Below are 72089 nucleotides of genomic sequence, written 5' to 3'. Positions count from 1 at the left end.
GTCCATCCCACATCCTTTTGGCTCTCAGGTACACCCCTGGATGCTGCAACCTGACTCACCCTGATCCAGTCCACATGTGTGCTGACAGATTCTGCTGCTTTGTCTAACCTGACCCACCCAGCCCTGGCTCTCATGCTCACCAGCAGGAACTGCAGTGTAGCAGGGAAGAGCCCACAGTTCCCGTGCCAGACCCATTCCCAGGCTTAGATCTTGTGTTTGCCAGGGAGTACTAGCCTGACATGCCTGTACCCAGTCCTGGCACTTGCCAGGGAGTGTTGAGGCATAGTCTGGCCAGCCCGCACTCATTCTGGCTCTAGCACATACCAGCTTGTGCAGTTGCCTGGCCCAGACTGGTCCTCCTCAACTCTTAACTCTCACACTCATCAGTGGAAGCAGCAGCCATACAGGGGAAGCGCTGAAGTTCCCTTACCAGTCCCAGTCTAACACAATCCCCCTAGTCCCCTCTCCTGTCTTGGAATTTGCTGACAGGTGCAGTATCCTAGCTCAGCCTAACTCACTCCCAGCCCCAGCCCTCATGTGAACTGGTGGATATTGCAGCCCAGCCTGGTCCGCACCTTGTCCTGGTTCTTGTTCATGCTGCAGACTGGCCAGGCCTGGCCTTCCCTAAGACTTGGCCCACATGTATACCCATCAGTGTATACTGAAGGGTGCTGCAGGCCAGCTGGGTCTGGCCTGCCTTCAGTACCAGCTCTTGCACTCAACAGCCCCAAGTGTCCTTACCAAGCCTGCTCATAGCCCTGGATCGCACATGTGCTGGTAGATGCTGCAGTCCAGCCTGACATGACCAGCACACAGTCCTGGCACTCACTGGTGGGTACTGTGGCATAGCCCAACCGGTCCACACCTGTTCTATCTCTTTTTGGTGAGTGCTGGGGCCCAGCCCCACTGGGCCTACCCTCAGACCCAGCTCTTCTGTAACCTGACAGGTGCCACGGCCTCGCCTGGTCCACCCCATACCCGTTCTAGCTCTCACAAGTGCCATCAGATGCTGGGGCTAACCCGGTCTGGAAGTCTGGCATACTCCCAAATGCAGCCCACATGCATACCAGTAGGTGCTGCAGCCTTGCCCAGCTCAATCTACCCCCAATCTTGGCCCTTTTGCTCCCCAGTGGGAACTGCAACCCAGTAAGGAAGTCCTTCAAGTTCCCAAATCAGGCCCAGAATTTCTTATGTGCCAGTGATTGCCATAACCCCGCTTAACACGGTCTGCCCTCAGTCTCAGACTTTTCATGTGCCAGTGTGTGCTGCAGTCTGGTTCGAGCCCAGCTTCCTACTAACCTGGCGCCCCTGAGTATCAGGTGAGTTCTGTGGTCCAGGCTGGCTCTGCCTGTCACCAGCCCCAGCTCTCTGCTCAAACCCTGTGGGTGCTGCAGTCCCACAGACGCAAGCTCACAAGTTCCCTACAGAATCTGCCCAAGACCTGGTTCTCTCATGTTTTGGTAGATCCTGTGGTGCAGCCTGATGTGGCCCACCCCTGTCCCAACACTCTCAGGCAGGTGCTGCTGCCTAGTTTAGCCAGGTTTGCCTCCCAGCTCCAGCTTTCGCCTGCACTGGCAGGCAGTGGGCCATGCCACCTCGCCCAGCCCAAGTCTTTCATGTGGGCAGGTGCCTTGCCCTGATCAGAGATGCCCTCTAGTTTGCCCCTCTAAACCATGCTGTCTCAACTCCCTGGCCTGCCTGCAAATACAGTGGCCTGGTCCATGGAAGATTGCAGAAGTTGCTTCTCATCTGTCAAAAAATGCCTTCAGCACCCCCCACTCCAGCACATCTCCAGACCCTCCCTGGGGAATCTGCACCCCCCTGCCTGAGGGTTAGGGTGGCACAACCTGGCCCAGAGTTCCCACCTTCAATATTTATCTTAAAAAAATAATAATAAAGGAAAGAAATAAAGAAAAAGGAATAAGCAACTATGTTTACTGGTATAGTTAACACAGATTTGGCATTAACCAAGCGCACAGTGTTCACCAGCTATTAGCTGTTTTTCTCCCAATAGTGGAACACTTGCCTCAGTACAAAGCAACCTAGGCAGCTGCCTACAGCTGGGAGATGTTAACATCTTTTAAAGAGACCATCCTGTTTCTTCTTTCGTCCTGCTCCCCACAAAATCAGAGGAATTCCACAGTCAAAAGACTTAATTGAGTGAAGTTAGTTTGGTGTGACAATCAGGCTGCCCAGCCAGCTTCCTGGGAGCGGGGCCCTTCAGTCTCCAAGCACGTGCATTCAAAGTGATGGCGGCAAGGCTCGGGCGCAACCAGGAGGAAGTGGATTTCTTCAGGAAGACACCTGGACTCCTAATTAAGGCTACTTTCATTCCTTCCCCCAGTTAGCAATCAAAACCAGAGTAGCTTCTGAGTTTTCCTTTGTGCATGCCGGAAAGGAGATGGGCTCATGGTGCCAGCGGGCAATTATTTACCACTGCTGGAAAGGCAGCCCAGGCTGCAGCTGTCTTGATGTAGGAGCCCTGTGAGGTAGAATCAAAGTGTCTCATCTCAGGCCTTCAGGAAGAGGTGTCCAACACCTGCTGAAATATTGCACAGTTTATTTTTACAAAATTTAAAAAAGGCTTTCTTTATTCTCAGGGTTTAGGCCTGCTAGCAGGCCCCAAGGTCACCAAGGGTGAGACAACGGCGTCCCTCAACCGAGGAACCACTGGAGACACACTGGTGAGGAATGGCTGCTTTATTAGCCACAGGTTACAGTTTTTAAGGGTAAGGAAGGGGCGGGTAGGAGGGTGTCTTCCGGCAGAGCCTCCGCCCACCAAAGACACTGCAATTGGCTATATGACACGTCTATCTCCCCTAACCTTCTGGCCATGTTCCACGTGTATCCCCTTAACCTCCTAGCCTTGTCAGAGGTAACACTTCATGTGTAGGTGATTACCCACACTTTATGTGAAAGACAGAATGACAGACATATGAATCAATCTCCCATATGCCAGTCCAATCCCAAAATGGCCTCGTTTGCCCAGGCTAGACCAGGCAAAGCCCAGGAGCCGGAAGCTCCCGGCAGGCCTCCTCTGTACGGCTGGCAGAGGTCCAAGCACTTGAGCGTTCACCCTTTTTAAAAGGTGAACATCACATCAGCAGGGAGCTGGATTGGAAGTGGAGAATTCAGAACTCAAACTTGGGTACTCCTAAATGAGATGGGGGCTTTGCAAATGGTAGCTTAACCTGCAGTGCCTGATGGCCAATTCCTAGCTGTATAGTTTTCCAGAAAATATGGTGTTGGTCCATGTCCCAATCTAAATACCTTGTGGTTGGTGTCTGCATGCTAGAGGTTGTCAAGGTTAGAAGATGGAGGAACCCCGGTCACCAGTTCAGGAAAGTAGCCTGAATGGCCTCTCGGCTGTTTCCATTTCTCCTTATTGTATTGCAATGTAAGGCCGGGCCTTTCCCCTCTGAAAAGATGCCCAACCTCACCTCCACTTTCATCCTCAGGGTCTCCTATCAGTCAGGCATTGTGGATTTCAACATCAGTAAATCTCATTAGAGCTGAAGTTCAGGATATTGGAGTCCTTAGTCAAGGTTCATGCAGCTGGTTAGTGCCAGAGAGGGTCCAAATGGAGACCTAGCTGCTTCAGCTCTGGGCTTTTGGATGATAGTTTTTTTTTTTTTTTTTTTCACTAAATAAATACATTAGCTGGTCCTTCCCCCAGGAGCACAACCTGTGGTCAATATCAGCTCAGAACAGCCTTCCTCCTTTACCCACACGCTACTTCCATCTTTTCACTCCCGCTTTTCTCCATTGTTTCTCTTGTGAAATGAAAAACACCCTGCAGTGTCTTTGAACCCATTCCACGACCCAGGAGAGCTGTGCGGCTTGGCCGGGATACAGTCAAGCAGAAACAATGCAGTCACCAACTACTGCTCAGGCCCTGTGACTAAGAATGGCTCTCTAGATTGGGGGTGGGGAGGGTGAGGGTGGCATTGGTGCTACTTCTGCTTCCTTAGTTCTGCGAGGTTGGTGCTGTGCAAACACCCCCGGAAGGCCTGGAAGCCAGGGGCTCTGCTTCTGTGTTGCTGCTGTTTCCTGCTCTGGGCAGCATGTGCGGTTGAATTGTTTCATAGAAAGTAATTTGAGACATAAGAAAACGCCTCATCAGAGATGTGAACAATATGTAGGAAAAGAAGTGAAAATTTCCCCTACCCCTTTACCTCAGGAAAAGAAGCTCAACATCACATACGTAGCTTATTCTATGACAACGATGTAGAACAATTTTACACAGGGGAATGACCCAACCCTTATATTGCCATACAAATCGGTTGTTAAATACTTTTGTTCCCAAGAGAAAAAAGGGTTCCTTTTAAAAAAAGATTTATTTTTATTGCAAAGTCAGATCGACAGAAAGGAGGAGAGACAGAGAGGAAGGTCTTCCGTCTGATGATTCATTCCCTAAACGGCCGCAATGGCCAGTGCTGCACCAATCCGAAGCCAGGAGTCAGGAACTTCCTCCAGGTCTCCCACACGGGTGCAAGGTCTCAAGGCTTTGGACCATCCTCGACTGCTTTCCCAAGCCACAAGCAGGGAGCTGGATGAAGAGCGCACTGCCAGGATTAGAACCAGCACCCATATGGGATCCTGGCGCATTCAAGGCAAGGACTTAAGCTGCTAGGCCACCGCGCTGGGCCAAAAAGAGGGTTCTTTGGAGAAATGGCTGCGCCCCGGCCTAGGACAGGAAATGTGGAACGGTAGCTACAACATGTTGTCATGTCAGAGAGCAAAGAAGTTGTGAGAGAGTATTGGAATTGTGTCACTGGGACTCATAAATCCATCTAAGAAATTTCCCACTAGCCAGAGGCAAGTTGAACAATAATTATTAGTGCAGTAGACATAACTTCTTTGAAAACACATGTATGTCATGTAGTGATATTAAATTCTCTAGAGTCATGCACTGTTTCCGCTTTGGAAGATGTTAGGAACAACCACATCACTAGTTTGCAAACAGGCAAATGAAACATTTATGCTCTTTGCTCAGTGATGAGGGGAGCTGCAGTTAACATGAGGTACAAACAGAGAGACTTCTCCTGTGAAAGAGGCTTAGAGACTCCAGAACAGACTTTCAACCTTCACCTGAATTGAAATGGAGCAAACCGTTTGAGGCTTTTGTTTGCTTGCTTCATTTTTTTAAAGGTTTATTTATTTTTATTGGAAAGTCAGATTTACAGAGAGAAGGAGAGACAGAGAGGAAGATCTTCCATCTGCTGGTTCACTCCCTAAGTGGCCACAATGGCCAGAGCTGAGCCAATCCTAAGTCAGGAGCCAGGAACTTTGTCCAGGTCTCCCACATGGGTGCAGGGTCCCAAGACTTTGGGCCACCCTCTACTGCTTTCCCAGGCCACAGGCAGAGAGCTGAATGGGAAGTGATGCAGCCAGGACATGAGCTGGCATCCATATAGAATACCACCACTGCAGGTAGGGGACTAGCTTGCCATGCCACCATGGCATTTTAATATTTTGAGGAAGAAAGATAATGGGAGATAATGAAAATGCAGATAAGACCAAAGAACCACCAGTGAGACAGACAAGAGACAACCAAGAGAATGTGGCATCCTAAAAGCTGAGGGAAGAAGCTGCTTCCATCATGTCTAAGAAATGTAAATAAATGAGGATGAGGACTGAGACTTGGGTCACTTTAGCAATGCAGGGCTCTCTGATGACCTTGCTAAGAGGAGTTGCAGGTCAGTGACACGCCTAATGCTTTCTTAGGCTCAAGGAGAGGAGAGGAATTGAGGCCAGGAAAGAATTGTTCTGAAAGGAAACCAATGTGGAATACTGAGGGGGCACAAGGATGTTGTTTGTGTATTTACTTAGAAACAGATACACATCCTTTAAATTAACCATTTTATTCAAGAAGGAGAGCGATTGAAACAGCAAGCAAGTAAGCCCTTATCTTCTAGTTCATTCCCCCAATGTCTACAGTCACTAGAATTGGACCTGGTCAGAGCTGGCAGCTGAGAGCTCAGTTCAGATTTTCCACGTGGGTGGCAGGAAGCCCATATTGAAGCCATCTTTTGCTGCCTCTCCGGGTCTGCACTCTCAGGAAGCTAGCTTCAGGAGTCAGAGTTGGGGAGCAAACCCAAATGTGCCAATACGGGACATGGGCATCCTGATGGCTAGGCCAATGCTTACCTTTGCTTTTTGTGTTTAAAGTGAGAAAGAAGAGCAAGCCTGCCCAGTGAAGGAACTGATTCAGTGAGGGGCGGGAGCATGAACGATGCCGGGGAAAAAAAATTGCTAGATCATGCTCTGAGAGAGTAAAAGGGATGAAATTCCAAGCACAGAAATATGGCTGGCCTCAAAGACAGTATGAAAGGTCATCCATTCTAATGGTGATGAGGCAGGAACTTTCAAAGAGAAGCTAAGGACCCTCTCAAAACAGAGGGCAACGTGGCCTAACCTCTAGCTCTTGCATGCATTCGTAACCCTATAGTAGGCTTAGAGCTCTCAAGTACCCAATTGGAATGTATGTAACCATGTAAGGGATGCAAAGAAACTAAAATTGTTTGTAAGGCAACACTTGCCTTGTTTGGGTATGAATCCATCACGTCTTTTGCTAGTATAAATAAGTCCTGCTTCCTACTAAGGCCTCAATGTCCCTTCCCTGTCCAAGTATCCTGCAACAGTGGAGGAAGACAAGGTAGGGGACAGATGCCGGGGCGTGTGTAGCTTGGAGAAGTCCTCTTCAGAAGACCACGTTTTGGCAAAGAGCAAAGGTGAGAGTGGGGCTGGGAAGGAAGTGGGGGGTGGGGCAGATTTCATGGCGAGGAAAGAAAGTGTGAGGTCGCTGAGCAGATGAGGAAACTAGGAAAATGCAGCATGACAGGTGGGAGGGTGTCGGAACCAGGGCAGACGGCAGCATTAAGAGCCCTCTTGGGGCAGGTGGTTGTGAATTCATAGCGAGACTGGGCAACATGACTGTGTGTCTTCTCCAACTACATTCAGAGGAGTGCTGACCTAGAGTAGGCAGAGAGTTGGGTAACAAGGTCTTGGACTGTGCCTGATGACGAAAGTAGGGAAACAATGAGTGAAGGAGATGGGAATGGGTGTAAGGATGAGTTTATAACATTTGATTTTAAACATGGTAAGGTCAAAGCCAAGTGTGGTAAGTGACTGGGGTGGGGGGTGATGATTAAATCAATGGTCATTGCCCCTAATGTGCAAAAGAATAACTTGAACTTGGGATGCCAGAGGGCAGGAGTGAAGACACGGAGGTGGTGGGCACAGTATATAATGCTTAAAACAGAAGGCATGGAAGCCTGTGTTTTTGATACTGACAAAGACTAGATTATGACTAGGAAAGTGGTAGTGGAGGTGGGATGAAGGACAAGTTCACTGAGGAGAGAGTTAGGGAACTGAGACATCAAAATTTGAAAAGATCATCTCCATGGAGACTGAAATCACCAAGAGCCGTAGCAGACGTAGTATTGGAGAGTGTGACAGTGAGCCCCCGGTTAGAACCATCAAAGGATGAGTAGGAGTGATCTGAAGGGGCAGATGACAGCAACAACAGGGAATAATGGGTGGCATAACCTGTCAGTGGGACACTCAAGCCTGGAAGCTTTTAAGAGAGTAGGCAGGGGAGATGGTTATGTGAGCAGCAATGAGGAGCAGGGGCCACTGACTTCAGCTACAGTACTGAGACTAAGAGAAAGTGGGATGGAGGGAGCCAACCAATGTGGAGAGGACTAAACAGAATGAAGTTGAAAAGGTTGTCCATAACGAAAGACATGCTCACTTTTAGGGTTAAGGTTAGGGCTCAAGAGGACCAAGACGTGATGTTTGATGCCATGGCAAGGACTGGGAAGTGGTGCCAGACCTGTACGAAGAGTCCAATGTAGGGGACGAGAAGCAGAGTAGGAATGTGATGCCTGGAGCAGATTAAGGCCAGACAGCATTCATAGCAACAAAGAGAATAAAAATTTGGCCATAAGAGTTCCAGAGATTATATGTGCTTGAGTGATGCGGGCAGGACCCACAGTGACACTCCTGCCAACTGGGGGTGATGTGGTGGGGGGGAATCTCATCAGAGCAGAGGCTCCTGGAGGCATGGGCGTCAGGGTGAGGCTGTCTCACCTAGAACTTACCTGATGCCAAGCAAGTGCTTCCGATCATGTAATTCTGGCACTTGGGGAAACAAATCACATGTATACTGCTTTCCTACGGGATGAAACATGTCAAGCATCCGCAAACAGGCAGAGATGAGATTGCACTTGGCTAGAAAGGTAGGGCTGGCTGGTGGTAATGTTAGGCAGGAGGGTGAGTTTATACATTGTTTAAAAGGAACTTCAAGAAAACTTGAATGAGTGTCCTAATGGCCACATTTGGGTCATGTTCCCTTCTAACAAGTTTATTTTGTTGAAAAGAAGGTGCCAGAAAAACTGAAGAGTTCCAAAAGAGATCTAATTGGTGAAAGTTGAGTCTAATGTTACCAGTTAAAACGAAGTGCTGGTCACTCACTGTGCTTTGTAACCTGCTCTGGTGCTAACGTAGCTGTGCCCAGCACCACGGTGTGCCAGCAGGAGACAGGAAATGCATATTATTTTTAGGTTCTAGTACAACTGATAGATGCTCCTGACCCCTCAGCTCCTGGGAAGCCAACTTCATTAAATTACTATCCTTGTCTGTCATTTCAAATGGTGAAATGGATTTTTCTAGATTCCTCACGCTGTGATGTGGTGGGTGAACAAAGTCCCAAGGTGGCACCCTACTAGGGCTGGGTTGAAATGGGTTTTCGTATTTTAAGTTAAGTAAGGAAACAGCATTTCCATTCATAAAGACGTCCTCTTAACCAACCAACCATACAGAGCCCTTTGCCCTTGATATTCTAAAATGCGAAATTCTCAAGCAACTCATTAACTCTGGTCTTCTCCATATCACCCAGTAGAAACTGCCTTAAAAAAGAAAATAGGATTTTAGCTTTAGAGAAAGAAATTATTAATATATCGGCTGTACTACCTAAAAGTCTTTTCAAAAATTGCTTTTTAGTGGACCTCTGACCCATAGTATGAAAAAGCATGCATGGATTTTGAAGGTTTCTTTGCATCAAAATAAAATTCATCTGTCTGAAGAGAATCTACTCTGAGGCACTAGGCAGGATGAAACATCAGTTTCAAAAGAGCTCTTTACCAGAGCAATGTGACTGTCAAATTTGGAGAAAAACATCAAATTTATGGTGACGGTTAGGTCAATGAATTGTTAAATCATTGGTGCTTAACACAAAATTTACAAGAACCATGACCCAGAGAAATCAGGAATTTGGAAATGGGTAACTTATTCTAAGAGGGGATGAGATGAGGAAGCCAGTAGCTGCAAATCATCCACATCAATTTGTAGAAAAAAATTAATTCTGTGTGTGCCCTAATTGAAGAGGATGAGTGACTAACAGCAGAAACAAAATCCAGCAGACACCTCGATGGGGTCAGCATACACAGTTCTGATGGAAAACCTGGAGTTGGGCAAACATTCTGCTTGCTGGGTGCCCAATGTTGTACCCACATCAGCTGCAGGCAAGAACAGATCTTTCCGTGGATTTCTAAGTAAGTGCGATCAAGATCCTAAAGCATCTCTTCAAACAACTGCAATAGGAGGCAAAATGTGGCTTTAGTTATGAGGCAAAGCACAATCAAAGACCTCACAAAGAGGGGGAAGGGGTCCAGTGACCACCAAAGTGCACCAGTCCACAACGAAGGTCTTGGAACTAGTGTTTCGGGGATGTTCGAGGCATTTGGCTCGTCTTTCTGGTGAGCCAAACAATGCTAACATTTGCTTATTATCTTTTTTTAAAGATTTATTTATTTTCGTTGCAAAGTCAGATATACAGAGAGGAGGAGAGACAGAGAGGAAGATCTTCCATCTGATGATTCATTTTCCAAGTGACCGCAATGGCCGGTGCTGCGCCGATCCGAAGGCAGGAGCCAGGAACTTCCTCCACGTCTCCCACACAGGTGCAGGGTCCCAGGGCTTTGGACCAAACTCAACTGCCTTCCCAGGCCACAAGCAGGGAGCTGGATTAGAATCATGTGGGAAGTGGAGCTGCCAGGATTAGAACCGGCACGGTGAGTTGAATGTGAAGACTTTAGCTGCTAGGCCACTGCGCTGGGCCCTAACGTTTGCTTATAAGGAGAGAGTTCTAAGAAAGCCAGCCACTGAGGTGTTAGAGAAACATCTGGGACAGATGTTCATCGCCACCACAAAGCTCTTGCTCATTCCTCCAAAGGGTCATGGGAAATTCTGTGAGAGTTTTGATGGGTATTCACTAGACACTCACTTGTAGTCCTAATTCGGCGCCTTCTGACTTTTGTTTCTTCATCTTACAGTATCTTTCAAGGGCACGCGTTTTTCTTGAGTTAATCATGCAAGCATGACCTGGTTCCATCTCACAGTTCCTCAGGGATGGGCGTGGCTGCACTCATCAGTTACAACGGTCCTTTAACCTTGAGGGAGTTTATGTTGAGAAAAAAAAAATTTCTATTTTATATTTTTATCATCTAGCTCCATTTTCATGAATCCAGTGAAGTGCCCTCACACATATATTTCTTCCTTGTTCAACTTTCCAGACGCAGTCAACGTCTTGAATCCTGGGCACTTGTAATTTTCGGTTTGTATCTTGTCTTTTCACAGTCACTGCAGTTGCTTTTTTAATGAGTAGAAGGGTCTTAAATGCAAAGTAATCACATGTATTAGTGGGTTCTTTTATGGGCACAATCAACTCTTTTTGTATTATGTGCTTAAAAAAATGTTTACATCATGAACATCAGGAAAATATTCTTTTATATTTTTTTTCCCCTAAAAGTTATACAGGTTTCCTTTTTCACATTTAAATCCTCAAATGCTATGGAATTGTTTTCTGTGGCTAGGTTGGAGAAAGGGTCCAATTTCAATCTTTCTCCTTGTATTTACCAACGGTTCCCGGGCAAGCTTTTGATTAGTCTCTTTGTTCGGAAATGTCACGTCTGTCACATTCCACGGTTCCATAAATGCGTGGGTCTTTTCATCCTGCCTCACGGGTTGATTTGCCTATGCTTACTACAATACCTCACAATCTTCATTATCGTTGTAAGCTTTATAATACATTGAAGACCTGGCAAGGCAAGCTTCCTCCCCCCTCACTATGGGATTTTCTGTTGGAGAATCCTGGCTTTTCTTCATCCTAATTTCTCCTAGAATTAGCATTGTCGATTCTCACAGAAACAAGGTTGGCATTTAGATCAGAATTGCTTGAATCTACAGCTAGCACAGGGAGAAATGAAGTCTCTTTAATGGTAAGCCTATTTAGAAACATAAGAATTTCTATTTTTCAAGTTTTTAATAATGTTTTCCAGTAAGTTTGATCATTTTCTGCATATGGATCTTTTTTAATATTCTTAATTTTTTTAAAAAAATTTAATGATGCTTACACTGTTGATCAGGGTGGGAGGATCGAGGATTAGGGGAAAGTAGGTGTGATCATTGCTTCTGAGTTTCCCATTCCTTCTTCCTGTATCTGGGGGAGTGGGGGAGACAAGGGGAGCAGCTATAGCCAGCATCCCAACCGTCCCCGTACCTGGGAATGGGGAATGGCCACGTGATAACAACCCAGGGTCCCAATGTGGCACACGTTCTGAGAGTTCTGCCCAAGTGGTTTTGATAGTTCTGAAATGCTGTTGATCTCACCAGTTGAAGGATGAGGGAACTCTTCCATTGTCCATTGGCTGACACAGTCTCCATTTGCCCCAATTTTTGCTATCATCGTTTGGCTGGGGTAGATGTCCGATTGGCTCTGTCCTTCCTCTGCCATGGCCCAGGTGTCCTCTGCAGGCTCCAAAGAACTGCCATCTCCTTCTTGTGTATTGGGGCCTGCTGTCCACTGCTCCAACCCCCCCCCACTGAAGAGGTCAAGCCCTCATAACACCTGACCTTAAGGACCCAGGCCTGGGAACCTGGGCCACACTGGACAGTCTACCCCCAGGGCTCACAGGCCTGGCACCCACTGCACAGGTGGACCCAAGGACCTGGGCCAGAGATCCTGGGCCCCACCAGACCTCTGCCCCTAGGGCCCATGGACCTGGTATCCACTGCTCAGACAGGACTAAGAATCCCCAGCCCCTGGGGCTCACGAACACTGCACCCACCACACAAGCAGGCTCCAAGGCCCCACCAGAGCACCCTTCCCCTGCCCGTGGGGCTCACAGGCCTGGTACCCACTATGTTCAGATTGGCATGGTTTGCCTCACCTGGGCATCCAGCAACGGGTGTTTCAACCTGGCTCTGTCTAGCCCTCCCCTAGTTCCAGCTGCTGCTGGTGGATGCCACAGCCTAGCCCAGTCCAGCCAGCTGCCAGTCCCAGCCCTGATGTGGACTAGTTGGTGTTGCAGCCTGACCGGGCTTGTCTTGCACCCCATTCTGGTTCTCACATCTGCCAGTAGATGTTATGAACTGGCCCAGCCTGGCCTGCTCCCACACTTGGCTCATATATGCCGGTGGGTACTTTAAGTTGGTGCTTGTGCTCATCTACACGGACTGAGTTCTGACAAAGGAGTTCCCCAAGCTCCTCTAGCAGATCTCCTCTCAGTGGCAGATCTCACACACACCAGTGGAACCTTGGCCCAGCTTGACTTTGTCCACCTCTTGTCGTGGCAGGAACAGTATCTGCCCTATTGACCAACACGCTTTTCGGTATTACTGTTGGATGTTACAGCCCAGCTCCACCTGGTCCATGCCCAAACTCTGCTCTCAACATGGTTTAGTGGGAGCCAAGACCCAGTCTAGCCCATTCTACACCTGCCTTGGCTTTCACAAATACCAGTGGGTGCTGAAGTCCAGTCCACTCCAATCTGGGGCTCCCCAGACCCAGTCCACATCCATGCTGAGGGAGATTGCAGCCATTTCCAGCCCAGCACGCTGCCCCCATTCCTGCTCTCATGCTCACTAGTGGGAACCCCAACCTAGTTGGGGCGTTTCCTTAGCTCCCCAACCAGGCCTGTTCCCAGCCACAGTTCTTGCACGTGCCAGTGGCGACTGCAGTTGTACAGCGGTGAGCCCACATACCCACCCCCAACATTTTCTGCCCCACACCTTATTGTCCTGCGTGTTGGTGCTGGTGAGCGCTGTGATCTAGCCCTGCCAGGCAGGCCCCCAGCTCTAGCTTTAATATGTGCCAATGAGTGTTATTCAGTGATGATCACTGTTCTCCTACATGTGCTGGTTCTTTGGTCTGACCCTGAGAGGTCTTCCCGTTCCCCCCTCAAACCTTCGGTCTCAGCACCCTTTCTTACTTGCAAGTTTAGTGGCCTGTCTGTGGAGGTCCTCAGTAGTCTTTCCTCACCCGGACATGAACCCTCAGGCCCCATCTCAGCCTCACTTGTGACACAACCCAGACTCCTCGCAAGCCCTCACACCCAAGTCCCCAGGGCACACCGCTGCGCAGCTTGAGGGCGCATCTGAGCTGCCTGATCCCGAGTCACCTCTGCTGTGGCTGCGTGTGCAGAGGCAGGAGAACCCTGTGCAGGCCCCATCCAGAGTCACCCCCTGCCACTGTCGGGCACTCTGGGTCAAGATGACACCGGACAGGTCTGATCCTGAGCTGCTTCTACTGTGGCCAGGTGCATGGATGCATAGAGATCTTACACTTTTTGGGGTCAGATTTTCTTCCCAGTTACCTCACAGGTTTTACCATTATAAATACATTTTTTCAAATATTTCCTAAACTGTTGCTGAAGTGTAGAAATTCATTTGACTTTTTGTATTGATCTTATAGTCAGCTTTCTGATAGATATACATTGGCATTTCATTTTTATATAGCCCTGAGAGCCAGCTGTGTTATTTTGCAGCAAAATATCTCTAAATTATTTTCAATGTTTATATAGATAATATTTGTAGATACTGATAATCTTATTTGCCAATTTTCATTTATCATGATGTAATCTTTTCTTGTTATATTATAATTGCTACCAATTCCAGTTCAATGTTGAATAGAAGCAGAAACAAAAGGCTTTTGGGGGGTATTATTTGTGATTTTAAAAGAAGTGCTTTCAAAGTTTCTCCTTTAAAGAAAAATATTTGCTATTGAAGTTTTTCCGGTATCTTTGAGTAGGACAATGAAACTTCAGATCTATCGTTAGTTTGCTTAGTATTTTTTTTTTTTTTAAGATTTTTATTATTATTGGAAAGCCGGATATACAGAGAGGAGGAGAGACAGAGAGGAAGATCTTCCATCCGATGTTTCACTCCCCAAGTGAGCCGCAATGGGCCGGTACGCGCCAATCCGATGCCGGGACCAGGAACCTCTTCCGGGTCTCCCATGCGGGTGCAGGGTCCCAAAGCTTTGGGCCATCCTCAACTGCTTTCCCTGGCCACAAGCAGGGAGCTGGATGGGAAGTGGAGCTGCTGGGATTAGAACCGGCGCCATTTGGGATCCCGGGGCATTCAAGGCGAGGACTTTAGCCGGTAGGCCATGCTGCCAGGCCCTGCTTAGTATTTCTTAAAATCTTGAATTGGTGTTGAGTTTTATTGAATGTTTCTTTTTCCATCTATTCTATACAATGTGCTTTTCTTCTTTGAATCTATTAATGTGATGGATACCATAGATTTTTTCAATTACTAAACCCCTCTTGCTCTCCTGAGTAAACCTTATTTAATGCATCTGCTACTATCTACTTCTTACACATTGGAATGATGCATGTATATGTTCCTCAAAAGTTTATAAGAATTCACCTGTTGAACTAAATGTTCCTGGCCTTTTATTCTTTATTTTATGCCATTGCTTCAGTTTCTCTGCTCAGGAAATTCAGGCTTTTCATTTCTTCTAGTAAGTTGTATTTTCTAGGACTTTATTTTCCAATAATCTAAATATTCAAATTTACTGATATGTGCTGTTCATAGTACTGCTTCTCTCCTTTAACTCCTGCTTATCTGGCTTATCCTCTCTTACATTTATGATGTCTGTGCCTTCCTTATCTTTTTTTTAACTTGGCTCATTTCATAACAGCTTTATTTTTATTTATAGTTTTATTTCTTGAGAAGTGGTTTTCAAAGAGCCAACTTGAGCTTTGTTGAACCTCAGCACTGTATGTATCTTTTTGTCTTTCATGGATGTTTATTAATTACTATCATTTTTCTACTTCTCTTGGGTTTATTTTTTGCTCTTTCATAAACTTACAAAGTTGGATATTCAGTTGTTTAATTTTCAGCCTTTTTTTCCTGTATCTTAAGCATTTTCTCAGTACTCCTAATATGTAGACTTTTCAGCATAATCACCTGCTATGCATAATTTTATTATCACTTAATCAGAAATAATTTTGGATTATGAGTTACAGATACATGGAGTTTAAATTTAAATAAGTATATTAATACGTTAATAGTACGGGAAGAACATGATTGTATGTTCATTTCTTGAGATTTGGTAAGATTGGTTTCATGGTTTGTTTCACTGTCATTTTTCGATAAAGTTCCATGTATTTGAAGTGAAAGTGATTAATACATTACTCATCCCATCAAGCTTGATAATGAAAAATTTTAAATATTCTACATATTTATAGCTTACTTGTCAATACATTTGTGCTTACATTTTCAGCATGATAGATTTGTCTAGTTCTTATGTTCTATTACTTTTAATTTTGCATTTTTGAAATGATTTTATTAGGTATATAGAAGAAAAATAATCTAATTAGTGAGGATATATATAGATATGTCTTACAGTTTCAATTATTTTATGCTTCTTGTAAATTGAATGTTTTTGTCCTAATTTTTAACAGTGATAAAACTGACAGATCTGGTGAATTGGCATTTTGCTTTATACTGTTTTCCCTGCCTTCCAGCCACCCCTCTCTGCGCTTCTTCCTTCCTTCCTTCCTTCCTTCCTTCCTTCCTTCCTTTCTTTCTTTCTTTCTTTCTTTCTTTCTTTCTTTCTTTCTTTCTTTCTTTCTCTTTCTTTCTTTCTTTCTTTTTCCTTCTTTCTCTCTTTCTTTCTTTCTCTTTTCTTTCCCTGTGTTTTCTTTTCTTTCTTTCCTTCGTTCTTTCTTTCTTACTTGAAAGACAATGTTACAGAGAAAGTAACAGACAACAGAGATAAAGAGAGAGAGAGAGAGAGAAAGGGAGAGAGAGAGGGAGACAGAGAGAATTTTCCACCTCCTGCTTCAGCCCCAAATGGCCACAACAGTCAGGATTAGGACAGGCTGGAGCCAGGAGCTTCCTTCAGGTTTCCCACATGGGTGCAGGAGCCCAAGCACTTGGGCCGTCTTCTGCTGCTTTCCCAGACACCTTAGTAGGGAGCTGGAGTGGAAGTGGACCAGTCAGAACTTGAGCTGGTGCCCATATGAAATGCCAGCCATGCAGGTGGAATCTTTACCCATGCTGGCCTCTATGCTTTACTAGTATTATTATTATTTTCTCCCTGGCCCCCAGGAAAATTAGTTTAGTTTCTGCTGTTACTGATGATGCTTTCCTTATCCCAGTTGTTTTACTTCTAGAAACCTGGGACTAATCACTTTACAACTGTTCTCTTACTGGTTAATTTTGTCCTACAAACTTGATTTAGTTGAGATACAGTGTTAAAGAACACATTAACCTCTTAGTGAAAAATTTAGGGACTTAGAATATATCTTCATTTCAATGAACTCCCTCTCTGGCTTACTTGTTTTTGCATAAAGGAACCTTAACAAATTCATGGAAAATGCAATTAAAAGATAACTTCATGGACAAAGGTGATTCCTGAAAGTATAGTTTTAATTGGTTTTTGAAGGCAGTATGGGTATAAAATTTTCTTTAAAACGTGTTTGTAGAGGTAGGCTTTCTATCTGTTACTTCACTTCCAGGGTGCTTGAGTTGAGCGTACCTGGAACCAGAAACTTCTTCCAACTCACTTGGGCGCAGTAGCTTAGGCAGCACCATGCCAGCACAGTAGCCACATCTGGGAACTTGTGTTTGGTTTCCTAGCAGGTTCAGGGAGGGCAAGATATCACTGGAGCCATAGGTTTAATGTATGATGGTGACTTTAGGAGAGAATACATAGTCAAGTGACTAAGACACAGCCCACACTGGAGTTCCTGGGTTCAGTCTTCAGCCCTGGCTCTTGGTTCCAGCTTCATGTCAGTGCTGGCCTATGGAGGTGGGGGCTATGGCTGAAGTCACTGGATTTCTGCTTCCTGGGTGGGAGACCCTGATGGCACCCCTTGCTGTGGTCCCACCTGGCTCCAGGTTGTGTGGACGTTTAGAGAGTGAATCAGCAGAAGGGGGCTTGCTCTATTTTTTTGTTTTGTTTTGTTTTGCTTTTAAGATAACTTTGTTTTGCTGAAAACATTGTGAAATCCATGCATTATTTTTTAATGCACATTTCTACAATCTGTTGAATATCTCTTAAATGCATAGGTTGTATAACTTTTTGTACAAAGTAAATTTATTTATAAATTTTAGTCTCCATAAACTTGTTGAAGTAGTCTTTTCTTTAAAGATTTTTTTTTCATTTTTATTGGAAATACAGATTTACAGAGAGGAGAGACAGAAATATCTTTCCACTGGTTCACTCCTCAAATGGCAGCAATGGTCAGAGCTAAGCTGATCTGAAGCCAGGAGTCAGGAGCTTCTGCTGGGTGTTCCATGCGGGTGCAGGGTCCCAAGGCCTTGGACCATGTTCCACTGCTTTCCCAGGACACAAACAGGGAGCTGGATTGGAAGTGCAGGAGCTGGGAAACTAACTGGCACCCATATGGAATCATAGAGCTTGCAGGAGGATGAGCCATCGCATCAGGCCCTTAAGTGTCTTGTGTAGCCAGTATATCGTTTCTTATAGCTTCAGAAATGAAATACTATGGTTATTATACTTTTACACAATAATATTTGTTTTTATATCCATGTTAGCCATTTGACATCCTTGTCCTATCACCATGCATCTCTGGGATGCATATCATATCCTTCTGGGATAATACTCTCTGGGAAGGCCTTCTGAGCAAGCCTGTTGGTGGCTTCAAACTCTTGGTCTTTCTTTAAATCTATACACATATACACATAATTTCATCCTCTTGTTTCAGACATATTTTAAGTGGGTGCACTGTTCTAGTTTGAGAATTGTTCTTTCCTGTTGTTTCAAAACACTACTCACATCTTTTGGCTGTCATTCCTGCTAGTCATGCAGGGGCCCAGCATGGTAGCCTTGTGGCTAAAGTCCTTGCACTGCATGAACCAGGATCTGATATGAGCGTTTATGCAAGTTCTGGCTACTCCTCTTCTCTCTGGCTCTCTGCTTGTGGCCTGGGAAAGCAGTTGAGGATGGCTGAAAGCCTTGGGACCCTGCATCCACATGAGAGACCCAGAAGAAGCTCCTGGCTTCTGACTTCGGATCAGCTCAGCTCTGGCTGTGGTGGTCACTTGGGGAGTGAACCAGCAGATGGAACGTCTTTCTCTCTGTCCTTCTCTCTATAAATCTGACTTTCCATTAAAAATAAATAAATCTTAAAAAAAAAGTTGGGAACTTTAAAGGGTTGTTTTGCTATACTAAAATTTTCCATTTAAAATGCCTGATTTTATGGTACGTATCCTGATAATTTATGTTTTCATCTTAGAATCTTCAGCCATTGTCTCTTTATTGCCTCTCGTTTATTTCTCTTTAGGGGGGAGGTTGGTGTGAAGCATTCCAAATAGACAAATGTTGACCTTCTCATTTTTTTTAGTTTTATCTTTCTTTTTTAACTCTTTTTAAACTTATTACACACTGGGGGGACATAAAGATTAGTTACTCCTCACTGAGGTATTGAAGATTTCTCTGCACACTCCTAAAACTGTTCACCTAAACTGTCGACATATGTCTTGTTAGACTACCCGAAAAACAGCTAGGTTCAGCAAAATCATGCTTCAACGCTATGAACTGCTAAATACTAAAATGAAAATGGATGTGAGACAGCTGAATAGTAATCTATAGCCATTTTAAGGTGTATAGAACCCAGTTGTATATAAATTAATAATTGAAATGTCAATGTAAAAGTCACAGGATGTGGTTCAGAACTTGCATTCTTTTTCTCTTTTAACATATTGGTTCCTCAACACCATGTCAACTAATTCCATAATGTTATAAATTGTTACTGATGTTATGTCAGGGCTTTTAATTGATCGGGGTGATACTCTGCCAGCTCTACCTTCAGACCAGAGATGGTCTCCCCAAGAAACCGTTGAACTTATCTGGACAATAAGATGCTGGACTTTATGCTTGGTAGATGCTTGCAATGAAAGAATCTCAACTGAATTTGAACTGTGGTAATGCAACAAGGTGGAGGAATCCACCATGGGGGAAGGGGTTTGGGAAGGGATGGGGGGGAATCCCAGTGCCTATAAAACTGTCACATAATGCAATGCAATCAATTTAAAAAGGGGGGAAATATTTTTATTGCAAAGTCAGATATACAGAGAGGAGGAGAGACAAAGAGGAAGATCTTCCGTCTGATGAATCACTTCCCAAGTGACCACAATGGCTGGTACTGTGCAGATCTGAAGCCAGGAGCCAGAAACTTCCTCCAGGTCTCCCATATGGGTCCCTGATGGGGCAATCCTCAACTGCTTTCCCAGGCCACAAACAGGGAGCTGGATGGGAAGTGGGGCTGCTGGGATTAGAACCGGTGCCCATATGGCACCTCGGTGTGTTCAAGGTGAGGACTCTAGCCGCTATTCCAGCATTCCAGGCCCATTATTGTTTCTTTAATGTCATGTATCATGTCTTTCTTATTCTACATGCTATTATTTCACTTTGCCACACTCCAGGTAATGTCTTCAGAACTGTCTTTCAAGTAACTAATTCCCTCCCCCCCTTTTTTTTAAAGAGTTTTATTATTATTGGAAAGCCGGACATACAGAGAGGAGGAGAGACAGAGAGGAAGATTTTTCATCCGATGTTTCACTCCCCAAGTGAGCTGCAACGAGCCGGTGCGTGCCGATCCAAAGCTGGGAACCAGGAACCTCTTCCAGATCTCCACGGGGGTGCAGGGTCCCAAAGCTTTGGGCCATCCTCAACTGCTTTCCCTGGCCACAAGCAGGGAGCTGGATGGGAAGTGGAGCCGCCGGGATTAGAACCGGCGCCCATATGGGATGCCGGGGCATTCAAGGCGAGGACTTCAGCCACTAGGCCACGATGCCGGGCCCAATTTTCCCTTTTTTTAAAGATTATTTTTATTGGAAAGGCAGATTGAAGCAGCAGGAACAATAGTGTGGTGTTGCAGTGACCAGATACCCCAGGGGCAGTCAGCAAGTGGTGATCTGAGTTCCACCGGCAGCCAGAGATCCACTGGCAGCCAGTGGGAAGGGGAGTTCACCGGAGCTCAAGAGGGAAACCCAGGAAAAGAATTGCCCATCTTGCTGTTTTGTTTGATTCAACCAGGAGCAAAGACAGAGCAGGACTCCCCAAGCAGGTGGTATGAGAACAGGGTGGATGTCACAGCTCAGACCCCCACCAGTACCACAGCAGGTGCCATTTTGTGTAGTGAGACAAAGGCTGTGGGACTGGAAGGACGACAGCAAGCTGTGCATGTGTCAAGCCAGGAGCAAACTCATTTCTGGCTCAATGTATTGTGCTGCTCCCACAGGAAAAACAGGGAAAAATAAATATTCAGGAATTAAGGGACACTATTAAAAGGCTATTAGTAGTTATGTGAGTTCCAGAAGGTGCAGAAAGAAAAGCTGAGTTTAAATATGTATTCAGTGAAATAAATGAAAACTTCCCTAATATGGAGAAAGAATTGGGAAACAACATCCTTTTGGCCCAGAATAATGTACCCAGCAAAGCTTTACTGTGTGTTTGCAAATGGAATAAAATTATTCCAAAGTATAGAAAAGCTCAAAGAATTTTCTTCTTCCAGATCTACTCTACAAATGATACTAAAAGATGTTCTCTTGCCAGAGAAAAGGAATAGCACCTACCAAAACCAAAGGTAAATGTGAAGAACATCCCAGTAAAACAACAGAGGACTAAATAAGACAATGAACAACCCATTGCTAAAATGACAGGACCAAATTACCACATTTCCATATTAACCCTGAATGTCAATGACTTAAAGTCATCAATCAAACAACAGATTAGTAGACTGGATTAAAAAAACAAAACCCATTGTCTTCAGGAGACACATCTCACCAACAAAGATCAGTGGAAACTATTTCTCATGGATTTCAATGTTTTATTTTTATTTTCATTTCTTCAGAACAGTATTTTTCTTCATATTAAATTTTTCATTGACTCATAGGTCATATAGTAGCATCATTTTCTTCAAGAAGATTCTTGATTTTCTTTTTCATTCAGCTACATATTAGTCATTCAGTAACATGTTATTTAATTTTATGGCATTGTAAATTTCTACTTTTCTTGTTGATTTTGTTTTGTGGCTTTTCATTTAAGGGGATGTATAGTAGCTGTGTAATGGAGACTACCATATCCAGATGTAAAGATGCAACACAGTTTGCAGCTCTACTTCCAGATCAAAGATGGACTCCCAAAGAAACTGTCAAATATATCTCGACAATAGGATGTTGGACTCTCTGCCATTGTCCATGCCCGCAATGTCAGGATACACTTAAATACTTAACGACTGTTTATGCAGAACTATACTATCGTAATAATACAGGGAAATCAGTGGAGGGGGTAGGATTTAGGAAAGAGTAAGGGATATCCCAAATCCTATGGAACTGTATCATAAAATTTAAAAGAAGCAAAAAAATCAAAGAGAAAAAAAGTCATCATAACCATTCCCTTGCATATCATGTTGATCCTCAGCTCTTCTGTTGCGAATCTGCTCCTCAACACTCAGGGTGAATCCAGCTCTCCCTCAGCTCTGCACCTTTGTATCTTCGCATGACTAGAGGAAAACGTACAACCATGCTGACTGGTGTTATACAATTCTTTTTGTATTTATATAAAGTATGTAGCCTTCACGTTTTTCACGGTACAGATTTAGAAGCACAGGGGCTCCCCTTGCCCCCTCCTCCTTCCGTAACTCCCTACCCCTTGTTTTTCCCTCAAATTGTTAAAAAACAAGATATTCATTCACTGTATAGTAACAAGCTTAACATTTTAACATAAAAATATCACGACACAACGAGCAAAGAAAAAAAATGGAAATCCTATTATTACTGAGGAGTATGGATGCAGGCTAGCAAAAAGCAGTTTATTCCAGTAAGCTCATCTCATTTATAGAGGTTAGGTTTTCTTGTGCTCTATTAGTTGTCACAGATCAGAGAGAATATTTGAAAGTTCTCTCTCAAACATCCTATGTATGCCCTTCATGGTGCCAGGCTATCACATTTCACATACCCAGTCCACTCGCTCTCCTGATTTTCCAAACAATGACTTTACACCATTTTCAGTCCTCAACCCTTGAACTCCTCTTCGCCTCATCCTCTTAGGCAATGTATTCCTGGAGGCCTTGCCAACAATCTCTCTAGTCTGTTTCTCCCCAGGGATCATTTTTAGAGCTATACAATCAGAACATCACTTTCCTTGCCAGCTACTATCATTTTTTCATTCCTCTTATAGTCAAATTCCTTTAAGAAATTGTTTGTATTTTCTGTGGCCAATAAATGTGCTCCAGTCAGACTTTGACCTGCCACCCCATAGGAACTGTCCTTGGCAAGAGCACGGTGAGAACTCACAAGGTGACTTCCATCTCCTTATTTTACTTGACCAACAAGCAGCACTTGGTGCAACATGAAACACTTTTATTTCCAGAAGAGCTTATTAGGTCTTGATTCTTGTTGTTCCTTCTTAGTCTGCTTCGGTTGTTCCTCTTCTTGGCCCTCTACCTCCTGATCGCTGCAGAGGCTCAGGGCACAGTCCTTGATCATTTGTTTCATATGCATTCACCAGTTGGGTGACTGTGTTAGCCTCGTGGCTCATCCAGTGCTGGACTTTTCTCTTAAACTGTCTATGTGATATCTTCCTCAGATGGCTGAAAGGCACTCTAACTCAACCTAGCCAAACTGAACTCAGTTATTTCCTCCAAACTCTTCTACCAACACCTTCCCCATTCTCAGTTGACAGCAATTTATCCTTCCAGTTTCTAAGGCAAAAACATATTAGTCATCTTTGACTCATATTTCATATCCAGCCCATAGAGAAATAATGCTTTTTTCTTTCAGAATACGCTATGAGTACAATTCTCTCTTCAGTGTCACCACTATTCTATCTCACCAAGAATCATGCACATCTCCTAACTGGTCTACTTGTTTCTTTCCTTCTCTTTCTGTAATCTACAACAGCTAAAGAATCTGATTAAAACTTAATTCATGGGCCTGGCACAATGGCTAAGTGGCTAAATCCTCTCGATGCATGCGTTGGAATCCCATATGGGTGCCGGTTTGTTTCCTGACTACTCCACTTCCCACCAGCTGGTATGTGTAATGAACTTCAAGGGGTTCTAAATTACTTGTACACAGTGAACGAAGGGGAAATGAAACAGAGGAGAGAGTGGTCAGCATGTTTTAAAGCAGTGAGAACCATTATATCATGAAGCTTATTACAGGACACAACAAAGTCCTCTAAGTAAAATAGAAGCAATTACATGGATCTGAGCAGAGTGGTGGCATGAAACGAATTTTTTTAAAATTTATTTTTATCAGAAAGACATATGTACAGAGAGAAGGAGAGACAAAGATCTTCTGTCCGCTGATTCATTCTGAATTCAGGAGCCAGGAGCCTTCTCCAGGTCTCCCATGCAGGTACAGGTCTCAAGGCTTTGGGCCATCCTCTACTGTTTTCCCAGGCCACAAGCAGGGAACTGGATGGCAAGCAGAGCAGCCGGGACAGGAACCAGCATCCACATGGAATAGCAGTGCATACAAGGCAAGCACTTCCTCCACTAGGTTATAGCGTTAGGTCCTGGTTTGCTTTTTTTTTTTTTTTAAAGACTCATTTTTTATTTGAAAGGCTGGTTTGCAGAGAGAAGGAGAGACAGAAAGATCTTTCATCTGCTGGTTCACTCTTCAAATGGCCACACTGGCCAGCACTGGCCAATTCGAAGCCATAAGCCCGAGTCCAAGGACTTACACACTCCTCTACTGTTCTCCCAAACCAAGAACAGGAATGGGATGAAAAGCGGAGCAGCCAAGACATAAACTGGTATCCAGAGGGATACCAGTGCCAGAGGCAAAGGATTAAGTTGCTATGCAACTGCACTGTTATTTACTGGAAAGGCAGAGAGAAAGATCTTTCATCCACTAATTCATTCCCAAGTGACTGCAACAGCCAGGGCTGGGTCAGTCCAAAGCTAGGAACCAGGAACTCTGAGTCTCCTACTTGGGTGGCAGGGACCAAGTTTCTTAAGACATCACCTGCTGCCTCCCAGAGCTCCATTAAGCAGGAAGCTGGATTCAGATGCAAGGCCTGGCACGCAAACTCCGGCACTCCAACAGGGATTGCAAGTGTTCCAAGTGACTTAAATACTGAATCAAATAACTGCCTGGATTTTGTCTTGTAATGTAGCCTGTTCTATCACTTCTGTTTGTTTTCACTATTTCTGGCATGCAGGCAGACAGGTGCTCTGTTTCCTGACTTCTTTCAATCAGCACAAAAGAAAATTGCCTGGGGCAAGCTATATCTTGTTTTCCACCACTCCCTCATGGGGATCCAAGATTCCAAACATGAAAAACTTCTTAAAACATTTCATTGAAACATTTTATTTCAAATGCGTATGCTTTAGCAGTTCTCTTAATTTCCTTTCCCCTGTTTCGTCTATTTTGAAATTTTCCCATTCTTCTTTCAAGACTTATTTATTTTTATTGGAAAGTCAGATTTAGACAGGAGAGACAGAAAGATCTTCCATTCGCTGATTCACTCCCCAAGTGGCCGCCAACGGCTGGAGCTGAGCCATTCCAAAGCCAGGAGCCAGGAGTTTCTTCCAGGTCTCCCACACAGGTGCAGGGTTCCCAAGGTTTTGGGCCATCCTCAACTGCTTTCCCAGGCCACCAGCAGGGAGCTGGATGGGAAGTGGAGCAGCTGGGATAGAAACCGGTACTCATATGGGATCCAGGTGCAAGCAAGATGAGGACTAACGGCATTGGACTATCAAGCCAGGTCCCAAATTTCCCCCAAATTTCTGCCTTCACATGAAATCATCCAACTTTGCTTTTTTTCTCTACCATAAAAAAAGACAATCATCCAATTGTCCTACTACTCCACCTTTTGCATACTTCATAGTACATTTCTATAAGTAATAATTCATGCACCATAATAGTTTGGGTAGTGTGTACCACTAAATAGTGCTTTTCTAATCTGTTCACAAGGTTTTGAATTAATTCTAATTGCAGAGTATTTCCATCATACTTACAGAAGGAAGCCTGTACCCAGTCATTCCTTCTTTACTTCTTCCTCCAACCACTGGTACTCACTCATCCACTGTCCCTATTGATTTAAGCTTTTGCTGTCACATCCAAATGGAATAATTTCATCTGTGGGTGTGTCTGACTTGATTTAATGTAAGGCTTTCACGGCTCAACTCTGTTGTGGCTCCTATCAGCACCTCAGTTCTTCTTACGGCGAAATAACATTCCATTGCATGGATATATCATGTTTTGTTTACCCGTGTTATTTGTTGATGGACTTTGGAAACTTAGGCAAATAATGCTGCCATGAACATTTGTGTGCAAGTTTCTGTAGGAACATGTTTTCAATTCTCTGCTGTATAAACCTGGGAACAGGACTGCTGGATCCTATGGTAACTGTTTCAACTTTGAGCAACTGCCAACTTGTTTTCCCCGGCAGCTGAGCCATTGCACATTCATGCCAGCAGTGCATGCAGGGTTCCAACTTTCTCACATCCTATCAATTTGTTTTCCATATTTTTTTTTTGACAGCCATGCTATTGGGTGGGAAGTAGTATGTCATCTTCATTTGTATTTGCCAATGATAAATGTGCCAGGCATCCTTTCCTGTGCTTATTATTTTTATTTTTTCCTTTGAGAAATATTAAAATCCTTCACAATTTTTAAAATTTCTATTTTTGCATTTTGAGACTATATATTTTTAGATATATTAACATGGTATTTTTTTTACATTTTATGGGATGCCTTTTCATTTTTTTGATTGTCTTTTTATTATTTTTTTATTAAATTTATTCATTAATTACATTGTGTTGTAATTACATAGAATCTGGGATTCTCCCCTCACCCTTCCCCCATGGTGGGTTCCTCCACCTTGTTGCATAACCATAGTTCAAGTTCAGTTGAGATTCCCTCTTTGCAAGTATATGCCAAGCATAGAGTCCAACATCTTATAGTCCAGTCAAGTCCAACTACTTATTGGGTAGACCCTCTCTGGTCTGAGGGCAGAGACAGCAGAGTATCATCCCGGTCAAATAAAAGCACTAACATACCATCTGCAACAATTAACATCGTTATGGAATTGATTGACATGGTATTGAGCAGTCAACAGGTTAAAAATAAATGCGATTTCTTAACCACTTTGATTGTCTTTTAATGTAGGATTTATAATTCTAATGAATTTCAATTTATCCATGTTTGAGTTTCTTAGGCTTTTAGTGTCCTATTAAGAAACTTAATCTGGGGTCAGCATCATGGCATAGTGAAATTGCTACCTGCAACTCCCAGCGTGGCCAGGCCTAGCCCAGCTCGCTGCAGCCATCCAGGGAGTGAACCAGCAGATGGAAGATCGTGCCTTTCTGCCCTCTGTGACTCTTAAAACAAAACAAAAAAGTAAATAAATATTTTAAAAAGAGCCTTAATCCTAGGTCAGACGGATTTATTTTTAGGTTATATAGTTTTGGCTCTTTAGTTCTTTGTTCTGTTTTGATCAATTAAATTTTGTTTACGGTATGAGGAAGCGCCCTGCCTTAAGTCTGTGCTGCTATAGCAAAAAACCCAAGACGGGACAATGTACAAAGAACAGAAATGTATTGTACGTAGTTGTGAAGATAGGAAGTCCTGATCAAGGTGCTGGCAGGGCTGGTGTCTGGTGATGTCTGCCACTTCCAAGATGCTGCCCTGTTGTGGCATACTTGAAACAGATGGGACATGTGTCCCCACGTGGTGGAAGGGACTGATGGGCAAGCAAGCAGCCTCTCAGCCTCAAGCCCTTTAATGGACCACTCTGCCCTCATGAATCCAATTGCTTCCTTGAAGCTCCACTTTTAGTATTGCCGCACTTGGGATTTAAATTTCAACATGATTTTGGAGGGGGTACCTTTATCTAAACTGTAGGGGGGCAAAATTCCTTTTTTTTTTTTTTTTGGTAGATATACAGTTGTCCTAGCAGCATTTGTTGAAAAGACTACTCTTTCTGGCCCAGCGGCGTACCTTAGCAGCTAAAGTCCTCGCCTTGAATGCCCCAGGATCCCACATGGGCGCCGGTTCTTATCCCGGCAGCTCCACTTCCCATCCAGCTCCCTGCTTGTGGCCTGGGAAAGCAGTCGAGGACGGCCCAAGGATTTGGGATCCTGCACCCCCGTGGGAGACCTGGAAGAAGTTCCTGGTTCCCGGCTTCGGATCTGTGCAGCACCGGCCATTGCGCTCACTTGGGGAGTGAATCATCAGATGGAAGATCTTCCCCTCTGTCTCTCCTCCTCTCTGTATATCTGACTTTGTAATAAAAAATAAATAAATCTTTAAAAAAAAAAGACTACTCTTTCACCAAATTAATGATGTTGGTACCTTTGTCAAAAATCACTAAGGCTTGATTTGGATTCTTGCATTGACCTGGGTATGTCTCTAACAGCACTTTTAGCACATGCTTGTTTATTGCCCTCACACCATGATTTCTCTGAGGTCAGCAGCTCCACTTGTATACATCTTAGTATTTTTACTCAGCATTTAACAGATCCTCAACATGTTCACTGAGCCAACCAACCCAACCACTGATTTTTGATTAGGATGAGAATGGAGTCCATCCTTTTTCTCAGGAAACATTCTCCCGGAGGATGCATTTTTTAAAGTCTGAGGTCCCTTCTCCTTAAATGGCAACTATTTATTTTATTTTATTTTATTTTATTTTATTTTATTTTATTTTATTTTATTTTATTTTATTTTAAGATTTATTCATTTTATTACAGCCAGATACACACAGAGGAGGAGAGACAGAGAGGAAGATCTTCCGTCCAATGATTCACTCCCCAAGTGAGCTGCAACGGGCCAGTACACGCCGATCCGATGCCGGGAACCTGGAACCTCTTCCGGGTCTCCCACGCGGGTGCAGTGTCCCAGTGCACTGGGCCGTCCTCAACTGCTTTCCCAGGCCACAAGCAGGGAGCTGGATGGGAAGTGGAGCTGCCGGGATTAGAACTGGCGCCCATATGGGATGCCGGGGCTTTCAAGGCAAGGACTTTAGCCGCTAGGCCATGCCGCCGGGCCCGCAACTATTCATTTTAACGTTTACTGAACACCTTCCTCATTCACAAAAATACGAGCACCCCAATATTTCACCTGAGAAAAGGAGGTATCTCATGAGCCCAACAGCACTCTGCGCTGCAAGACCTTACACCTTTCACTGCTTTGGAATATAGTTTTTCTAAGACGGAGTTAGAGGTGGCAGAAGTTAATGTCAACCAGGACTATCAGTGAGTATCCCGACCACTCATCTAGCCTGCTTGAAGGGTAATCACTAGTTCAATACTAACATAATTTGAGACAGGGTTTGAATTATATTAATATGCTTTAGGTATTTTTACTATCTCTAGAAGGAAAGATCATTCTCCTAATAAATCCTTGGGGCCTACTGAATTTTTCATTTTGTTTCCTATCCTCCACTCTCATCTTTTTTTGGACTTGTAGGTCAGACATACAACCATAGTATTTCTAAAATTTTAAATATAATGGGACAACAGAGGACTGAATTCAGATAAACAGGGTAAGACTGACGCACCTGAAGTCAAGGGTATGACTTACAATTTTAGGCCTTTCTTCTCCCTGGGCCAACCCAATGATCAGTATGCTAATATTCGAGAAAGACAAAATAGTTTCCAAGTTTGGAAATGAGATTAAAAAAACCTATTAGAAAATATATTAGCCTAATGTCTGTGAGTTGTTCTTTATTTAGTAATCTAGTATCAGAAATCGACGAAAGGAGATGGAGAACAATGTATTAGGAACACAGTATTTGCAGAAGAGACTTGGTTGAAAACAACTGTGCCTCCTCCAATCTGTGGCTTTACGATCTGAATTTCTTTTTGTCTGTCCATCAGAGAAGTAATAAGGATTCCATAAGACATCACATATAGGACTTTTTAAAGTAACAGAACTTTTCCTTAAAAGCTAATTTTCTTAGCTGTTTGCAATGAAAACAGTGTACAGAACTTCAGTGTAAGATTCCCACGTTGTAATGGGAGGAAATAGATTAATAATGTTTGAGATATTTAATACCTGTATTTTAGGTGAGAAAACTACTAATTTATAACTTTGTAACTTTCTCAAAAGCACAATTCTGACAATAACAGCTTTGTATGGGACTTTAATGGCATACCTAACACACAGTCAGGAAAAAGAACAAGCCCTCAAGAAAAGAAACCAAAAATGCCAAGATCTTCTCCAACCACAATTACTTTTAATCTATGAAACAGTGTTTCCTTTACAAATTATGTAGTTTTTACACTAGTGCCATTTATCATTGATGTGATGTTAGAAGGGGAAGTTGGGCCTGTTTTTCAGAAATTGAAAAATGTACCATCATTAAGATAAGGAAGAGAAAGATTTGCATCCACCTTTTCGGGACATGTAAGGTGAGAATGAAGTCTCACAGTTGGAGAATTTGTGGATATTGCTGGAGGAACTGGAAATGCTCTCTAGCAAGCGGGTGATCCCCCTTCCCCGAACACTGTTGTTTTGGCCAGCAATTTTCACCCCGGATGGGTAATCACCTAAGAAGAAACATCATAGAAGTTGAGAAATTTAGATCTTACTGTGAAGAGACACTTCAATTAACTGACTCTCCTGCAGTAGGCCTTTCACTCAGCCATAATTAGATGAGTCATGAATGGGAGAGAGATAAAGTTAAAAGCTAAACAAAATGTTCTTTCACTTTTTGGCGAAAAACTTCAGTTATTTTTGGTGATTTTTATCTTGCTGGGGGGGGGGGGGGGCGATGAAGACGGAGGGGGAGAGAGAGAGATCTCCTTACCTCTGCTTGTTTCATTTCTGAAACACTTGCAATAGTCAAGGCTGAAGTCAGGAGCCTGGAGCCCAAGCCAGGACTCCCAATGGGTGGACAGGGACTCAAGTACTTGAGACATCCTACAACCTACAACCTACTAGGACAAGCATCAGCAGCAGCCTGGATCGGAAGAGGAGTGTGCACTCTGATACAGTACGTGGTATACTACCAGCAATTTCAGCCACTATGCCAAACACTTGCCCTTGAACAGAAAACTTTAACTGAAGTTCTTCAGGCACCACTGGAACTTGGTGCCACTAGCTTTGAAAACTTCACATCACCCAACAGACATCATCACATCAAACTATAAAACTATAGCTGCTACAATAGAAATTGATTTTTCAGTTAAGTGTCCTGAACCAAAGTCTAAGGAATAAGTTATTTGGTACAAGATATAAAAATGCACATATTCCAACTGCTTATGGTGTAAATGCCAACTAAAGCCCAATTCTACCAGCTTCTTATGTACTAAACCTAACTTACCAGCATCTAAGTACTGTGGATCTTAAGCTCCTAACCTTCTTAGAATGCATTCTTAAAATATTAATGAAGTTTAAGATACTTACCAGTGGGTGTGCGAGATCTTTGATCCTGATTAGAAGAGTTGAAATGAGAGAATCCTGGATTCTCAACCCTTAGCTTCTGCAAATAACAAAGCAATACCAAGAATAAATGTTTATTATTAATTTCTGGGTGTTTAGCTTACTAAATTTTTTTAATGAAAACATCAAAACATGGTAGTCTTTGCAGGAGGAATTAGAAATTATAGGGTTTGTCTTTAATAAGAGTAACAATAATTTAAAAAATAAGTTTGCATGATGAATGATTCAGAACAAAGGGAAATCATAAGGATTTCTGAGAGAAAATTGGAGCACTTGCTGGAGAAAATGACTGATGTCATGGGTTGGTTTTAGACAGGAACACAGAGACTCACTCATTCAGACAACAGTAAAAGCAAAGAGATATGAAGACATGGGCAGAGGAAGGGATGGAATATGTGAAAAATGACTTCTCAGAGATGCAGTATGCAAGAATATCGGGAAAGGCAAAAGAAGAAGTCATGGAAGTGTATGGGAAGATGGCAAGAACTATCCAGGAGAGGGAGTGATTAGGGAAACGAATAACACTCCAGCAAGCAATGAGACTCACTTCAGCTGGTGCTGATGAACACGTTCTAGGACCAGTCAGCATGGTAGTTTTCAGCCTTATTTAGTTCCACAAGTACAGGGTAACTTAACAGATTTAATTGGGGTTAGGATGTGTCAACCAAGCATGACAAAGCAAAGAGGGTCAACGATGTTGACCATGAATGCAGTGTAGTAGAAGTGACAGTCCTAGGTACCAAAGTTGGGAAGGAAGGTTGTGATAGGTGTGGGTGGAGGAGGTAAAGGAAAAGACCACAACTCACAACTCCACATGTGTAAATGGTGCTCTTGGATGGAAAATGCCAAGAATCTGCAGTGGAATATAAAACAGAGGAGACAAACACTGAGGCATTAGAAAAAAAAAAATGGTGGCAACCAGAACGGAGACCGTTTGAAACTAAGATATCGAGGGGGACCATGGTGACTTAAGATATGATCATGGGAGTGGAAACTTGTGACAAAGACAACAGAGGAGGGAATCTAAAGGAGTCAAGAGGTCAGGTGGCAGAGAGGATCACCTAGGGAAAGCAGAAATAAAGAATTCTGATGAGGAAAATATTTGTTCACCTAAGAATGAGAAAGAACAACTTAGGTGGCTACCGACTCCCTAGCAGGGTTGTCAGCTACTATAGTGTGGATGGGCTGAGGGTCAAAGCCCAAGAATCTCAGAGAAGGTACAGGTATGGAGGAATCCAGGAGGTCAACAAAGGACAAGTATTTCAGATGAAGGTCCACAACAACATGGGAGAAAAAGATGTTACTATTTGGAAAGACTAATGAAGAAGCAGTATTCTTAGAAGAGGGAGATGAACTTTCGTTAGAACGGAGAGCTTTCATAAAAAAACTGTAACATACCTAAGATATTGCTGGTAACTTGAAGTTCCTTACCTGAAAACGTCCTGCATCCAATACCACCATTTTGGGTGTCACACTATTGCTGGCCTCATAATCTTGCAGTGGTACATGAGCCCCTGTGAGCTGAATTCCAAAGAGAGTGGCCAGAGAATTACTGATGCAGTACCTTTAAATGGAAATAAGAAAAAGTTTACCAAAAGAACCTAATATAATTCATCTAATCAGAGTGATACCATTAGAGTTTGGAAAAAAAAAAGTTGAGAGATTCAGAAAAGAAATGAGAATGGACAGCAACACACATCATAAAATAAGCTACTACTGCTAAGCAATGTTTCAATAATGTTTTGATACAATTTAAGATTCATCATGAAGGGAGTAGGCATGAAGGTAAAAATGACCGCAATTCTCAGATGTGACAGGGAATCAGCACAAATGCAACCACATCATGGATGCTGAAGAGTCCTCCGAAGCACGGTCAGCTGTGGGGTGAAGGAGCCTGCAGCGCACCGGGAGGTCTAGGGCTCCGGTGCTCTCTCTACCAGAACACATCTACGCTTCCTGAGCACCTTCCCGGGGAAGGGCTGTCCTTACTCACAGCAGAGCAGAATTGTGGAAACACACACAACCAGAGATCTACCCCTATTGCTAAGTGGCAGTCAAAATGGCCCAGAATTGAAGGCATAAAATAGCACCATGAAGCTCTTTTCCCTCAACTTACGCAACCTTCTTGCAAACAGCTAATGCACAGAAGAGAATATCGTTTTCTTCATGCCATTTGCACCTGTACCAAAACATGAGAAAACAAAAACTTTAATAACCAACTGAAGTAGCACTGGTTATCAGTTTTCCTATGCCAGATTTCTACGTTAGCTAGTTGAAATTACTTAAGAAAAACTGGTATTACTACTTAGAGATAAATGATTCTACTTAACAAAAAATTTTCTTAAAGGCACTTTAAAAAAAGACTTTCATGTTACTTATTTTGATGCAAATTGATGATACTACACAAACTACACTGTTACATTTTATGTTGAAATAAACAGTGTTCTAGATACACAGTAGTGACTAATGCTAAAATACACTTGACTCAGCAAGTGCCCACTACTTGCTAGACATTCTTCTAGGTGCTAGGGACACAGTACTGAGTGAAGCCGACAGGAACTCTTAGCCACACAAAATATACTTTCTAGTGATGGGAGGAAAATGCCAAAATAACAGTTGAGCATACTATGTAGTAAATTTACAACATCTAAGTAGAAATAAGATATGAGATGTTGGGGAGGGTCAACACTTGAGCTAAATTGGCCACAAAAGGCATCACTGAGAAGGTGACATTGGAGAGGAAATGGCTAAAGTTGCATGACCCAACGTAAGACTTCATACATTGAAACATACTGTCAATTAATTCCATAATGATGTAAATTTTTACTGATGCTATGTTGGAGCTTTTAATTGACTGGGATGGTGCTCTGCTGGCTCTGTCTTCAAACCAGAGAGGGTATACCTAAGAAGCCATTGAACTTGAATGGACCATAAGATGCTGGACTCTATGTTTAGTATATGCTTGCAATGAGGGAATCTCAACTGAACTTGAACTATGGTTATGCAACAGGGTGGAGGAATCCACCATGGTGGGAGGGTTTGGGGAGGGGTGGGGAGAATCCCAGTACCTATGAAACTGTGTCACATAATACAATGTAATTAATGAATTAAAAAAAAAAAGAAACATACTTTCATGATCAGAAGCACTGTAAACCTACACCCATAATTCTACCATATTGGCTGACTCAGAACAGCAGTATGACACAAAGCTTGCTTAAATGTAACTAGAATCATTTAAAATTCAAATAAACAAAACAATTAAGTGTAAAAGTCAGCAATGTGCACCAAACAGAAGTTATTTAACTGAATGGAACACTATCTAAAGATAGGATTCGATATTTCCCACTGTTCTTCCAAAGAATGATTCAATAAATGTGATTCATAAACCTAATGTGATGCCCAAGTTAAAACTAAATGTCACATTCCTAGACAACCACACACAATCAAGTCATGTTTAGTTTCTATTTATTCTCCTTGTCCAAGATTGAATCCCAAGAGCACCTGCCTCAAAAACACATTCTTCACTGGAGATCTGATTTGAAAAGCTGGTAATACATAAAGAGGAAAATAAACAAGCAGGTTGGAGTTAAAGCACAGTGGCTTAAGCTGCCACCGGCAATGCTGCCATACGTCTAGAGGCTTGTTCGAGTCCTGGCTACTCCACTTGAGAGCCAGTTCTGTGTTGATGTGCCTGGTAAAGCAGCACACGGGAAAGCCAGCCATGTGGGAGACTGGAACCCGTTCTTGGCTCCTAACTCCAGACCACTGAGGAAATGTGGGCAGTGAACCAGCACATGGAAGATCAATCCCTCAGATAAGTAAATCTTAGAAACAAAACAAAAATAAAGCAAACAAAACTAAAGGGAAAAGTCCTATAAAAAACACCAGTTCTAGGAAAATGCCTCCAAATGTAGTTATAATATTGAAAATGATGGCTTTTTCTCATATCTGATCCTCTTGCTCTCATTCTTCCAATTCTTAAAAGTTTGAGCACATTTTCTAATAAAGTTTTTCAATTAATCTGTAAAAAGTCAGGCCTTCTCTGTCTTCTTTGTTAAGCTATTAATACTTGCTTGGTAGCCTCAAATCCAGCTCCAACTCAAACATACGCAAAATGTATTTTTCAAGTGGTAATGCTCTCCAAAGTCCTAACTCTAGGTACCAAGTGCAGATGACGCCTAAAGTTCCCAACACGGCTCCACTCAACTATGTGTATAACACAAAGGCCTGTTACATTCCTTTTTCCCTTTTATCTCAGTCTCAATAACGATGTGCCTCGCGCTGCCCGTGAGCCACCATCACCCTACAGCTCCCGTCAAGCGGTTTCACTAGTTTGCTTAAACAGTCTGTCTGCATGCTTTCATCCCTGACTCGCTCAGGTCTTTTTCTACTAAAAATGACCTTTCATGCCACATCTCTGTTCATAGAAATTATATCTCTAGTTCCAGAAGGACCAAATAAAAGTTATTCCAAAAAATATCTCACAGTTCTTAAAACTTACATGAAAGCATTCTCCATCTGATTCACCATCACCTTTTGAAACCTTTTTAAAAATTACCAGAAATGACAAGCATCACTGTAGTGGCCCCACATTTTGCTACATCTCTTGGGAGACTCAGGGCAAGGATGATGGTTATATTCCTCTCCCTCGTTTCCTCAAGAACTCTGTCTAGTACCTTTTGTAGAAGAACTACTCAGATTTCTGATAAATATGAAAAGCTGATTAAGTGGGACTAGAACCATCTATTCTGAAGTGGTGTCAAAATGTATGATGGCATCCAGTGATCTACTAGTGCTGAGACTTCTGGTTCAAGATGGTGAATTAAGTCCAAGCATAAATCTGCTTTCACTTGATCATATCAAAATGGAACCAAAGAACACAAATGGTAGATATCTACAATAAGCAGAAAACAGGAAGAGATCTCCATGAAGAGGTGAGAAACCACTGTGGCACAGGGTTTAAAGCTGATGCCTGCTGGCATCCCATGTGGGCATCACATGGAGTTCTGGATGCTCTACTTTCGACCCAGCTCCCTGTCAGTGTGCCCAAGAAAGCAGCAAAGTGGCCCAAGTACCTGGGCTGCTACAGCCATGTGGGCGATCCAGATGAAGCTCCGGGCTTCAGTTGGGCTCAGCTCTGATTGTTGCAGCCATTTGGGAAAGGACCCAGTAGATGGAAATTTTTTCTTTAAAAAGAAAGGAAAAGAAAGAAAGAAAACAAGGAATGGCAACTGATGAGAAATGGCAACTGATGGTGCGGGAGACAAGTCACAACCTTTGGTGCTTACAAGAAATGCTCCAGCAGGAGGGGCTCTGCGACTGTGGACACGGTCCCGGGCAGACAGCACAGATGTGAGGCTCTACTTCTGCACAAGGAACAGGCAGCGTTCCTGAGCCCAGGCAACAAGTCAACGGTTTCAGGAGGTCAGACGGCAAGAATGGCTGCCATCCTAAAAGCAATGTGGGATTCTGCCTCCAACTTACTATTAAACTCCCTTGTCTGTTTTCCAGACAGACGGTTAATCCCCACTGAACAATACAGAACACTTACTAGACTTTGTGACCCTTACCTTTTCAAATCCTCATTAACACACACATAAAAGCATAATAAAACATAATGCAAATGAACATACAAAACAAATAGAGGCATTCTGTCTACATATGTGGTCAGATATTCCTTTACCTTAACTGGAAAATACAAGAGAAAGTAGAAAAAGCATACAAGTTACAGATTTAATGAAATCTTGAACTTTTTTTCAAATTTTAAAATTTGGGTTTTAATATAGTATAATACTATCATGTCTGTCAGAGCTGAAGAGACTTCATGTCACACTCAAAATACCTAAAGACAACAGACATTCAGGGAAGACCTGCAATATGAGAAAGATGACAGTAGGAAGGCTGCTCTCAGGAATGAGATCATCCAGGGAACAAAGGCAGGCTAGCAGCCCTCCCCACCAAGCAGCTCCAGGAGATCTGTGCAGCCGTGGCCTGAAGGATCCCTGTTTCTTGCCTCATTTCTCTTCCATTCTTATCCCCATTGATGATGGCTGCAGGAGCAGGCCGAGGTACCGAGACCTCCCAAGTGAGCCGCCTCTGAGTTGGAAAGTGTCTCAGAGCCTGCCGGTGTTCCTTGCAGAGTATTCCTCTCTCTGCCTTTCTAATCTCATCCACACACTGTAAGGCCCATCAAATGCAGAGGACTTGGCCTTCTTTCACCTTCAATGGCCAGCATGCAGTGCAAGCAATAGCGGACTGACACCTTCAAACCTCTCCACAAAGCTCCAGGCCTGGGCTGGACTTGCTCTTTTCTCCCCGCTCCATCCAGTTGTTTTCTGGTATCATTCCTTTCCACTTTGTCTCTCTGTGTCTACTTCATCAGCAAGATCCACCCATTTTTGCTAATCCAAAATCCACCCATTCGTATCTGCCTCTACTGCTGTCACTGTAGTGCAGGTCATTGTTTCCTGGATTAGAGGAATTCCCAAATACTCAAGGATCTGTAATTCCTTTCTTGCCTTTAATTCTTCCACTGAAAACCAAACTCACTTATTTCAAAAAAAACCTCATTTGTTCCTTATTTGGTAAACTTCCCTCCTGTGGCTAACAAAGTCTTATGTTTCAGCCCTCCTCCTTTTTAAGACTTCTATTATTCATTTGAAAGATAAGAGTTGGAATGAGTGACAGACAGTGCTACCATCTCTTGGTTCACTTTTCCAATGGCTGGAGCTGGGCACACGGAAGCCGGGAGCCTACAGCATCTTCTGGATCTCCCATGGTGTGCAGCAGTCCAGATAACTGGGCCGTACTCTGCTGCCTTTCAGGGTTCATTCGCAGACAGCTGTATCAGAAGTACAGCTGGGATTCGAACCAGAGCCCACATGGGATGCCAGCATTGAGGTGGACACTTAACACGCTACACCATATGCCAGCCCCACTCTATTTCTTCACCCTCATCCTCTTGCTCACAACTCCCCAGGCACACCAATGGTCTAACACTTCCCAGCAAATCCCAAGTCTCGATCTCAAGCCTTTAAGTTTTCCCATTTTTTTTTTTTTCCTGGCTATATCCTTCTCCTCTTTCAGTTCTCAGCATTCTTGTCACACTCCTAGAACGGGTCTTGTATCATTCTGTAACGTGGTCCCCTTTCTGCACACTCTTTTCTATGACAATATACTGTCCATTTCTTTGTTGGCTCTGTGTCACAAGCTAAAATTACCATTTTCTTCATTTTCTTTGTTTACTGTATACTTTTTCCTATTTAACTGTTAGTTTCATGAAGACAGGGACCATGTTACTTTTTGCTCAACACTGTACCTTCACTACAGTATCCCGTATAAAAGAGATGATCCATAAATGTTGCTAATTAAGTAAATGCTGTGATGTTTAAGTCAGCAGGTAATTAACAGCAAATTTATTCCAGGACAATTATGACAAGAAGCATGCGGAGACGGATCTATGTAAAAAGTACAGAATAGTCTCCAATGTAACATGACAATTAATAGCCTGCTCAATTAAGACTATAAAAATCACTTGATGAAACTGCACTTTCGTAAATACAAAACATTCCTAGCTTTAGTGACAAAACCAAGCCAAAACCTTACTACAACAAAGTCTTCTGGTAGGGGTTAAAGAGTCTCATTTATACTAGTACTGTCAAGACTCTAATCAGGTTCCATACTCCTTAACAACTTAAAATTCCCTTGTACCATATGGTAAGCTGGAATTTTAGATTGTTAAGCTCAGTTGTAGACAGATTAATTCTGCCCAAACAGTTGCTACTAGGGCAAGTATGGTACAGTGAGTTGAACTGCAGCTTGGGGTAACTGCATCCTACTTGAGAATGTCTGGGAGTAAGTTCCATCTCCACTTTTTTTCTTTTTTTAAAGATTTATCTATTTGTTTATATGGCAAGTCAGAGACAGAGACAGGAGAGATTGATGCCCTATGCACTGGTTCACTCCCCAGATGACCACCACAGCCAGTACTGGGCCAGGCCAAAGCCAGGAGCTTCATCTGGGTCTCTGACATGGGTGGGTATCAGGGCGCCAAACACTTGCAGCCATCTTCCCTGCCCTCCAACAGGCCATCAAAGGGGTAGGCTGGGTGGGAGGTGGAATAGACAAGGAACAAATCAGTGCCCACATGGGATGCCTAGCATTGCAAGGGGCGGTTCCACCTACCATGGCACAATACTGGTCCTGGTCCCATCTCCATTTCTAACCCAGTTTTCTGCTCCTGTGCCTGAGAAGCAGTTCTTCAGTTCCTGCAACCCATGTGGGAGACCTGGATGACATTCGTGGCTCCTGGCCTTAGCCTCATCCAACCAACTGCTGTGGCTGCTTGGAGAGTCAACCAGTGGGCAGAAGCTGAATCTCCTTCATCTCTCCCTCTCTGAGGCGATTTAAAAATAACTAAATAAATTCTTTCTAAAAACACTCAATTACACAACAGTTTCAGCTCTAACAAGATGTGATGGCATACACTATCTGAACAATCAAAGATTAAAAAATGTAATCTATGGGGATCTCTCAAGTGCTATACCCTGAAAATAACACTCAGCTGCTTTCAATCACAAAAACTGATTATATATTAAGTTAATAAAACCAAAAATAAAAAAATCTGAATGCCAGTCCCTACTATGAAGTAGAAATATTATCAACATTCCTTGATCATAATGCAAAAAACACTAAAATTCACTAAGAAAAAAACCAGAAAGACTTTTTAATCTAGATTGTAAAAGCTTTATTTCTAATTCCTTCTTGAGAGTAAAACAACAAATTCTGGGGGCTGTGAAAAAACACAAATATTGTCTTAGACTGTGTTAATGTTAGTATTGTGTTAATGGCAGTACGGTGACTTAGGAAACACACTGCCATGTTCTGGCATACAGAGGCATGAGGAGAGCAACTACATGAAGTCTGGCTTAAAAAAGGACGTTTGAGCAGCCTGTATCACAAGCAGTAAGATATTGTTATGTAACCAATGAGCCAACAATCAATGACAGACTGCTTATGATCTACATCAAAGAACTGAAAAGCCTGATATGGTTTTAATATCCTATGTTATTCCAATAACGGGTCAGGAGAGCAGAGAAATCTTCCACCTTCTTAGCGTGTGTGAGGAAGATGTTAAGTATAACCTATCAAGATTGTTAACAGGTAATTTACACAGACAGCAGACTCGAATACGCATTAGACATTAGCAAAATCTATAAAGGCATACAGTGGGTTCCAAGAGCGATCCTGACAGCCTCTTAACAGGAGGTCATATGCACAGAGCGGGGGGGGGGGGGTACCCCAGAGTGGAGCAGGAAGACAGGAGGAAGCTTGTATCCCAACCCTGGAGACTCCCGGATCCTCACCAAGGACTATCAGTACGGGCAACAAGGACTACATCCCAACTGCCAAGGAGACCACAGGGACCTGGAGTGCCCTCACAGGCCAAGAACTCTGAGGTCATCCATTCCCTATTGGATCTCCCACACGGGATGAAGAAGCCCAGATCCTTCCTCACAAGGTCTGATGTCATCGGAACAACAGCCAGGAGCCCTGAGCGGTCCTCAGAAACAGAAGAACAGTAAACTTCCTTTGGGACTCGGGAGAGGAGCTTTCTCTGGTCCTAACTTAGTTCCAACTTTAGCTCCCCACCCTCTCTTGCAATGATCATCAGGGTCGCTCCGGAGCCCCCCAAAATTAGACCAGATAGACAGAGACCAAGGAAAGCTTAAAACAGACAGCAAACAGTCAGCTTGGATTCCCATATACCTTACTAGGCAGGACACACAAGATTAGTTACTCCTCACAAAGGTACTGAAGGTTTCTCTGCACACTCCTCCTAAAACTGTTCTGCTCTTCAATTGTTAACATATGGATGTTCACGGTATAAGCCTGTTTGGACTATGCTAAAATTCACGTAGTTCAGTAGAAATCATGCTTGAATACTATAAGCTACTAAATATAAAAATGAAAACAGACACGAGACAGCCGATTAGTACCCTATAACTATTTTAAGGTGTATAGCAGCCAGTTGTGTATCAACTAAAATTGAGATGTCAATGAAGTAGTTACAGGATGTGGTTAACAACTTGCGTTTTCTAACATATTGGTCACTCAATACCATGTCAATTAACTTCATGATGTTGTAAATTGTTGCTGAAGTTGTACTCCATTGGGAGGGGATGATATTCTGCCAACTCTACTTTCAGACCAGGGATGGTTTCCCAATGAAACTATTGAATTTATCTGGACAATAAGATGCTGGACTCTCTGCTTGGTCGATGCCCGCAATGAAGCAATCATGACTGGTTATGATCTGTACTACTGTAACAATATGGAGGAATTCATTATGGGGGATGGTTTGGGGGAATCCCAGAGCCTATGAAACTGTGTCATAAAATGAAATAAAAAATATGTTTGAGGATACTTTAAAAAGTTCGTGAAAAATGGAATTACAAGATAAATTCAGTATGTGGGAAAGAATTTTGAGGCTTATGCAGTTTTTCATAATATGTATTTCCAATGAACATTCTGAAGTACTCCTGTATGTTTATAATTACAGAATATGAGAACAGTGTACTTTGTACAATTCTTGCAACTTTTCTTTAAGCCTTAAATTATTTTATAAAAACTTTAATTTCACTTACATGTCCCTTTATACATAACAGTTCTATATAATAAAAAGTCTGTCTAATACATTCTTTTAACAGTACGGAAGTAGTAACTGATAAGAAAGAACACTCAGTTTATCTGGCAGTTTTTAACAGCACACAAAATGGCTATATCTGGAAATCAGTGTTAACTGTATTCACGGAAATACAATACTTTCAAGGTTTCACAAGAAAGTACCACATAAAAAGGCAAAACAGCCAATCCTACTATTTCTCAGTTCCGAAGTCAAAATTACCTCATTACAAAATCACTACCCATACCTTGTGTTGCTAGAATAATCCCACATGGCCACATCTAACAGGCTTCGAACCCAGGTTTTGGAGGGCTCCTTGAGGAATTTCTTCTGGTAGATCCCCACTACGAGGTCCTCTACAGTGAGAAGTTCCAGATTCTGCCTCATTTCTTCCATTATTAAATAGAAAAAACATGTACAGTTAATTTGGCCACCAAAAACATGTTTATCAAAATGAAAACACATATAGAATTTGCAAGGTCCCTCTGCCATGACCCAGAGCTTCACTCGCCTGATGTCTTCGCCATATGCTTCAAACACCAGTTGACCCTGGCTCTGTCATCAGACTGCAGAAGGGAAAGAAAATTACTTGCATTTTTTCCTTGTTTTATTTTTAATTAATGCTATCCTAAGTGGGGAGGGATGATTGGAGCAAAACACTGAAGTGTATGATAACCAAGTTAGAATTATTTTTAAAAAGGACATTAGAAAAGACTACTGCTATTAATTACCTTTATACAGCAATATTAACATTTTTAAGAAAAAGAAAGCAAATCTTAATGTAGAAAAAGGAAATCAATCAATATTCAGAAAGAATCCGGTATTATACTCAGTTATTGGTCCATAGGAAGATTAAAATTCAATTCTTTGACTCCTGGTCTTGAATAATTTAGGCAAAATAGATACAGTATCTAAATAATATAGAAATGGGAGCAATGGATTGCTACAAAGTCTGCATAAAAGCTAAACTGGCTTGGAAGGATAGATGCATAGATTTAATCATCCACCTATCAGGGTAAAAAAAAAAAGCACTGTGGATATCTCAGAAAGGGAAATTAAAATATCATGGGATCAGGGCTGGTGCTATGGCACACTAGGGTTAAGCCTCTGCCTGTGGTGTCAGCATCCCTATGAGCACTGGTTCGACACCCAGCTGCTCCATTTATGACCCAGCTCCCTGTTAACATGCCTTGCAAAACAGCAAAGATGGCTCAAGTCCTTGGGCCTCTGTAACCACGTGGGAGATCTGGAAGAAACTCCAGATTCCAGACTTTGCACTGGCCCAGCTCCGACTATAGATGCATTTGTGGACTGAACCAGCAGACAGAGCCTTTGTGACTCCTCCTTACTCTGTAAGTCTGCCTTTCAAATAAAATATTTTTAAAAATCATGGAATCTACTGAAGGAAAAATACAGCCCGCTATTGCAGTCTCCAAAATCTCTTTGGAATCAGAGGATTATAAAAGGCATTATACCTAATTATAATGAAACAACTCAGAATGAACATTTTTTGTCTTGTTTTTAAAGATTATTTTTATTAAAAAGTCACATATATAAAGAGGAGAGTCAGAGGAAGATCTTCTGTCCTCTAGTTCACTCCCCAAGTGGCCACAAAAGCCAGAGCTGAGCCGATCCAAAGCCAGGAGCTTCTTCCAGCTCCCACGTGGGTGCAGGGTCCCAAGGCTTTGGGCTGTCCTCCACTGTCTTCCAAGGCCACAAGCAGGGAGCTGGATGGGAAGTGGAGCCACTGGGATTAGAAATGCTGCTCATATGGGATCCTAATGAATGCAAGGTGAGGACTTTAGCCACTAGGCTACCACGTCAGGCCCAGAATGAACATATTTTAATACACATAGCTAATACAGAGACAAAAAATCTTTCTTCCAATATCTTTCATGTATCTTTTATCTAAATGGGTATTTCAAAAGGACTTAACTAGAAATTACCTTGCAGTAAATGGGTGGCCAGTTCCCTGAGTTTGGATGAATGAACCTATAGAGACTTTTTAAAACAGTTGCTTGGTCACACCCAAATTCAAAGTTTGAAATAGGAATCTTATGACTAGAATCACCTGAAGAAAACAGAAAAAAGTTCAAACTTTAGCAAGACAAATATGATGGGGAAAGTTATGCAAGCAGGAGTACAAAAAGAAAGCATTGGTTAACTCATTTAAACATTTGTGCCAAGTTGATTACATTGGTATTTTGTGTATTTTAACTCGTAATCTTGCAATCACTCTATGAAATAGACAATATAGACATAATAAAAAGGCAACTGAGCATGACAACAGAGATGAGCAGTAGTTAAGAGCTGGTGAACAGTGATATTACAACTCAAACCCAGGTTCAGTGAGCAAGCCTGCAGTGCTTTCACTATTTCTACACAGCCTTCGATGAATGTTCTATCAATAAGGTTAGAGAACTTAATAGTAATAATGACTGCTTTTTAAAAGTAGTTTCTCAATATATCATCTTGGGCCAGCACTGTAGTGCAGTGAGCTACGACACCAAGAGCAATGTTGGTATCCCACACTGGAGCACCATTTTGAGTCCCGGCTGCTTCATTTCCAATTCAGCTCACAGATAATGTGCCTCTGTCACCTACGTGGGAGTCCTGGATGAACCTCCGGGCTCCTGGCTTCCATCGCGGTGAGCCTGGTCATTGCCACTAATTTGGGGAATCTGAATTTGATAACTCTAAATACCTCATACAATTGAAATGATATATTTCCCTTTGTAACTGGCTTATTGACTACAAGGTTGATCTGCGTGGCAGCATATTGCCAGAAGTTCTCAGCTTTCCAAGGCTGTAAAATTTTATTCTCTTTACATTCATCTTTCGGTACCTTAGCTATTGCAAATAATGTTATGAATATGTGCGTACAAATCTCAATTTGAGTCCCTGCTTTGATTTATTCTGGGTATGTACCTGTACGTAGGAATTGCAGGAACAAAAGGTAATTGTTTAATTCTTTTCCTATTGAGAAACTGCCATATTAGCTTCCACAGAGGCTCTGTACCATTTCATGTCCCCATTAATAATGCGCAAGTGTCTCACTTTCTCTACATTCTTGGCAACAGTTGTTGTTTTCTTAGTTTTTAATTACAGCCAACCTAACGGGTATGATGTTGTTTCTCGTTGGGGTCTTGATCTGCATTTCCCTCGTTATCAGGGGGCTGAGCACCCTTTCCTGTGCTTGTTGGCCATTTGTAGACCGTGTTTGGAGAAATGTCTGCTCAGGTCCCTTGACTTTTTAGTTGGTTTCTATGGTTGATTAGGAGAATTCTTATATATTCTGCATATTAATTCCTTATCAAATGTAAATTGATTTTCTCCTGATCTTTGGATAATCTGCTCACTTTCTCAACAGTGTCCTTTGATGCACAGTTCAATTTTGATATAGTTCAATTTTTCTATTTTGTCTTGATTTTACTTTTGGTAACATATGCAAGAAATCCATTATCATGAAGTTTCCCCTGTTCACTGTTAAAAGCTTTATACTCTTAGTGCTCGAGTGTAGGTCATTCATTCATTTTTCAATTATTGTTTGTATAACAGATAATGTAATGACCCCACTTAATCCTTTTGTATGTGGAAATTTAGTTGGTCCAGCATGAAACCAAATACAATTTTCAGTATGAGAATGCAAAAATAAATAAATAAATAAATAAATAAATAAATAAAAGTAGTTTCTCAGTTCCAGGAAAAGTCAAAACAAAACAATGGGCCAGGTAATTTTCAGATCAATCCTCTAACAAAAAATAAGAGAGCTTGAGTATATTACGAACACACACACACACACACAGTAATTGTTAAAAGACACAGACATTCAGAACAATAAGAATGACTAAAGGGTCATCTGCCAACTCCAAGAGGGGATTGGGAAGGCCGAGTCGTGTGCATTTCACAGCTGGAGACCAGGACTTCTAGGCTCCCCAGGTGTCTAAGAAGCAAATATAAAACTATCTGGAGGAAGAATCTATCATTGTAAATCTCAAATTACTTTGAAATAATGTTTTTCCCAAATATTACATATGAATATCAGATACACAAAAAAGAATGAAGATAAAACATGCTGAAAGATACTTAAGGGCACTCCAGATAATGAACTGCCTATAATGTTTCAAGTAAGTATGCTTATGATTTAAAAGATCAAATCACAAATTTCAGAATATTGGAAAAGATTTTTTAAAAAGCAGAAATAATTCAACTCATCATAACAGACTGGGGAAAAGATGAACATATCTAACACCTGTGCTTCAGAGATGAAAATAGTTGAGGAAGTACTGGCCTAAAGCTTTGGAAAGGAGAAACAGAACAGAATCAGACATGTGGGTTTTATTCTCACCAGAGGACATTACAAATGTTCCAGGACTAAGAAGCTAAGAAACTGGAAAGTCTTTCAACAGACCTAAAGGTAGGAAAAATTTAAAATATTCTTCTCTTATTACTTATGTAATCAATATTTATAATTAAAAACATATTTCACTATTTTCTGGTTTCTGCATTTATGCTCTGATGTCAACTGCGAGTTTTACGGATGATCCTTTGGTAGTAACCTGTCCACCTTCCCTGTTTTCCGACAGGCATCAACTAGAAAAATAATAACTGATCCTTATATTAAAATTTAAAATTACCTCAATGCTTAAAACTGGACTAAGGAAAGATGCTCACTTGCTACAATCTTCCACCAGATGCAATCATGAATCTTACAGGAATAGCAAGCTTTTATGTATGCTGTTTAGCACTCAAAAATGATTACCGAGAGGAGATCCAAGATGGCTAAACAGTGGGAAACATATTGACTTCAGCTGCAATATGACATGCGGGAAAAGGCGAGGGGGATCACATTTCTAAGGGGACTGAAACAAATTTTCAATGGAGAGATGGCGAAACAGTCCAGAGACGCCATAGGACAGTGAGGAAAGAGGACATACAACGTTGCTGCAGCTGGAGTCAAAATCTTCCCAGGTCAAGGTGGGAAGAAGCCGCCAATGTCCGGCCACTGAGACAGAACTCCAGTCACCCACTGACTGACTCCAGCCTGGTGACCTGATGGGGGTCTGAGTCATTGCCTGCCTTTGAGAAAGGAAGCCACATTACCTTCTTCCTTTCTTCCAACCCTGCGGAGCACCGACACAGCTACCAGAAGCATTCTGCTAGAAGCCACATGAGGGCAAGCTGCAGGACAGAGAAGTTTTCTTGCAGCCTGCCACTGCGGGGTTTTAGGCCTAAGACCTGATACCCGACTCACTCTTCATGGCCCAGGAGATTCCCCACTCAGTTTCCGGAGATTGCCCATTCAGTTTCTTGGAGCTAGCCCAGTAGCCACTCATTACAAAGCTAGATCCATCATGAAGAAGTTCTTTTTGTATTTGCAAGTCCATGGTGTTATGAACCCCAGAAGTCCCAGCAGCAACCTTGAATGCCTTGTGAGAACTGGGAGTAGTTCATCTTGCAGAACCAGTGCCTTGAGAACCAGTGCTGTTCTTGTTGACATCACAATGTTTAGAGTAACTTGTACTTGCTTGTGTAGTGTACTGTGCTGCTCTGCTTCAGAGTGGCTACAATGATTCCCCAAACCTGGGGCCCATCCTAGGAGACGTGGATAATGCCCCCACTTTACCCTGTAACACTGGCATGAATTTCCTCACATCCACTGGGACCTAGGGAAGAACCTGCTAGCATTTCACCCCTCTGGACCCATCCCCATCAGCGCAAAATCTCCTATATTCTTTGCAGTCACCCTGTAGGGATGCAGCAGCATCCAGCTCACATGCCCTAGCCATGGAACTACACCTAGTGGTTTTATAAGCCCCAGTATCAGTTGCACCTCCTGGCAGGATTTGAATAAAAATCCATTCAGGTTACACAATCCTAGAGCTGCAGATATTGGTACAAGTCCCAGCATCATTCTGCCTTGCTATTAGGACAAGGGTACAGCCACCTCTGCGTTCCTTGAATAGCACAAAGCTTTGCCTATCACAGACCCCAGAGTAACTAACACTGAACTCTCTGGAACTGAAGATACATAACCTAGGAAACACAATCACCCCAAAATCACATTTCTATGCAAACTGCGTATCAGACCGCCATGTCATTTATAGACACAGCTGATACTGACTATAGCAAAAGACTTCACTTCTAGGATCATCCCAAATCCAAGCCAAAGCAACAAGCTAAGTGATACCCTGATTTTATTTAACATGAACTTTTCCTACAAGACCCACTTCATGAAGAAAAGCAAATTATGATGCCAGATGTGTAGCTCTTAACACAGGGACAAGAGGAAACAGAGTCAGGAAGCAGCACACCCCCAAATGGACATGGCAGTTCTCCAGAATTAGATCCTGATCTGAAGCAAATGTATGAAATGCCAGAGCAGAATTCAATACAGTGAGCAGACTCACTGTGACACAAGAGAATACAGATAGTTTAAAGAAATGAGAAAATAAGTGACATGAATTAAAAATTTGCTATGGAGACAGATTATTAAAAAGAAACAAATTGTGGAGATGAAATCTTTAATCAATGAAATAAAAATATGGCAAAGCTTTACCAGACCAAGTGGGAAAAATAATTTCAGATGTGGAGCATAAGATTTTTGAAATAACCCCCTCAGATAAAAATAATGAAGAGAGTCTTGGTGAAATATGGGATATCATTAAATGACCACACATTCCTATTTTAGAGATTCCTGAAGGAGAGAGAAAAAAGGCACTGAGAACCGGCCAAATGAAGTAACTGGTGAAAATTCAGGTCTTAAGAGACAGGGTCAGCCAGGCAGGGGAAGCTCAGAGCACCCAGAAAGACTTAACCAAAGATTTCTCTAAGGCTCATTACAGTCAAACTATCAAAAGTTAGGTATAAAGAGAAAATTCTAGAGACAGAAGGAGTATCAAGATTTCACAGCAGAAGCCCTACAGGACAAAGAAAATAGAATGATACACCGCACGTCTTAAAAAAAACCATTCCAACCAAGAATATTACATCCAGCGAAGTTATCCTTTAGAAGTGAGGAGAAATAAATACAGTGTTTTAAATATAACCTGATCATTTTTGCAACAAAATGGGCCCAGCTGGAAACCATTATGCTTACTGAAACAGCCAGTCCCCAAAGACAAGCATCTTGTATTTTCTCTGATAATACACAGAAAATAAACACACCTATAAACTCTACAAAGGAGATTAATATGCTGGGAAATAATAGATGTCTACAACATCTTTATTCTCAACTAAGAGGATTCCATTATTTTAAATTATACCTTTACGTTACGTTACGTTACGTTATTTTCCCCCTTTTCCCGCATTTGTCATGTCATGGTGAATGACAATTCCATCGTAATAACACACGGGTAAGAGGAGTGGGGTGTCGGGGAGAAGCAAAGAAGAAAAGGAATGATCCCCTATGGATGTAATTCTGTATTAAGGGGAAGATACAAATAGGTCCTTACATATACTAGATGTATAACCTAGGTTATGTATAAATTTTGAAGGAAATCACACATTAAACATCATGAAAATAGCAAATTCAATAGAGCAGGTACAATCAGAAACCAGTCAATAAGATGACAGGTGTTAGTTCTTATCAGTCAGTGCTAACCGTGAGTGTAACTGGATTAAATTCCCCAGTGAAAAGATTTAGGTTGTCTAGATAGAGAAATTCGATTATATGCTGCTTCCAAGATAACTCACTTCACAAATAAATTGAGACTGAAATTAAAGAACTGGATAAAGTTCTATCAGGTAAATGAAGACAAAACCAACAAGGAAGATAGCTAACCTCGTACCAGACAAAACAGACTTTAATTTAAAAAACTATAAAAAGAGACAGAGGGGAACATTGTATTCCAATTGTGCTCATTAGTCTAGAGGGCATATCATTCATATATACGTACCCAATACAAGACCATTCAGATTATTCCGCAAATATCATCAGACAGAAAGAGAAAGAAAGACTTCCACATAAAAGTGACTTGAACAGACTACTCAGACTACTCATCACTGCACAGATCATCCAGACAATTAAAACGTTAGCACAGTGGACATTTTCTAGGAGAGATCCTATATTAGGACACAAAGTCGCAATAAAATTACAGTCTGAAATCATGCCATGTGTCTTCTCAGACCCCAAACGAATAAAATACAACAGTAAGAACAGAACATTCACAAGCACATGGAATTAAACAGCATGATACCAAAAGACCAACAGGTCATTGAAGAATCAAAAAGAAAATAAAAAATTCTTGAAATAAACAGAAATGAAAATATAACACACCAAACCTGTGTTGGGGCCAGTGTTGTGATGCAGCGTGTTAGGCCACAGCCTGCAGCAGAGGAATCCCAAATGGGTGCTGCTTTGAGTACCTGCAGCTCCACTTACGGATGCAGCTCCGCACTAATGCATAGGGGAAGGCAGCAGAAAACAGCTCAAGTCCTTGGGTCCTTGTACCATATGGGAGACCAGGGAGAAGTTCCTGGCTGCAGCATGGCCTAGCCTAGAGTGTTGCAGTCATTTGGAGACTGAACCAATGGGTAAAAGATTTATGTCTCTCCTTCTCACTCTTTCAGATAAGTACACACATCTTAAAAAGAAACAAGCAAGCAAGAAACCAACCAAAAAACCCTGTGGCATATAGCAATAGAAGGAATAAAGGCCTCAAATCAGGGCCTGGTGTGGTAGCCTAGTGGCTAAGGTCCTCACCTTGCATGCACCGGGATCCCATATGGGCACTGGTTCTAACCCCAGTGACCCCACTTCCAATCCAGTACTGTTTTTGTGGTGTGGGAAAAGCAGTCAAGGACAGCACAAGGCCTTGGGATCCTGCGCCTGCGTTGGAGACCCGGCAGGAGACCTGGAAGAGGCTCCTGGCTTCAGACTGGTTCAGCCCCAGACATTGTGGCTGCCTGGGGAGTGAATCAGCAGACAGAGGGCTTCACTCTGTCTCTCCTCTCTGTATACCTGACTTTCCAAAATAAATAAAAGCCTCAAGTCAGCAGGAAGGAAGGAATAAGGACCAGAACAGAAATAAAATTAAAACTACAAAAAAAGCTGTTTCTTGAGAAGATAAACAAAATATAGCTTTAGCCAGATTAAGGAAAAAAATAAAAATAGATGGAAAAGGAGACACTACAACTGATACCACTGAAACACAAAGTATCATAAGAAATTACTATGAAAAACTACATGCTAATAAACTGGAAAGTCTTCACTTGATCTTAGCCAAAAGGCCGAGAAGCGATAAAACTGGAAAGTCTTGAGGAAAACTGATAAATTTCTGGACACATAAAACCTGCTAAAATTAAATACAGAAGACATAGAAAACTGAAACAGACCCATACCAAACAATGTGACTGAAGCAGCAATGGAGTCTTCCTTGGGATCAGTGTTGTAGTGTAGCAAGCACAGCTGTTACCAGTGATGCCAACAGCCTATAAGGTGCCGGCTCATGTCCTGGCTGCTCTACTTCTCACCCAGCTCCCTGACGACTGCCTGCGAATGGCAGTGAAAAACAGACCAACCACTTGGCCCCTGCTACCCACGGAGGAGACCTGAATGAAGCTTCTAGCACCCAGCTTAGGCCTGACCCAACCCTGGCCATTTCGGTCTTCTAGGGAGTAAGCAACTGGATGGAATATCATTCTTTATAACTCTGGTTTTCAAATAAACAAATCTTTTTAAGTCTTCCATCAAGGAAGACCACAGAATTCTGTGAAAGATTTTAAAAGGAAATGCTTCTTTTTTTTGGGGGGGGGAGGGGGGTGTGCAGGAAAATCTCCAACACCATGGTGAGGAGTGACTAATCTTTGTGTCCCACCCAGCAAGGCATGAGCCAATCCACGCCAGCTCTTTCCTGTCAGATTTCAAGCTCTACTTTCTGTTGTTTGTCTATTTATTTTAGGGTTTTTTTTTTTTTTAGTTTGTATGATTGTTTGTTTGCTGCGAGGGGTTTTCGAAGCGATCCCGATGGTCACTGCGAGGGAGGGCGGGGGTCCAGAGGTGGAGCCAGGCTCGGACCAGAGAAAGCTCTCCTCCCTGGTCCCGAAGGATGTTTATTGTTCTTCTGTGTCTGCGGACCGCTCAGGGCTTCTGTTGACAAATATCTTGTTAGAGTTACAAGCCAGTCTAGATTATCCCAAAATTTGCCAAGATCAACAAAATTACACTTCAACACAACAAATGGCTAAATACTAAAATGAAATAGACACGAGACAGCAGAATGGTACCCTATAGCCTTTTCAAGGTATATAGCAGCCGGTCCGGTCCTGTATATAAACTAAAATTGAGATGTCAATGAGCTAATCATAGGTTGTGGTTAGGACTTGTTTTTTGGTTTGTTTGTTTGTTTGTTTGTTTGTTTTAACATACTGGTTACTCAAAACCATGTCAATTCCATAATATTGCAAATTGCTGTTGATGTTATACTGGGACTCTTAATTGACTGTGATGATATTATACCAGCTCTGACTTCGGACCAGAAATGGTCTCCCCAAGAAACTGTTCAACCCATCTGGACAATAAGTAGCTGGACTCCATGCTTGGTGTATGTTTGCAAGGAAAGAATCTTGATTGAATTTGAACTGTAATACTGCACCAAGGTGGAGGAATCCACCAGGGGGGAGGGGAGGGGGAAGGGTGGGGGGATTCCCAGAGCCTATGAAACTGTCACATAATGCTAAATATTAATAAAAATATATAAAAAAAGAAAAAATAAATAAAAAAAAATAAAAAAAAGGAAATGCTTCAGCACATTTTAAACTATTAAATAAAATTGAATGCGATGAAACTCAGCCAAACTTTGAGGTCAGCATCAATGATACCAACACTTAAAAGGACACAACGTGAAAATTACAGACCTACATGCTTGACGAACTCAGACACAAAACCAACAAAATATTAGCAAACCAAATCCAAAACCACATTGGATTTATCTTAGGTGGTTCAACATTAGCAAATCAAGAAATGTCACAGAGCCCAGAGCAGCGTGGCCTAGCGGCTCAAGTCCTCGCCTTGAACACGCCGGGATCCCATATGGGTGCCAGTTCTAATCCCAGCAGCCCCACTTCCCATCCAGCTTCCTGCTTGTGGCCTGGGAAAGCAGTCGAGGACGGCCCAAAGCTTTGGGACCCTGCACCCACGTGGGAGACCTGGAGGAGGTTCCTGGTTCCCGGCATCGGATTGGCACAGCACTGGCTGTTGCGTCTCACTTGGGGAGTGAATCATTGGACAGAAGATCTTCCTCTCTGTCTCTCCTCCTCTCTGTACATCTGACTTTGTAATAAAAAATAAATCTTTACAAAAAAATGTCATAAAGAACATCAACAAAATGAAGAACAAAAACTATGATATTCTCAATATGTGAGAAAGCATTTGGCAAGATTTAATATCACCTCATGATACAAAAAAACTTTCCACATATTAGGTATAGAAGCAACAGACTTCAAAAAATATAAAGGCTATATGGCTATACATGACAAGCTAACAACCCAATACATACCGAATGAGGAAAAGCTGAAAGCACTTCCCCTCAGAATTGGAACAAGACAAGAAGTCCACTTTTGCCACTCTTACACAAAATAGTACGGAAGTATTAGCAAGAGCATTATGGAGGAGATACAAAGAACATCAAAATTGGAAAAAAGGAAATCAGAACATATAGGTTTGCAGATGACATAACGTTTCACATGGAAAAACCTAAACAATTCACCAAGAAGCTGTGAGAATTGATACACCAACTCTGTAAAGTTGCAGGCTACATAATAAACATGTAAAAAATAGCTTTTTAATATAGTAACATAAATTTACTAAAAGATAAATCAAGAAGGAAATCCCATTCGCAATAAGCCACAAAAAATCTTAGATTTAACTGAGTAACTGAAAGATCCCTGCAATGAAAATTATAAAACCTGTACAAAGAAATCAAGATACGAATATACACACACACCACTCACAGCTTTGAAAAAAATGAGTAACATGGAAATGTCTATTTACCTCAAGCAATTTACAGATTCAATATAATCCCTCTCAAAATATTAATGATATTCTTCAGAGGCCTTAGAAAAAAAAATCCTAGAATTCACATTGAATCACAAAAATACCCAGAATAGCCAACCAAAGCTCAGCAAAAAATGTTGGAGGTACCAAATACTCAATTTCCAAGCATACTACAGAAGCTCTAGTATATCAGAAGAGAACACTAGTACTGGCATAAAAACTGGCACATAGAACAACAGAACAAAACATCCCAGAAATTAATCCATCTTTGGCCAAGGTGTCCAGACCACACAATCGAGAAAACGTGATCTCTTCTATCAATGGTGCTGACAAAACTGGAAGTATATTCGCAGAAGAATGAAGTTAAGATTTCTACTTCTCACAATTAAAAAAACCCACAAACCCACAAGAAATGGGGAAAACACCTTAATCACAGTATCACTAGCCATCAGGCAATGCAAATCAAAGCCACGAGTACAGTCCACATTGTGGTATAGTGACCTAAGCTTCTGCCTGTAATGCTGGCACCGTTTCAAATCCTGCCTGCACCATTTTCCCCTGAGCTCCGTTGCAAATGCGCCCAAGGAAGCCGCAGAAAAAGGCCCAAGTGCTTGGGCCCCGAGTCCCTGGGGGAGATGTAGAAGCAGCTGTGGGCTCCTGGCTTCAGCCTGACCCAGACTGGCCCACTGAGGCCACCTGGGGAATGAACCAGCACATGGAAGATTCTCTTCTCTCTAACTGTGCCTTTCCTTCTCTATCACAGCGCCTAACGACAATGCTGGCAAAGGAAGTGGAGCAAGAGGAACTCTTGCACACTGCTGGTGGGAATGTAAATTAGTGCAACCATTATGGAAACCAGTACGGGAGCTTCCTTAAAGTAGAACTAGATCTTCCATATGATCCAGCAATCCCACTAAGTGGGTGCATACTCAAAAACATGAACAACCTACTGTATCAGAGATGCCTGCAGCAGCACGTTCACAGTAACCAAAATGCGCATCACAATGGACCGTAGCATAGACACAACTGGAGGGCATAGTGAATGAAGTAAGTCTGACACAATTTTAGTATTTAGGTCGATTTAGCATTAACAAGCCATTATCTAAACAAAAGACACAAATGAGCTAAAATGTAAAGAAAGACTTCACTAAGAGGCTGTAGTCTCTGATAAGTAGCTCAAGACAAACTTGAAAAATCTAAAACATATATACATTACAATGAATCTAGTAGAACGTATCTAGCAGAAATTACAAGGAATAGACTAAAAAATTAGCAAAAGGTGGAATAAAATCAAAATACAGAAGCTAACAATTAGAAATACAATTTTACTCATTTATTTTAAAGGCTGAATACAGAGAGACCTTCCATCTGTTGGTTCACTCCCCAAATGGTTATAATATCCAGCAGAGGGCCAGGCCACAGCCAGTAGCTTCTTCCTGGTCTCCCACATGATTACAAGGGCCCAAGGACCTGGGCCAGCCTCTGCTGCCTTCCTAAGCACATTGGCAGAGACCTAGATTGAAAGTGAGCAGCCAGGACTCAAACTGGCATCCATACCGACGCCAGCACTCCAAACGTTACCCACATACTGTGCTACAACGCTGGCCCCATAACTTTAAGAAACTGGAAGAGTAGGTAGCTAACATGTCTGTATCCCATCAAAATCCCAACAAAACTTTTTGTAAATCACAAACATCCTACATTGCGTCTGTAAGAACAAAGGGTATGGAACAGCATGGTGGGGTAGCATGCTAAGCCTCCTCACTCACCAGTGGCATTCCATGCAGGCACTGGTTGTAGTCCTGGCTGCTCCAATTCCAATCCAGTTCCCTGCTAATGGCCTGGGAAAGCAGTGGATGATGGTTCAAGGCCTTTGACCCTGCACCCACATGGGAGACCTGGAGAAGCTTCTGGCTCCCAGTTTTGGATCAGCTCAGCTCTGGCCATTGTGATCATTTGGGGAGTAAACCAGCAGATGCAAGCTCTCTTTGCTCCTTTTCTCTCTCTTTGTAACTCATTCAAAGTTTTAAAGAACAAATCTTTAATTAAAAAAATGATAAAAAAAAGTCTGAAGTTTCAAAAGAACAAGATCATAGGAATTGCCTAACTAAACTGTATAAAACTGTTAAAGAATATATTGACAGCACTACACTGAAGGTAAAAATAACAAAAACATGAAGTAGATCAATAAAACACAATAAATAGAACAAAGAGATTAATACATTAATAGTAAAGTGATATTGATACAGGTGATACTAGCTGTCGGGACAACAAATTGATGAGGGAACCAATGATGCTAAAGCAATGGATTATCCATGTGTAGGAAATCAAGCTGCATTGTTGCCTCAGAACATACAAAACTAAATTCTGGGGGAATAAGGAACTTTGAATACAAAACTCAGACTTCCTGATTTTTAGAAGAAAATAGAGTCTAAAAGCTATAGAATTTTTAGGTAAAACTTAAAACAAAAAATTCATACCGTTGATAAATTAATTTATCTGTTCATTAAGAAACCAGAGAGTGAAAACCATAAGGTACAAACTGAAAGTAGGCATCTATATATAATTTCTAAAAATCAATAAGCAGGTAAGATATATATGACACTGTCAAAAATAACAAAGTCAACCCAACAGAAAAATGAGTAAAAACCATCAAGTTAAAAAAATACACATACAGAAATATCCAATGTGATAATCATCTCAAACTGAAACAAGCAAAGCTAAACACATCATTTAAATAATTATGTGGTTATTTTTAATATAACTACTCAGAAAAGTTAGGAAACACAAAATTCAAAGCAGTAGTTCTCTTGAATAAATGAAGAGAAAATCCAGGCAACAGCAAGGACCTTCAACAGTACTGCCATTTCAGTTGAATGGTGGGGCTGCTGTTCATTCATTCATACTCTTTATATCCTAGTTTAGTATGTACCATTCCTGTGTGTTTAAGAATCCATGCATCAGAGAATCAAGATGGCGGAATAGGGTAATGACATGTTTAAACGGACGGAAAAACATTTAATCAGGATGAAGCAGAGAGGACATATTTCAGGAAATAGCAGAGGACAGAACAACAGCAGAGGGGTACCTGGAGACTGACAGACACAGGAAAGCACCAGACACAACGGAGTGGTGTTGCAGTGACTGATACTCCAGCACGGTGATCTGAACTCCACCAACAGCTGGAACTCCACCAGCAACCAGGTGGGAAGGGACTTTCACTGGGAGCTTGGGAGGTGAACCCAGACAAAGAACTGTCTGTCCTGCTGGTCCGTTTGATTTGACCAGGAGCAGAGACAGAGCAGCAGATTCCAGATGTGCAGTGTGAGAATAGAGTGGATTTCATAGCCCAGTCAGCCCCCTAGAGCCAAATTGGGTGCCATTTTGAGTAAGGAGGCAAAGGCAAGGGAAAGGACTGAGCCTACACTGAGCTTGGAGTGAACTTATTTCTGACTCAGTGAACTGCAAGGACGTGGCATTCTATGGGTTCCACCCGGGGCAGGTCTGGATAGCCCTAAGATCTGACGACCAGCAAATCAAGAACTCTAGTAGTGGTACGTCAGGCGCCATTTTGCACACTGCGGCAATAGCTTTGGGACTGCAGGGGACAACAGTGAACTGCACATGTGCTGAGCTAGCAAGAACTTGCTGAGGTCCGAGACTGCGCTGTCCCGCAGGAAAATAATGCTGACTGTGGCATCGTACCAGTCAAAAGAGGTCCGTGTGGCACCCAGACCTAACGTCCAACAGGTTCTGACAAGATCAGCACCACCAACAACCTAGTTATATAGGACACCTGGTGTCTCTCTAATCCTGGGACCTGCTCCAACCGGAAGTGGGAGAAAGGTTGCAGAGACAACGGTGCAGCCTCAGCACGGTATCACAGGAGGTGGAGAGTGGTGAACCAAGAGCTGGGCTGTGGAGACCATGGTGGAAATCTGACATAAGAACCCAGACCTGGAACTCACTGGAGGTTGTGGCACAAGTGGCTGCAAGCAAAAAGTTGTGTACCAACCGCAATAAGTAAAATCGCATTGTAGACCTGTGGGTGACACAGCTTAGAAACCTACCCCAAGAAGACTCTGCTAACCAGAAGTACAATGATCAAGAGCAAAAGAAGAGACAACGGCATGATGAATATTGCTGAAAACTCCCCTGCAAAGGAGCAAAACCCTATGCCAACCTCAGAGCTAACTGATGAAGGCATCGAGAAAAAGGGGGACATAGAATCCATAAGACTCATTTTAAAGACTCTGATCCAAAATGAGAAGCTCATGCAAGAGTTCAAAGAACTTAAGGAAGCAATAAAGCAAGTCAAGGCTGGTATATCAGAAATCAAGAACACAGTGGAGCAAATTAAGAGTACAGTGGAGAGTCTCCAAAATAGAATGAAGAGAGCAGAAGAAAGAATCTCAGAATTGGAAGGTATTTCCTGTCATCAGGGGGAAGCAAACAAAAAGCTGGAAGCAGAGCTGGATCAGGCCACAAAAGTATTCAAGAATTGAAAGACACTATTAAGAGGTCAAATCTAAGAGTTATGGGAGTCCCAGAAGGTACAGAAAGAGAAGCTGAGTTTGCAAATGTATTTAATGAAATAATTAAGGAAAATTTCCCTAATCTGGAGAAAGAACTGGGAAACAAGATCCAGGAGGGGCACAGAACTCCCAACAGGCTTGATCAAAAGCGATCTTCACCACGACATATGATCATAAAGCTCTCTTCAATTGAACATAAGGAAAAGATCCTGAAATGTGCACGTGAAAAAAGTCAATTGACATATAAAGGAGTGCCAATTAAGCTCACAGGAGATCTCTCACAGGAAACTCTACAGGCAAGAAGAGAATGGAGTGACATATACCAGAGTCTAAAAGAAAAAAATTGTCGGACTACGATAACATATCCAGCAAAGCTTTGTCTTTGAAAATGAAACAAAATTCTTCCACAGTAAAGAAAAGCTAGAAGAATTTGCCTCTTTCCAACTTGCCCTACAAATGATACTTCAAGATATTCTCTTGGCAGAGAAGAGGAATAGCACCTACTAAAGCCCAAGGCAAACGGGAAGAACATCCCAGTAAAATGACAACAGAAGACTAAACCAATGAACAACCCATTCCTAAAATGACAGGACCAAAGTACCACCCATACATATTAAACTCTGAATGTAAATGGCTTAAGCTTAATCAAACACCATAGAGTAGTACACTGGATTAAAAAACAAAACTCATCTGTTCATTGTCTGGAGGAGATGCACTTCAACAAAGATCAGCAGAAACTATATCACATGGGTTTTGTTGTTTTCTGTTGGTTTCATCTCTTCAAAACACTTTCTTTTGATTAAATCATTCAATGACTCGTAGATCATGCAGTGGTATCATTTTCTTCAAAAAGGTTCTTGATTTTCATTTCTTCAGCTACACATTAGTCATTTAATAGTATGTTATTTAACTTCTTAGTGTTGTTAATTTCTTTTTTCTCCCGGATGTTGATTTTGTTTTGTGGCTCATTTAAGGGGATGTATAGTAGCTATGTAATGGAGGCTGTCATATCTAGTAACATGTTATTTAACCTCAGGGCATTGCAAATTTCTATTTTTCTTTCTATTGTTGATTTTATATCGTGACTTTTCATTTAAGGGGATGTACAGTAGCTGTGAAATGGAGACTAACATCCAGATGTGAGGATGTAGTGTGGTATGCATTTCTGCTCCCAAAGATGGACTTACAATGAAACTGTTTACTATATCTTGACAATAGGATGGACTCTCTGCCATTGTCCGCAATGATGGACATATGACTGAGTATGAAAAACTGTATGTTAGTAATGATATAGAGGAACTAGTTGGGGGGGTGAACTGGGGAGGGTATAAGGGAATACGGAACTGTATCATAAAATGATAGCAATAATAAAATGTAAAAAAAAAAGAATCCATGCATCTTTAGTAATAGGAAGCTAAAATTAGTTTGCAAAGCTCTGCCCCTTTTAAAGCAGAATTTCTCCACAGAAAACCATTAAGCAGTTGAATGGACAGAAGCAGAGCACCTCTGGCTGAAGTTGGAAGGAGAGCCAAGCCCTCCATCCTGACAGCAATAAACCCTAGAGCATCTCTTCAGAGGCACACAACTGGGCACACCCTATCAACCCCCTGATCATCTTAGTACGGTGCAAAACTGTAAGGCCCATGGGCCAGTCACCTGATCTCACCTACATACACTTCACCAAAAAAAATCAGACAGTCCAGGAGCCTCAGATCTGAGTACATTTCCTTAGCTGCCTCTGACATCAGTCACATTCACATACAGACCCGCTCTGATGTGCTAGAGTGAAGCAAGCATCTCCTCCAATCAGCTTACTTAGATCCACATGGCCATTTTTAGTTACTACATCAACATCAATGTCACTCTAATGGGCATTTATCTAATTGGCACATTTTCCAAGGTTATTGACAATTTAAAACATTTAGGTTGGCTTAGCCCTAAACATGTGAGATTTCTCTTAAACACTATTAGTTTCAATTAGATTTAATAACACATTAAAACTACAGTAAGAAAATACACCTAGAGTCTCAGTAAGGCTTAAACTCCAGCTTGCTTGCTCTCTCACACACACTGTATCTGTTATTTTGAAATGTGAGAAAATAATCCTTTAAAAGGCTTTAAAAATAGTCTTTAGATGAACTTATGAAAAGCAAAATAGCAAAGAAACAGTATGCTGTGAGTGACTCTCACAAACGAGCATCTGGCACATAGAAGGAAATGCACTGTGTTCAACAGAATCACCAGGAACAGCTTAAGGGAAAAGGTGACAATTCAACAGCTAACTTTCTATTTGTGGGTTTTTACTACTATCTAGTTTAATAAGCTTAACAAATGGAGTATTTGGGAAGATCACCCACAGTCAAACTTCAAAGCAACTGCAGGATTTTTCTTTATTGTAGTTGTAGAAGAGGACTGATAAAGAAATTCTCCCTTCCAAGTCTTTATTCCATAGCCATGGCACCAATTCCAGACAAGAAGAAACAGAACTGTACATATTTTTCATTAAGCATGGGAGAAAAAATCAAAATACAAAAATGTGTCCAAAATCACCTACTTTTTAAAGAACATTCTTAAAATCATAGCTGACCACTGCAGACAAACTCACTTCTAATTTCAAACATTTCAATAAGCTAGGTGTTTACAATTCTAAGAATACTTTAAGGAGACTGGAGGCACCTGGCTCATCCATTATCTCCCATTCCTTGACCAAGACCCCACCCTAATTGGTGGTTGACATGGGCCTGCATCCCTTTATGTAAATATTATCAAAAATATAACATACAAGTCTATAAAAATTTTAGTTTTTAAAGCTGCAGACACTGTTTTTAACTTCTATGAAGTCTCCAACAATGACTTAAGATTATCCTTCCCCAGCTTAGATTTTACAATGTACTTACAGGAGAGTAAGTCGGACAGCTACGCATATATTAAATTCTCATATCCTACCCAGTTCCTTGATACTTACTTGCAGCCTGACAATGAAATCGGAATCCTCGTGGAATTTCACCTGTAATAGGAAACAGTTTCTTAATGGAAGCAAAAGCTAGGATGTTCTATAGCGATGCTCCAGTTAACAGCCCATAGGATGCAGCGAATTCACAACACGGGCGGATAATTCTAGTACGTAACAGTACAAAAGAGTAAACTAACATTTTTTGAAACCAAAGTTGTAAGGACAAAACAACTAGTCCAAGCTACTTTTGTAAGTTCAAGCAGAGAAAAAAAAATTTCTAGGTGAAGCATACTGTGCCAAAGGAGTCTGCTACAGTTTACAAATGGACACACGGGGCTGTGAGGCCTTTACTATAACAAGATGCATTTACATGTGTAGGCGACAGCCTCCAAACGCTTCCTGTGTTCTACCATCCACAGGGAAAACTGTAGCTACTTGGTCCTAAGCAGCTACACTCACAAATCTGAGTAGAATGATTAGTATTTCTGTCACCTGAAAATGAGAAAAAAAGTACTGGGATACCCTAATTTTAAAGTAATTAACAAAACCAAAGGAATCCTTTCTCCAAATTCACCCCGCATACACAAGGGTACCGTAATAAAACTCTGTGGAAAACAGAGTTAAAGGTAAGTTATTTTGGAGTAAAATAATTTCAAAATCCATTCCTATTCCCATGATTTCTTCCAGGTCCTGTTGAATTTCTCCTGGTTACCCTTAGGCACATGCTGGTTTCTTAGCCACTACCTACCCTTCTGGGATGGAAGTCACACCCCGAGACTTTCGAACTATCTTGCTTTTAATGGGGTGGAGTAGTGAGCTGAGGGTCTGTTAAAAGGCTTCCCCCCATTTTTCTCCATTATTTCCTAGAAGAGCCTTCCAATGGGCAGTGTTCCTGCTTCATAAACGAGCTAAGAGGCTCAGAGAGGTTCTGTACTTCCTCAAAGTGACAAAGCAATAGCAGTTTAAAAAGAAAGTAGTGACCACCGAGGAGACAGATGGGGTAGAGAACAGCAAAGCTTAAAGTCTAGAAAAATCCTAATATATGTGGCTGCAACTGAGCAGACAGAAAGCATGCATTTGTAAGGTATTCTGTCCACCAAGTTCTGATGCTTAATTTTGAGCTTAAAAATATAAGCCAAAACCCCTTAGTGCCAACGTCTAATTTCTAGAAATTTTTCAACAAAATATTACAAAGTATTGTTACATTTTAGGAATTCAGTCATGTGTTAGTTTTTTTTTTTTTTTTAAATACTTTCTAAGATTTAGCATCTATCATAACTGGCTACTTACCCGGACTTATAAAACTGTGGAAATCTGCCATAATTCCTTCTTGGAGAGAATATTTAACACAGCCAATTTCACAAGGGAGGAAGCGCTGTTCACAATGAGGAGGGAGCTCACCATGGCTAAAAATGTTTAAAAAATAAAAAATGCTTCCAAGGAGAGCTAAGAAGAAAACAGACAAAAACGAAAAAGTGAGTGTCTCCAATTTATTCTTTCCAAAATGCCTCATTAGTTTAGGGCAGGAAAGGTACCAGAGCCGTGTGTGTGTGTGTGTGTGTGTGTGTGTGTTGCTATATTCTAGAATGAGCCAGAAAAGAGAAAGGTAAACCAACTGCACCAGATAAATACACCATTCTTGTAATTACTTCAAGTATTAAGTTAGCAATTACTCTTTGTACATGGCAGCAGAAATCACCAGAACTTGCAGCCGCCTCCACAGAGCTGAGCCCTAGGTAAGCCATCAATCCTAGCAAGTAAGAAGAGATGCTGTGACTTCTACTCAACAAATACAGGATTTGGGAAACAAGTCAAGCAAAACCTGTGTAGCGGAACTGTAAAATTAGCTATGGCCAATGTAACGTACTCCTTCTTTAGACTTCTTACAAATAGGACTATCTATAAATTTTAAAAAAATCTGAGAAGGTGTAAAGCAGTCACACCAGTACTGGTTATGTTTAAGACTGGCATGATTTGATTAGGATTAAAGTCAGAACACAATAAAGGCAGCTCAGACGAACAGCAAGTGCCCGCAGTAGCCATTACCTTCATAATGCATACGTTAAGAAAATGTTCTAAATCTTAGCTGAAGAATAATTGCATATATTTATGAGAAGCCAAGCAATTCTGATACATGTATGAGATTATTAAACCCAGCTAATTAACATATTAATCACATAGTATTTTTGTGGCATGAACATTTAAAATCTACTGTTAGCCATTTGAAACTCATGTATTCACATTGCTGTGAAACAGATTTCAAAACACATTCATTCTATTCATTTTCATAACTAGGTACAAAGGGATGCAACAAGTCTAAGAAATATTTATGTTTGGGGCTGGTGTGTTGACTCAACTGGCTAACAACCCATTTCCAAGTACCAGCATCCCATATGGGCACCGATTCACGTCCCAGTTGCTCCACATTCCATCCAGCTCCTGCCTGTGGCCTAGGAAAGCAATGGAGGACAGCCCAAAGCCTTGGGCCCTGCATCCCCATGGAGAGCTGGAAGAAGCTCCTGGCCTGGCTTCAGATGTACTCAGCTCTGGCCACTGTGGCCATTTTGGGAGTGAACCAGTGGATGGCAGATTTTCTGTTCTTTTAGTAAATCTGCATTTCCAATTAAAATAAATCTCTCAAATATCTTTAAAAAAAAAAAAGAACTCTATGTTTAATAACATAAACGGCTAGAAACCAAAAGTTCAGATTTCTTTTTTTGTCAAAAAAATCATTATTTAATTTCAGCAGAGGCAAATTACCTGGTACTTTACAATTTCAGTGCTGCAGTACTTAAAAACTGCACTCAATTACTCTGAAATGGTGAATCAAAACGAACAAAAAAACATTTCTCTTGAGCAATATAACACTGAGTCTAAGCAAAATGTTCCAGGGTCACCATACCTTGATCACTTTTCAGAGACAAACTTGACATATCAGGGGGTGAGACAGTCTGCCTCGGGACGAGCATGCCCGGCCGCCTCAGTGGCACAGAAACATTCGGTTTCTAAGGGGGAAGAGATGACTCCATATTAAACTCCTGCCAGGCAACAGCCCAAGGATGACTGCAGTGCACACTTCCAAGGCCAGTTGAGGCCCAGGAATCCCCTGCCTCCAACAGGACACACGTGTGCTATTCTGCAGCAGGTGGGGCGCATTCGGGGCCGCTCTCAGCACAACCACTCGCCCGCCACTGAGTCAGCTCTTCCGCTCGACCCATCTCCCTGCTGCCCGGCCAGTGGGCACAGGTAAACCCGGCCCACCGTGCTCTAACACACTGTGATGTTCACTTGCAGAAAAACCAGAGCAGCCAAGTCTGACCTGAGGTAGACACACAGCACAGTTCTGAGGGGTAAATGTCTTACAACGAGAAATTCCTGCACAGATTCAACTGACTGGGGCTTCTCCTCCAGTACAAACCCACAGAAAACCAACCAACCAACCACTAAAACAACCCATGAACCTCAAACAAGAGTTCTGAGAAGCCAAACCACCTGGATGGTGCTAAAGAAAAACACCTAGGGGGAGCACGCACTGGAGCCTGGATGTTCTGATTTACCTGGCTCTTCAAGGTTCCACCACACAGAATTCACCCACAGGCACTTCCTTCCGCATTTTACAAACACTGACCAACATCTCCATCACCTGAGCACCCCCTGCCTTGGTCCCAACTGCCTCCAAGCAACCCGTGGGGGGGTCGTCAAGGGGTCATGTCCAGGGCCGCAGGATGGTCCGTACACAGCGTACACCACTGTTGCTGACCTTGGCTTCGTAACAGCCATTCCCCAGGCCTTGCCACAACAAACTCCAGCAACGTGTGCCCCACGCATGCAGTTTTTAACAGGCATTCTGATACTAGGGGGTGGGGGAACCCAACCACCCAGTCGTGTGTCCTCTGCCGTTACTCGTCCTCTCTCCTCGGGCTGGCCACGCCGGGCAGGCGGCCACTCGCCCACTCTACCTGCTTCTCCAAAGGGCCAGCGTCCTTCCCTTGGGCGGCCTTCCACTCGCGAGCCATCTCTGCGTATTTCTCCTTCTCCTCCTCCCTCAGGAGCTTCGGGGGACCGAAAAAGGGGCGACAAAGAAAGCAGGCAGTGAGCAGCCAGCGCCCAGTGCCACGGAGACACGCCAGGGCACTTGAGCAGGTGGTTCCACAGTCGGTTTGCACCCCTGGGAGCGCCCGGTGGGGTCCAGGGCCTGAAGCCCGAGGACTACAGGCCGCGTCCAGGAGACCTTCCCACCTCGCCCAACTGCCCAGCCCGCCGGGCACCCTCACCCCTCCTCTCACCGCCCAGTCGGCCGAGCAGTAGGGGATGGCGTCTGGCACTCGGGCCACAGGCAGACCTCGCCTGCGCAGTTCTGGAATCTTCTCCTGTACGAAGAAGTAGTAGGCATTACGGCTGGCCCTGCGGTTCGGCATGGCGAGCCAGCTCAGCTTTCGACCACACCTGGGCCTGCACAAGCCGCAGGCGCCCTCGCCGGGCTCCCGCCCTTAAGTAACCGAGCTCGGCGCTTGCGCACGCAGCCCCGCACCGCCCAGCCAATCAGGACGCGGCGCGCAGCCGCATTGGCCCCATTTGAGCACAAACAGCCTGAGACCAGGGAAAAACACACCTCGTGCAGCTGTTGGCGCCAGGCGGGGTGGGGGGGAGGCGGAGGTGCCAAGCATTCTCATTGGCTGGGTTCGGTCGCGGGGCGGGGCGATGCTGCCACGTGGAAAGGCGGGCTAGGCTTTATATTATTGCGTCACATGCGTCCCAGGAGGCTTAGGAGCCTCCATGTTATAGAACTGTGAAAGGACGAGCTTTGTGCCAAACATTGACGGTCCTTACCTTCAGGAAGTTTTGCACGTGAAGTATGAAGAAAGATTTGGCTTTTTATTTTATATTTTCTGATTGGTTTTGTTGAAGTTAAGGTATTGGTTTTTAGTGTCGACCCTCTGTGTTTAAACCATACCAAATACTAACATTGGTTTAAATCTGGCTGGTAGATTCCTTGGCATTTTTGTGTTAGGTATGTTTCTCAGAGGAAATGTCCTTTTCTGTTCAACTTGCTAAGTGTGTGGATGTGGGCATGTAATTTTAAAATATATATGTGTATGTTTTATTTATTGGAAAGGCAGAGTTAGAGATCTTGCGTCCGCTGGTTCACTCCCCAAATGGCCACAATAGTGGGGCTACGCCAGATAGGAGCTAGAAGGCAGGAGCTTCATCCAGGTCGCCCTGTGGGTGCAGGGTCCAATGCTTTGATTTCCTAGATGTATTTGCAAGAAGCTCGATTGGAAATGGCACAATTAGGTCTCAGATCAGCAGACCGATGGAATACTGGCATAGCAAGCAGTGGCTTTACCCGCCATGCCACAATAACCACCCCATAAATAATAAAAAAAAAAAAAACAGGTATGAACATGCATGAAATGTACTTTTGGTGCCAACTGAGCTAATATGTGTCTTATGTTTTATTTTAAAAAAATTTTTTTTACCTTTATTTGAAAGACACAGTTCCCATCCCCAATGTCTACAAAACTGGGCTGGCCAGCAGCTATGAACTCCTGTGGGTGACAGGGACTACAGTTCTGGAGCTCTCACCGTTGCCTTCCAGGGTCTGCACCGGCCGGAGTTGGGAGCTGCTGGTGGTCTTGCAACCAGGTACCCTGACATGGGCCAGAGTCTGTAAAAACTGAAGCTGAATTTCTGCCCTTTTGGAGTTTGTAATAGTAAATGACATTGGGCCTGGTGCGGTGGCCTAGCGGCTAAAGTCCTTGCTTTGAATGCACCAGGATCCTATATGGGCACTGGTTCTAATCCTGGCAGCTGCACTTCGCATCCAGCTCCCTGTTTGTGGCCTGGGATGGCCCAAAGCCTTGGGACCCTGCACCCGCATGGGAGACTTGGAGGAAGTTCCTGGCTCCTGGCTTCAGATCGGCGCAGCACCAGCCATTGCAGCCACTTGGGGAGTGAATCATCGGACAGAAGATCTTCCTGTTGGTCTCTCCTCTCTGTACATCTGACTTTGCAATAAAAATAAAATAAAAATCTTATTAAAAAGTAGTAAATGACATTGCTGGGTATGTCGAATGCTGAGTCATCCTATTGTTCCCAGTTTAAACTCTTCCTGATCACAGGAGTCACTTATTTTCAGTACAGAATTTTCACTCCCTTGATTCTAGTGATCTCTGACTTACAGATGTTGTGGCAGTTTCCTAACTAAACATTGGTTTCTGAGTTGTAATCTCCTTATAGATTAAACTGCTATCCATTTCTGTGTTCAGATTGAATAACAGATGAGGAATATCTACCAGGATAGAAAACACCTCACCCTCATGCCGTTAGTCACATGGTCTGGCACTGTCAAGGCAGTACTCAGATTCAATAAGCTAGAGCAGGCTAGTTTAAAAAAAAAAAAAGAGAGAGAGATTTGTTTCATTGGAAAGGAAGATCTACAGAGAAGCAGAGACAAAGATCTTTCATCTGCTAATTCACTCCTCCCCTGCCTGCAATGGCCAGAGCTAAGCTGGTCCAAAGCCAGGAGCCAAGAGCCTCTTGCAAGCCTCCTACTCAGGGTCAGGGTCCCAAGGACTTGGGCCATCCTCCACTGTTCACTAGTCCATAAGCAGGAAGCTGAATGGGAAGTGGAGCAACCAGAACATGAACTGGTGCACATATGGAATGCCAATGCGTGGAGGTGGAGGATTAGCCAGTTGAGCTATTTTGCTGGCCCCTGGCTAATTTTTAAGTTTATCACTTTGTATAGGCTATGAATTTTATAAATATCTGAGTGGCCCTTGGTAAAAAAAAGAAAAAAGAAAAAAAGAAAAAAAATTCTGCCTCTGAAAGCAGTTGTAGTAGAATTATGATCAAGGTATGGTTTCAGAGGTGTTATGGTTGATCTTTAACTGCCACTTCAATGTGTTGCATGGCTATCAGTCTTCGTGGTTTTCCTCTGCCATTTTTTTGTGTGTGTGTGTGTGATTTATACTTTCCTAAAAGTTTCCTTAAAGTGTCATTCAAGTAAGTTGGGAAAAATTGGATCAGAAGATAAAGCAACTGGAACCCTAGAACTCCCATGCATTGGTGGAACAATGCTTGACAAATTCATCTCAAATCATGAGATCCAGAACCTTCTGGGACAAATGAAAATATATACCTGCACAATCTTGTAGATGAATTTTTAGATAAGTTCCATTTGTAAGAACTCAAACAACAGGTGGATTGATAAACTGGTATACTTACACAGTGGATTATTAAAAATGAAGAGGAATGTGGGTGAAATTTGGAAACTTTAAAAAGATTTATATATTTACTTGAAAAGTTGAGTTGTAGAGAGAGGGGGAGAGGAAGAGGGAGAGAGAGAGGGAGAGAGAGAGAGAGCGAGCTTCTATCTGCTGGTTCACACCCCAAATGGCCTCGATCCTCTATGGCTGGGGCTGGGTCAATTCAAAGCCAGAAACCTGGATTTCCCTTCTGGTCTCCTACATGAATGACAGGGGCCCAAGCACTTGGGACATCCTCTGCTGCCTTCCCCTGCCACATGAGCAGGGAGCTGGATCAGAAATGAAGCAGGGGCCTGACTAGTGGCTCAGTTAGCTAATCCTCCCTCTTCAAGTGTTGGGATCCCATAAATGTACCAGTTTTTTTCTCCCAACTGCTCCGTTTCCCATCCAGCTCCCTGCTTGTGACCTGGGAAGGCAATAGAGGATGGCCCAACGCCATGGGACCCTGCACCCGTGTGGGAGACCCAGAAGAGTCTCCTTGCTTTGGAATGGCTAAACTCAAGCCATTATGTCCAGTTGGGGAGTGAACCAGCAGATGGAAAATCTCTCTCTCTCGCCCTTTCTTTCTGTAGATCTGCCTTTCCTAATGAAAACACATACACACATCTTTAAAGAAGTGGAGCACTTGGCGATCACATGGGACAGTGATGCTGCAGCTGACAGCTTCACCTGGTATGCCATAGTGTTCGCCCTCCGAATTTCACGAGCTTATGTAGTAAACGAAGGTACTCAGAAAAGTGTGTATACTATATTATTCAATTCAATTAAATAATTTTTGAGAAGCAAAACTTGAGAAGCAAAACTGTAGTTAAAGAAATCGGCTGTTACCTAAGGCCAGATGGTAGCAGAAGGAGACTGATGGCAAGCATCAGGGCTACACTTTGCTTGTGGGGTGGTGTTTATAAGCATTGTGTATTTGTCAGGTTCACTGAGCTATACACTAAAAAGGCTTTGTTTCATTCTGTATGTTATAGATGGAAAAGTTGATATTAAAAGAATGGCATAAAATCAATGTGATATTTGCTTACAATTATATATATATATATGTAGGTTATATATATGTATGTATATGTATGTATATATATGCACAAAATAATATTGTCCCTTTAGTTTTCATTGTTAATGTTAACTTTCTGGGTTTTTTGTTTGCTTGTTTTTTTGGTTTTAGGGTTTTATTTTTTCTTCTGTGCCAGACTTTGCCTTATTGATCTTTTTTAAAGCATTAAATTTTGTTTACTTGAGCATCGTTTTCCTTCATTTCTGCCTTATTAACTCCTTCTTTCTTCTTGCATCAGGATGTTTTGTCTTCCTTTTTCTGACTGAACAAATAATACCTGCATTCAGTTTTTGCCCATTTTGTACTTACTGTGTTTCTAGATTTCTTGTTTTTCTCTTTTTTGCTTTAATTGGATTAATCAGTATTTTTCCACTGCTTTTTCTTTCACTGGTTTCAAAGCTAGAGATCCCATTTTTCATCATTCCATAGCTACCCAGAACATTTTTAAAAGATTTATTAGTTACTTATTTGAAAAACAAAGCAATTGGGCAGGAGTGGAGAACAAGAGCTCTTCTATCTGTTGGTTTCCTCCCCAAATGGCCACAACAGTTAAGGCTGGGCCAGGCCAAAGCCAGGATCCAGGACCTCCTCATTCTCAGGTGAGTGACGGGGACTCAGCTACTCGGGTCATCCTCCATTGCCTTCCCAGGCACATCAGCGGAACGCTGGAGAAAAAACAGAGTAGCCAGAACTTGAACTAGCACTTGATAAAGTTTGTCAGTGCCACAAACAGCAGCTTAACCCACTGTGCTGTAATGCTGGCCAACCCACCAAGTTTTTTTTTTTAATTAAATTTATTCATTAATTACATTGTGTTGTAATTACATAGAATCTGGGATTCTCCCCCCCACCCTCCCCCCATGGTGGGTTCCTCTACCCCGCTGCATAACCATAGTTCAAGTTTAGTTGAAATTCCCTCCCTGCAAGAATTTGCCGAGCATAGAGTCCAACATCCCATAGTCCAGACAAGTCCAACTACTAACCCACCAAGTTTTAAGACACTCACTTTAAAACTTGTTCTTTATATTACTTCCTCAATTAATAGATGGCCATATCCTCAATTCCCAACTAGACAGGGAACTTAGGAAAACGATTATTTCTTCCCACTCATACCCCTCTGTCACCCTACCACCTTGTCCCATGTTGTCACTTGGAATTTCCATTCCTGGCCATTTTTCTATAGTAATGTTAAAACATGATGAAAGTGCACAGAGCTGAATGTAACTAATGTGTACCATCTGAGGGATTTTAACGTGTGTGTGCATGTGAAATTAGTGCTGCTGTGAAAACAATGAACATATCTATTTCCTAAAGTTTCCTGTCATGCTACTGCAGTGCTTAAAATCACCCCACAATTCACTGATGCCCTGTTTGTTTCTTCTCTTGTATTTTACTTGGTGTGTTTTCAACTACTATTACTTCATGTTTACTATTTTTTTCTGTATCGCATCTAATCTTCTGTTAATCATGGTTGATATACTTTTTCATACTAGCTTATTTAGATGACTTTTTAAAACATTCTTTCATCTCTCACTTAACATGGTATTGTCCCTCTATTTTCCCCTTTTCTAAGATTTATTTATTTTTATTTTAAAAAAAGATTTATACAGAGAAGGAAAGATTTTTCATCCACTGGTTCACTCCCCAAATAACCACAATGGCTGGAGCTGAACTGAGCAGGAGCCAAGACACTCTTCCGGGTCTCCCATGTGGACGCAGGGTCCCAAGGCTTTAGGTCATCCTCTTCTGCTTTCCCAGGCCACAAGCAGAGAGCTGGATGGGAAACAGAGCAGCTGGGACCTGAACCAGCACCCATATGGGATGCTGCCACTTTTGGGTTGGCGATTAGCCAATTGAGCCATCTTGCCAGCTCCTCCCTCTACTTTCTTTAAAAGCATAGAATATAGTTGTAATATATGTTATAATAATGATTAATTGTCTTTGTTTACTCATTCTATCATTTTTTTTTTTACTCCTAGTGAATTTTTCTTCTTGCTTTGAATAAATGGCCTGATTCTGCTTCTATGCATGCTTGGTAACATTTGACTGGATGTTCATTATTTAAATTTTACCCTGTTGAATATTGTATATTTCTATATTCTTATAATTATTCCTGTGCTTTTTTTTCTGGGATACCGTTTTGTTACTTGGAGACACTTGGAGGCTTCTCTTTGCTCCTTTTGAAGCTTGCATTTATGGTTTGTTATTTGGAATCAGAACAATCTTTAGGACTAATTTTCTCCTCTACTGCCTTCCTACCCTTCTGAGTATTCCATCTGTCGTCCCATGAATTTGGAGGCTTTTCCGTTTTGGCTGATGGGAACATGAACTATTTACAGACCTGTGTGAATTCCCAGGATTGTTGCTTCTAATCCTTTCAGGTTCTTTCCCTGCTGCTTTCCTCCCACACATGCATTGATCAATATACAGGCGAATCTTCAAAAGAAATCCTCAGATCTGCACACCCCTTGCGTGCCTTTGTACCATGTCTTCTTTTTGGTGTTCTCTCTGCAAACTCTGGCCACCTGGCCTACATGGACACCCACCCCTGTCTCCCAAGCCTGGGAACAGCCTTGGCTTCTCTGGAACCTGTCTGTCCTGCTGTGGCATTCCCATTATTCTTCATAGCCAGTAACCTGAGCAATACCAGGGCCCAACTTGCATCTTCCCTGCCAGGGGTTACTCACCTTTGCTCCCTGAAGTGCAGCATCTAAAATAATTCTGTGATGTGTATTTGACTAGCTTTTTAGTTTTTTCTGGTTAGTGGACAAATCTGTTGCCTATTACTAAATCTTGCTCAAGATGGTTTCTTTATATTTTTTAAACATGTTTATATATTTTGAAGTCAGAGTTACAGAGAGTGGGAGAAACAGC

General features: G+C 42.4%; 1 protein-coding gene across 1 annotated transcript; it reads right to left on the bottom strand.

Moving 5' to 3' along the window:
- Nucleotides 1–29490: 29490 nt before the first annotated feature.
- Nucleotides 29491–65507, bottom strand: MAEL (maelstrom spermatogenic transposon silencer). The gene is made up of 12 exons (XM_004589150.3): nt 65174–65507; nt 64847–64939; nt 63790–63892; nt 62178–62333; nt 60900–60941; nt 43351–43475; nt 41916–41970; nt 41652–41793; nt 32837–32899; nt 32152–32284; nt 30685–30760; nt 29491–29825 (listed from the first exon to the last, which is right to left on the bottom strand). Exons 1-12 carry the CDS (start codon nt 65303–65305, stop codon nt 29638–29640), a joined length of 1308 nt encoding a protein of 435 aa, XP_004589207.2. The 5' UTR covers nt 65306–65507; the 3' UTR covers nt 29491–29637.
- Between the last annotated feature and the right edge of the window lie 6582 nt (nt 65508–72089).

The sequence above is a fragment of the Ochotona princeps genome, chromosome 2 (genome assembly GCF_030435755.1).
Source record: "Ochotona princeps isolate mOchPri1 chromosome 2, mOchPri1.hap1, whole genome shotgun sequence".
In the NCBI taxonomy this organism is placed as follows: domain Eukaryota; kingdom Metazoa; phylum Chordata; class Mammalia; order Lagomorpha; family Ochotonidae; genus Ochotona; species Ochotona princeps.
The sequence above is the reverse complement of the archived record's forward strand: the minus strand, read 5'-3'. Positions and strand labels throughout refer to the sequence as shown.

Coding starts and splice junctions, on each gene's coding strand:
- MAEL (XM_004589150.3), bottom strand. CDS start 65,305: ATGCCGAACCGCAGGGCCAGCCGTAATGCCTACTACTTCTTCGTACAG. Junction 64,940..65,173: donor ACTGCTCGGCCGACTGGGCG/GTGAGAGGAGGG, acceptor GGTCCCCCGAAG/CTCCTGAGGGAGGAGGAGAA. Junction 32,285..32,836: donor GCTGTTTGCAAGAAGGTTGC/GTAAGTTGAGGG, acceptor TTCCATTTAAAG/GTACTGCATCAGTAATTCTC.